This window comes from Trifolium pratense, linkage group LG3, assembly GCF_020283565.1.
Source record: "Trifolium pratense cultivar HEN17-A07 linkage group LG3, ARS_RC_1.1, whole genome shotgun sequence".
Taxonomy (NCBI): domain Eukaryota; kingdom Viridiplantae; phylum Streptophyta; class Magnoliopsida; order Fabales; family Fabaceae; genus Trifolium; species Trifolium pratense.
Window position 1 is genome coordinate 25,411,019 of NC_060061.1, and position 72,089 is coordinate 25,483,107.

The following is a 72,089-nucleotide window of genomic DNA, read 5'->3' on the forward strand; positions in this document are numbered from 1 at the left end:
CAACTAGAAGAAGAAAAAAAAAGGTGTTTTTATGAAAAAAGAAAGAAAAAAAATGAATAAAAGGCAATCAAATGCATCAAAAACAAAAAATTTAAAAATGGTTGAACCTTATGTATGTAATGTGTAAATTGCTCATGAATCTAACCTATAAGTGAAGGAAGAGGACCAAATCTATATAAAGTGTGCCCTTAGGTTCATTTATGGTGTCATAAGAAGAGGGTAGATAATTAGCCTTAAAAAGATAGAGTTTTTGGAGGATTCAAACATAAAAAGGAAAAGTGAATGAGCTGAAACTTTTTGCAAATGTTGTAAAACGTTGGGTATGAAAGAAAGCCTAAGTGACGCAGTACGGAAGCGTGAAGGAAAAGCAAGCGCTAATCCTTTTAGATAAAGGTTCTGGAATCTACCAGATTTCCGGAATCCACCAGAAAGAGTAATTTGGAATCCACCAAATTTGAGAAAAATCTCTGAATTTTATTAAATCAAAAGGTTTGCCTTTCAAGGCTACAATAGTTTGGTTTAAATAGTGGTGAAAAATAAAAATAACAAATCTCCTAAAAGATTGTAAAAATAAAAATAACTAACCTAACTAAATAAAAATAACAAATCTACCTAAAATATAAAAATAACTAATCTAGGTGAAATATAAAAATAAGAAATCTGCCTAAAGTATAATAAAACTAAATATAGCTAAAATAATAAATTATTAAGGAAACTCTCCTACATCAGTCTCCTCTACCTCAAAAGAACTCGACCCCGAGTTCTCATCTTGATATTGACTCATGCGTTTATCATAGTAGAAACTTAGTATCGGTTCTGCTTTAATTATCAAATTCTTTCTCGTTTGCTTGATTGCTACTTTTTGCTCTTCATTTAGTCTTGCCTCATACCGACTATTTTCTTCTTTAAAAGCTTGATTTTTCTCCTCTAACTTGAGATAATAGCTTGTTAATCCATCTAATAACTCCACAAGGGCGGTAGAGCTTATATGCATAACATGAGAACACCGATAAAAGTTCATAAGTTTCTTTGTTTGTGTTATCCTTAAGGTCGCATCATATTGCGCTGCCGACGACAATAAATTTGTTACACGACATTCTTTCTCCTTTGTTTCTTCATCAATTTCTGGCATCGCCTCTATTTGGATGTCGCAATCCATGCCATTGTTGTTCTCGTTGAAACTACCCTCCAATTCTAGATTGAGCACTCCTTCCTCATTGATTGTAGTTTCTATCATTTTAGACTCCACATCCGTTTGATCCTCTTTCTCTGAATCATCATGTTCATCGATCTCTTCCTTCTCATCTTTCGATTCATCAACTTCAACCGAAGCATCTTGTTCAATAACTACTTCGGTTTCTTTCGGTTTGGATTTATAAGCAGGATCGTCAAGTTTCTCGGGAAGAGATGGTTGGTTATCATCTAGGGTTTCAGTAGCTATGTGGCGTAGATGAAAATTATTGGCATGATTGTTGTTATTGGCATTATTGAAGATTCTAAATGCTTACTCGAATTTAACATTAACATACCAATTAACATACGTTATCAAAACAGAATGTTTAGCAATATCTTTAATCGTTTTACGCGAGTTACCTGTCATTCTGTAAGCATGCCTCAAAAGGTCGGACAACGAGTAATCTTTGTTGTAACAAAACGGACAACGATATGTCGAATCAGAGATTTTAAACTCGTAGTAATCATCCTTCAACCTTTTGTAATATCGACGCTCATAGTATTCCAAATCAGATTCACCACGAGTATGTTCTGATTTTATGTACGTAACAATATGGTTGTTATTGCGAACCCTAATAACCGGAATTGATTCTCCCATGGCTGATCACGTTAGGAAAAGAACATGAGAAACCTGCTCTGATACCAACTGACGCAGTACGGAAGCGTGAAGGAAAAGTGAAATCTGGCACGCAGTGAACACAATGCTGCACAAGATGCTATAGCATACGTTGCAGCAAGACAGTCGCAGAACACAGGAAATAAATAAATAAATTGCAGAATAATAAATAAGACAGATAGTTGTTAACCCAGTTCAGTGCAACGTCACCTACTCTGGGGGATACCAATCCAGGAATGAATCCACTATAATAGCTCTAGTTCAAAGCCCTCGACCAACACCCGGTACTTGACTTATCACCTAGACACTACCCGTGCAATCCTACCTAAGAACCTCTTAGATAATGAGACCCCGTCCCAAATTCCCTCTAACAACACGTACCATGTTGCTGTCAATAATAATAATCAGGATGGAGACACTCTCCTAGAAACTAGAACACACTCTTGCTTAAAAGCTTATGAGTGAATCACACACACTAACTCCGTGCTTAAAAGCTTAGGAGTAGCTTACAATTAACAACCAAAACACAGTCCTAAACTTGCATCAAATTGATACAAGAAAGGCTGACAAAAGACACAAACTCTAAACCTTAAAAACTCACACTTTGTAAAAAACACGGTTTAGAATACATGAGTATAATAGCTTGAGGCTTCACATATTTATAGTCTTCAATTGTCTTGATGTCCAAGTTAGGTCTTCAGACATGTACAGCTGTAAGAATTGTGGCAAACCCTAAATTATTTTCAGAAATATAACTCATGTTGTACCAAACAAAAAAAACGTGAATTATTATTTTCAAAAATATAACAAGTTATATTTTTGTTTTCAATAACAATTCTCAAACCGCCTTCAGGAAAACTTGTAGAACAAGCCACGTCTTGAATAGTCGCACGTGCTTAAATATAAAAACGACTTAAATCTTCCTTTGATTTGAAAAAGAAATTCTGCGCAAAACAGAGTATCAGGATGCTGTACGATGATGCTACAGCATCGCGATCCAGCATCTGGCTGGTTGGCTTTTGCAAAATTTTAGCCAATCTCAAAAACCCAACAATCTCCCCCTTTGGCAAATTTTGGCTAAAACAACCTTAGGCCAGTGCATAGAGAGATACAGTCTAAACTTTCCTTCGAGTCAACATAAGCACACAACTAGGAAAGAAAGTAGAACGATGCTAAGCTATTTAAACTTTCCTTCGAGTCAACATACGCACACAACTAGGAAAGAGAGTAAAGAAATTCATCAGATGAATAGATAGCTAGCACGTAAGCATCAGAGGCATGCAACAGCGGAACATAACACATCTTAGCCTCAAAGTATAGATAGAGAGAAATAAACTCTCACATAGTGGATTCAAGATCGGAGAAATAAACTCCTTAAAATTTAAGCAACGCCACAGAAAATAGGAAAAATAAATTCCTATATAAGCATGCATATTAAAAGTAGTAGAAAAATAAATTCTACCTACTCCCCCTCAAAATATGCATAGACTTCACTCCCCCTCAAAATATGCATATCACATAAAACATGCTATACTAGATGCTATAGCATTCTTCATCACCATCACATCATGCATATTCACATAAACACATTTTACTCCCCCTTTTTAGCCATAAATTCTGACAAATAAAGTCAGTATCACACAGTAGGAGCAGAACTTCCACAGAGTTATCAGATCATAGAGAAACATAGAGTGCAGAGAGAATCAGAGCATAGGAACTCATAAAGTGCATATGACAGACCATCAGGGCATAGAAAACCTGGAGTATCGGACTCAAAGACATGGATTATGCATGTTACAATCCAGAGAGCATCAGGGCGTAGCCCAACAAATTAAAATCCAAAAGGACATGCAAATAAAGCATAAGCAGGTCACATAGAAGGACTTGCGTCAGAGTCCTCCTCCTCTACCTCAGTATCACCACCTGCAATATCATTAAGAACACCAGGATTGACATTGAAAAAACACCTTGAGGTCAACAATCATTTGCTTCCTAGGCAAAACATCAGTTGACTGATTGACAGATGATGCAGCACAGTCTACAGCATGTGTACCCTCAAACAGTCTAAAATCAAAAGATAAATCACAACCTCTCTTACTAGAAACACCAGCCTCAGTACAAATGCCAGGATGTTGAGCTAGAATAAAATCACACATCAGTGTAGGGAAAACTATAGGCATTTTCACAGCACATGACTTACCATGCAGAACAGTTTCATCAAGAATATGGAAACCAAGGTCAAGAGGTGATCTGGTCCCTACAACATTTATAAACCGAGCCAAACCTGTAGTCAGAGTACTGGAATGAGTAGTTGAAGCCGGTTGCAGTTTTCTGCTTTAATCAAATCAACAAGCTTTTAGCATTGTAAAAAATCTTCACTTAAATTCCTTTCCACATCAAGCCTTCTTTAACCTCCTAGTACTAGAAGCAGGAGTCCTCTCAGTAAGGTTGAGATTGTCCACATAAATAACATTTGAATCTTTCTCAGCAGATTCATCAACATTCAAAGGAACAGACATAGTTTTACCACTATCATCAACATAAGGGATCACATAGATATCATGAACAAAAACATTATCAGTAGTAGTTGCTTCAGAACCCTTTTCTTTGTCAGGAACAATAACATCATCTGGAGACTCGGGTATCAAGATGTTATCCAAATTTTCCCGTGCTGCAGATGTTGTAGCATCATGTGCAGCATCTTTCTCAGGAACACTCTTCTTGACATGTTCCAACACAGAGTCATCTTTGACCTCAATTGGAGCGCTAATATCATTACCAACAAATGTTAAACACAGTAGGGGAGAACACCACATAACTTTCTCTGACAAATACTTTCTCACCACAAGAAACATCCTTATCATCAACAAGCACACAATTCTTACCAAATCTTCAGATGTTTCAACATTACCCATAACAGCGTGCATTACTAAATAAGTTGAAGAGAAAACTGCACGCCACACTTGCAATAATTGCTATAACTCTTCAGATAGGCAAATCCCAAGTTTGCCTCGCAATTTTTCAAATTGGACCGCATCTAGAGCCTTAGTAAAAATATCAGCCAGTTGTTCTTCAGTGGCAATATGCTCAAGAGTCACAATACCTTCTTCAACTAGGTCTCTAATAAAGTGGTGTCTAATATCAATATGCTTCGTCCTGCTATGTTGGATAGGATTCTTTGAAATATTGATGGCACTAAGATTGTCACAGTACAATGCCATAGCATCTTGTACCACATTGTACTCCAGCAACATTTGTTTCATCCATAATAGCTGGGAGCAGCTGCTACCAGCAGCTATGTACTCTGCTTCAGCTGTAGATAAGGATACACAATTCTGTTTCTTGCTGAAACAAGATATAAGGTTGTTGCCCAAAAAGAAACAAGCTCCTGAGGTGCTTTTTCTATCATCTGCACAACCTGCCCAATCAGCATCACAATATCCTACTAGCATAGAGTTCTCACCATGAGTATACAAGATCCCATAATCACATGTACCATTCACATACTTCAAAATTCTTTTCACTTGAGCAAGATGACTCATCTTTGGCTCAGCTTGGTACCTAGCACATACTCCTACAGCAAAAGTAATATCAGGCCTGCTGGCTGTAAGGTATAATAAGCTTCCTATCATGCTTCTATAAAGACTTTGATCTACATCAACTCCCTTTTCATCTTTGGTAAGCTTTAAATGGGTTGCTGCAGGTGTTCTTTTATGAGCAGCACTTTCCATACCAAACTTTTTCACTATATTTCTTGCATACTTGCTTTGGGAGATAAAAATAGTATCTTCCATCTGCTTTACTTGGAGCCCAAGAAAGTAGGTTAGTTCACCTACAAGACTCATCTCAAACTCAGACTGCATTTGCTGCACGAAATGCTGTACCATCTCACTAGACATTCCTCCAAAGACAATGTCATCAACATAGATTTGTGCTATTAGAAATTTGCCTTGATCTTCTTTCACAAATAGAGTCTTGTCATTTCCTCCTTTCCTGTAGCCTTGACTAGTAAGGAACTCAGTCAATCTTTCATACCATGCTCGAGGTGCTTGTTTTAATCCATAAAGAGCTTTCTTTAATTTGTAAACATGATTTGGAAAGCTTGGATCAACAAACCCCTTTGGTTGTTCCACATATACTTCTTCATTTAAGTACCCATTGAGGAAGGCACTTTTCACATCCATTTGGAATAACTTGAATTTTAGAATGCATGCCACTCCTAGAAGTAATCTAATGGATTCAAGACGAGCAACCGGAGCAAAAGTCTCATCAAAATCTATCCCTTCAATCTGTGAATATCCTTGTGCAACCAGCCTTGCCTTGTTTCTGGTCACAGTTCCACTTTCATCAGACTTGTTCTTGTAGACCCATTTGGTACCAATTACATTTGCATTTTCAGGTCTAGGAACCAAGTCCCAAACTTCATTCCTCTTGAACTGATTTAGCTCTTCTTGCATAGCATTTATCCAGAACTCATCAGTCAGAGCTTCCTTCACATTTTTTGGCTCAAATTTAGACACAAAACAAGCATTAGAAACTATGTCAAGTGTCCTTCTAGTAGTAATTCCTTGATTGGGATTACCAATAATCAGGTCTGTAGGATGATTCTTTTGAGTACGAGTAGAAGGTCCTTTCTTTGGAGTAGCAGAGATTTGGTCAGATGCAGTAACCTCTGTATCATTCTTTGATTCATTAGTAGTTTCACAATCTACATCACCTGGTATAGATGCTGTAGCATCTTCTGCATCATCTTCAGCAGTTTCACTTGAGGTGTCATCTATTACCACATTTATAGACTCCATCATGGTTTTGGTTCTATTATTATATACTCTGTAGGCTCTACTATTTGTTGAGTATCCCAAGAATATGCCTTCATCACTTTTAGGATCCATTTTAGTTCTTGGTTCTCTATCAGACAAGATATAACATTTACTTCCAAACACATTAAAGTACTTAACAGTAGGTTTTCTACCTTTCCACAATTCATACAGAGTAGATGTAGTTCCAGATCTCAAGGTGACACGATTATGAATATGACAAGCAGTGTTCATAGCTTCTGCCCAAAAACCATGAGAGAGTTTCTTTGCATGTAACATTACTCTTGCAGACTCTTGTATAATTCTATTCTTTCTTTCTACTACACCATTTTGTTGTGGTGTAATGAGAGATGAAAATTCATGGATGATGCCTTCAGAGGCACAAAAGTCAGAGAATCTAGAGATTTCAAACTCCTTTCCATGATCACTTCTGATCCTTAACACAACATTGTTTTTCTCTCTTTGAAGTAGAATACATAGATCTTTGAATACGTCAAAGGTCTCTGATTTCTTTCCAATAAAATTTATCCAGGTATATCTAGAGAAATCATTTACAACAACATAGGCATACCTTTTTCCTCCTAAGCTTTCAGTTTGCATAGGTTCCATCAAATCCATGTGTAGAAGCTCAAGAACTCTGGTAGTGGTAAGATGCTGCAGCTTTGGATGTGGCTTCTTGGTTTGTTTTCCAATTTGACATTCACCACAAATGCTTCCTTCTTCGATCTTGAGATTTGGCAAGCCCTTGATGGCTTCTTCAGGTATAGCTTTCTTCATGCTTCTTAGGTTGAGATGACCAAGTTTTTGGTGCCACAATTTTATTTCATCTTCTTTCGTGATTAAGCATGTCGACACATTTGCCTCTTCTTGGGGAACCCATAAGTAGCAGTTGTCTTTTGATCTGACGCCCCTCATCAAAATTTCACCCTCATCATTTGTAACCAAACATTCAGACTTGGTGAAGTTTACCTTCATCCCTTGGTCGCATAATTGACTGATGCTTATTAAATTTGCAGTCAATCCTTTTACTAACAACACATTGCTTAGTTTAGGCAAGCTATTACTGTTGAGCTCCCCTATACCAACAATTTCTCCTTTAGTACCATTACCACAAGTTACAAAACTAGTTGAGTAAGACTTTAAATCAACAAGAAATTTTCCAATTCCGGTCATGTGTCTTGAACAACCACTATCGAAATACCAGTCTTCCCTTGATGAAGCTCTAAGTGATGTGTGAGCAACCAGAGCAGTAATCTTCTTCTCAAGTTGAGTACCATCACTGGTCTTCACATTCTTACCTTTAGGTTTCCATTCTTGTTGAGTGGAGGCAGTTGTGGAAACTGGTTTAGGCTGATGATGCCTGTTAGGGTATCCAAACAATTTGTAACAAAAAGGTCTTATATGCCCTTTTCTACCACAGTAGTGACATATCCAAGAGTGATGTTTTCTTTTGTTCTTTGACAAGGGATGCTGCTTATGATGCTGTAGCATCTGTTGAGGCATATTTTGCTTATGAGTTTCTTTTGGATACATGTACGTGAGATCTGAGCTGTAACCTTTGTGTTTATTGACATTCTCATAACTAAGCCCAATATGTTTAGGCTTTAGAACATTTTTCTCTAAGATTTCTTCTAGTTGACCATCAGCTTTATGAAGTTTATCAAGATGATCATCATCTTTATACAACATGTCAGAGAATTTTCTCAAACGCCAAATGTCAGCATTTAATTTTTCAATGACTTCCTTAGATTCATCAAGATTAGAGGATAGATAATTTACCTTCTTCTGGAGCTCATCCATCTTTGATATATTTTCAAATTTTTCTGCCTTCAATTGATTGATGGTTACCTTTTGTTTCTCAATGACTCTGCATATTTCTCCACTCTTGAGGCAGAGTTCTTTGTAAGAATCAGCAAGTTCTTCGTAGGTTACCTCTCCATCACAAGATTCTGTATCAGATGTAATAGTACCTGTTAAGACTGAGATATGTTTGGCAGTCACAGATGCTGTATCATCTTCTGAGTCATCATCATCAGACCAACTGACAGTTAGTCCTTTCTTCGTTCTTTTCTGATATGTTGGACATTCAGGTCTGATGTGACCATATCCCTCGCATTCATGACATTGAATATTCTTGTTTAAGCTTGACTTTTCATCACTCTTAGGTTTTCCTTGATTCACAATGTTGCGCATAGTGCCTGGAGCATCATTCTTAGAATTTGGTCTGGGTCTTTTGTCCATTTGTTTTAGAACTTTGTTGAACTGTTTTCCCAGCAATTCCATAGCTTCAGAGATACTTTCATTAGATTCTTCATCCTCCTCCAGTTCTTCATCATTATTTTTAGATGAGAAGGCAATGCTCTTATTTTTCTTTTCACTTCTTCCATTTGCAACACTTTCATAAGTTTGGAGTGATCCAACCAGTTCATCCAGTTTCATCTGAGATATGTTTTTGGCTTCTTCCATAGCTGTGACTTTCATATCAAATTTCTTAGGAAGAGATCTGAGCATTTTTCTTACTAACTTTTCTTCGGGAATTTTCTCCCCCAAAGAATCAAATTGATTATCATAATCTAGAATAGTCATATGAAAATCTTGGATTGTTTCCTCATCCTTCATACGTAAATTTTCAAACTGAGTAGTAAGGATCTGTAATTTAGACATCTTTACCTGAGGAGTACCTTCATGAACAGTTTCAAGAATCTTCCAAGCTTCCTTTGCTGAGACACATTTTTTGATCAGCTTGAAGATGTGTTTGTCTACCCCATTGTATAATGCATATAATGCTTTTGAGTTTCCCAAAGCAAGCTCATCTTCTTCTTTAGACCAGTCCTCCTCAGCTTTTAGTTCAAGTGTTGGCTTTCCATCTTTGTCCATGACCACAGGGGGGTCCCATCCTTTTAGAACATCTTTCCAAGTTTTGCTATCCATAGATTTTAGGAAAGCAATCATGCGTGATTTCCAATAATCATAGTTGGAGACACCAACGAGAAGCGGTGGTCTGCTTACAAGCCCTCCTTCTTTGTCCATGTTGCCAGACATTCTCCCTGGAGCTCACCCTATAACCAGAAAGGGTGCCTGCTCTGATGCCAATTGAAATCTGGCACGCAGTGAACACAATGCTGCACAAGATGCTATAGCATACGTTGCAGCAAGACAGTCGCAGAACACAGGAAATAAATAAATAAATTGCAGAATAATAAATAAGACAGATAGTTGTTAACCCAGTTCAGTGCAACGTCACCTACTCTGGGGGATACCAATCCAGGAATGAATCCACTATAATAGCTCTAGTTCAAAGCCCTCGACCAACACCCGGTACTTGACTTATCACCTAGACACTACCCGTGCAATCCTACCTAAGAACCTCTTAGATAATGAGACCCCGTCCCAAATTCCCTCTAACAACACGTACCATGTTGCTGTCAATAATAATAATCAGGATGGAGACACTCTCCTAGAAACTAGAACACACTCTTGCTTAAAAGCTTATGAGTGAATCACACACACTAACTCCGTGCTTAAAAGCTTAGGAGTAGCTTACAATTAACAACCAAAACACAGTCCTAAACTTGCATCAAATTGATACAAGAAAGGCTGACAAAAGACACAAACTCTAAACCTTAAAAACTCACACTTTGTAAAAAACACGGTTTAGAATACATGAGTATAATAGCTTGAGGCTTCACATATTTATAGTCTTCAATTGTCTTGATGTCCAAGTTAGGTCTTCAGACATGTACAGCTGTAAGAATTGTGGCAAACCCTAAATTATTTTCAGAAATATAACTCATGTTGTACCAAACAAAAAAAACGTGAATTATTATTTTCAAAAATATAACAAGTTATATTTTTGTTTTCAATAACAATTCTCAAACCGCCTTCAGGAAAACTTGTAGAACAAGCCACGTCTTGAATAGTCGCACGTGCTTAAATATAAAAACGACTTAAATCTTCCTTTGATTTGAAAAAGAAATTCTACGCAAAACAGAGTATCAGGATGCTGTACGATGATGCTACAGCATCGCGATCCAGCATCTGGCTGGTTGGCTTTTGCAAAATTTTAGCCAATCTCAAAAACCCAACAAAAAGCAAGCGCTAATCCTTTTAGATAAAGGTTCTGGAATCCACCAGATTTCCGGAATCCACCAGAAAGAGTAATTTGGAATCCACCAAATTTGAGAAAAATCTCTGAATTTTATTAAATCAAAAGGTTTGCCTTTCAAGGCTACAATAGTTTGGTTTAAATAGTGGTGAAAAATAAAAATAACAAATCTCCTAAAAGATTGTAAAAATAAAAATAACTAACCTAACTAAATAAAAATAACAAATCTACCTAAAATATAAAAATAACTAATCTAGGTGAAATATAAAAATAAGAAATCTGCCTAAAGTATAATAAAACTAAATATAGCTAAAATAATAAATTATTAAGGAAACTCTCCTACATCAGTCTCCTCTACCTCAAAAGAACTCGACCCCGAGTTCTCATCTTGATATTGACTCATGCGTTTATCATAGTAGAAACTTAGTATCGGTTCTGCTTTAATTATCAAATTCTTTCTCGTTTGCTTGATTGCTACTTTTTGCTCTTCATTTAGTCTTGCCTCTTACCGACTATTTTCTTCTTTAAAAGCTTGATTTTTCTCCTCTAACTTGAGATAATAGCTTGTTAATCCATCTAATAACTCCACAAGGGCGGTAGAGCTTATATGCATAACATGAGAACACCGATAAAAGTTCATAAGTTTCTTTGTTTGTGTTATCCTTAAGGTCGCATCATATTGCGCTGCCGACGACGATAAATTTGTTACACGACATTCTTTCTCCTTTGTTTCTTCATCAATTTCTGGCATCGCCTCTATTTGGATGTCGCAATCCATGCCATTGTTGTTCTCGTTGAAACTACCCTCCAATTCTAGATTGAGCACTCCTTCCTCATTGATTGTAGTTTCTATCATTTTAGACTCCACATCCGTTTGATCCTCTTTCTCTGAATCATCATGTTCATCGATCTCTTCCTTCTCATCTTTCGATTCATCAACTTCAACCGAAGCATCTTGTTCAATAACTACTTCGGTTTCTTTCGATTTGGATTTATAAGCAGGATCGTCAAGTTTCTCGGGAAGAGATGGTTGGTTATCATCTAGGGTTTCAGTAGCTATGTGGCGTAGATGAAAATTATTGGCATGATTGTTGTTATTGGCATTATTGAAGATTCTAAATGCTTACTCGAATTTAACATTAACATACCAATTAACATACGTTATCAAAACAGAATGTTTAGCAATATCTTTAATCGTTTTACGCGAGTTACCTGTCATTCTGTAAGCATGCCTCAAAAGGTCGGACAACGAGTAATCTTTGTTGTAACAAAACGGACAACGATATGTCGAATCAGAGATTTTAAACTCGTAGTAATCATCCTTCAACCTTTTGTAATATCGACGCTCATAGTATTCCAAATCAGATTCACCACGAGTATGTTCTGATTTTATGTACGTAACAATATGGTTGTTATTGCGAACCCTAATAACCGGAATTGATTCTCCCATGGCTGATCACGTTAGGAAAAGAACATGAGAAACCTGCTCTGATACCAACTGACGCAGTACGGAAGCGTGAAGGAAAAGCAAGCGCTAATCCTTTTAGATAAAGGTTCTGGAATCCACCAGATTTCCGGAATCCACCAGAAAGAGTAATTTGGAATCCACCAAATTTGAGAAAAATCTCTGAATTTTATTAAATCAAAAGGTTTGCCTTTCAAGGCTACAATAGTTTGGTTTAAATAGTGGTGAAAAATAAAAATAACAAATCTCCTAAAAGATTGTAAAAATAAAAATAACTAACCTAACTAAATAAAAATAACAAATCTACCTAAAATATAAAAATAACTAATCTAGGTGAAATATAAAAATAAGAAATCTGCCTAAAGTATAATAAAACTAAATATAGCTAAAATAATAAATTATTAAGGAAACTCTCCTACATCAGTCTCCTCTACCTCAAAAGAACTCGACCCCGAGTTCTCATCTTGATATTGACTCATGCGTTTATCATAGTAGAAACTTAGTATCGGTTCTGCTTTAATTATCAAATTCTTTCTCGTTTGCTTGATTGCTACTTTTTGCTCTTCATTTAGTCTTGCCTCATACCGACTATTTTCTTCTTTAAAAGCTTGATTTTTCTCCTCTAACTTGAGATAATAGCTTGTTAATCCATCTAATAACTCCACAAGGGCGGTAGAGCTTATATGCATAACATGAGAACACCGATAAAAGTTCATAAGTTTCTTTGTTTGTGTTATCCTTAAGGTCGCATCATATTGCGCTACCGACGACGATAAATTTGTTACACGACATTCTTTCTCCTTTGTTTCTTCATCAATTTCTGGCATCGCCTCTATTTGGATGTCGCAATCCATGCCATTGTTGTTCTCGTTGAAACTACCCTCCAATTCTAGATTGAGCACTCCTTCCTCATTGATTGTAGTTTCTATCATTTTAGACTCCACATCCGTTTGATCCTCTTTCTCTGAATCATCATGTTCATCGATCTCTTCCTTCTCATCTTTCGATTCATCAACTTCAACCGAAGCATCTTGTTCAATAACTACTTCGGTTTCTTTCGGTTTGGATTTATAAGCAGGATCGTCAAGTTTCTCGGGAAGAGATGGTTGGTTATCATCTAGGGTTTCAGTAGCTATGTGGCGTAGATGAAAATTATTGGCATGATTGTTGTTATTGGCATTATTGAAGATTCTAAATGCTTACTCGAATTTAACATTAACATACCAATTAACATACGTTATCAAAACAGAATGTTTAGCAATATCTTTAATCGTTTTACGTGAGTTACCTGTCATTCTGTAAGCATGCCTCAAAAGGTCGGACAACGAGTAATCTTTGTTGTAACAAAACGGACAACGATATGTCGAATCAGAGATTTTAAACTCGTAGTAATCATCCTTCAACCTTTTGTAATATCGACGCTCATAGTATTCCAAATCAGATTCACCACGAGTATGTTCTGATTTTATGTACGTAACAATATGGTTGTTATTGCGAACCCTAATAACCGGAATTGATTCTCCCATGGCTGATCACGTTAGGAAAAGAACATGAGAAACCTGCTCTGATACCAACTGACGCAGTACGGAAGCGTGAAGGAAAAGCAAGCGCTAATCCTTTTAGATAAAGGTTCTGGAATCCACCAGATTTCCGAAATCCACCAGAAAGAGTAATTTGGAATCCACCAAATTTGAGAAAAATCTCTGAATTTTATTAAATCAAAAGGTTTGCCTTTCAAGGCTACAATAGTTTGGTTTAAATAGTGGTGAAAAATAAAAATAACAAATCTCCTAAAAGATTGTAAAAATAAAAATAACTAACCTAACTAAATAAAAATAACAAATCTACCTAAAATATAAAAATAACTAATCTAGGTGAAATATAAAAATAAGAAATCTGCCTAAAGTATAATAAAACTAAATATAGCTAAAATAATAAATTATTAAGGAAACTCTCCTACATCACTAAGCCTCTAACTTGGAACCTACTTAAGCTTTTCAACAATTTTGACTATGACCTGAACTTCATTCTTGTGCATGCTTTGACTTGTTCATTGGTCTTGGTTTTCTAAACTTCAAACTTGTCCTTATGTTTTCTATCTTAGCTTACTTGATTGAGGACAAACAATGGTTCAAGCATGAAGGTATTTGACACTTCTAAAATATGCATGATTTTAGTAGTAGTTTTATTAAATAAATCTTAGACAAGTTATTGGAACTATCTTACTACAATTCTTTTGCTTTCTCTTTTGTAGGCCCAAAAGCATGAGCAAGTGGAATTGTACCCTTTTGGCCCATTTTCATGACTTACTAGCTAAGCAATGGAATGATGATGTGGATGAGTGTTTACTAAATGAAGAGCTAGTGGAATTCATGACTAAAAGAGTTATTATCGACTCCCTGCTCAAAGACAACCCGATTCTACAAAGCCAATCCACAAGTTTGGAAATGCTTAGTAGGACTTTCGTTCTCATAACAAGTTAATTCCGAGAAATTTTTGGGTCTGGCAAAGAAAAACATAGGTCGTTTCTCATACTTGAACCAAATCTCTGGAAACACCTAGCAGGATCTTCGTCCTCATTACAGGCTAATTTCAAACATTTCAGGTTCCCCCGATTAATGCAACTAAACTTCAAGCCAAAAGACGTTTACATCGGCCTAGGCTAGTGGACAACTGTTCCGGGGTAGGCCAAAGACCCATCCCCGCGTACTGGACTGGGTCACCCGTCCCATAAAGTAACAATGCAAATCATATGCTAGACACGCCCTGATTACAGACAATCACCACTCAACAGGGACACGTGGACCAAATGAAACTACTGCTCTGTCGTCAGACAACAACAGTCACAATCATAGGGGCATAAGAATATTATTATAGATCCTTACAACCCTACTTATTTTCTTATATAAGACATGCAAAAGGTTGTATCATGTATGCAATATCTAACCCTAAGTACCTCCGACTTACAGCGCTTCTTGACCTGATCGTCAGAGTGTGTGCAGGTACCACTCCCTTCTTCACAACGGGGTTCAACCACCAACTATAACCAGCTAAATCACCAGCCAAAGTTCTTACACAACGACTTCCACAGTCATATCATCCATATCTCAAGTCTGGAACAGGTCAATTACGAAACTTCTAAATTGACTAAATACACGTCAACCATATTGTGCGAAGACATTCACTCAATTACGTTACCATGGTTGATTAAAAAAAAAACTTTACCATGGATCACCAAACCATTAAATTGAACGAATTGTAAAAATCTATTATTCGCCAATGCACAACTAACACTCAACCAAATAAAAACATCATACCAATTTTAAAGAGGCATTAAGAAAATAGTGACATTTTTTAACACATCGCATCCTCCCACACAAAAATGAGAGTAAATTATTAATCCCATAAAAATTATCTTTTGTTGAAATACATTTATCGAATTACCTCCACGCAAGTCGCAAACAATGAAATATTTGTTGTACCAATCTATTTCACGCCACTGTCTACAACAATTCTTTTTATGAAGTAAGCATTTTTTTACGGGGCAAAATTATACTTTTAGTCATTTAACTTAATTTTAGGTAACAATTTGATCCTTTATTTTTTATTTTTTTTTCTTCTCGTCATTTTAGTCCTTTTTCATTACTATTTGAATATGTATTTGATGTATTAAATCTATAATTTTCTTTCTATGTATGTATGTTCTCAATCATAAATATATGTTATGTCTTAAAATAAAATTATAGATTTGAAGCTTAAAAAACCATTTTCAAATATAGATGAAGGACCCAAAAAGATCTAAAACGACGAGAGAAAAAAAGATAAAGAACCAAATTATTACCTGAAATTAAGTTAAAGGATTAAAAATGTAAATTTTGTCTTTTTGTCGGAGTAGATGCCATCAGAATTTTGGCATTTTCAATTATCATTCAAGTTATCCTAAAAAAATTGTTAGATTACGAATTGATCTGGTACTTCTCCACTAACTATTTATCCTCATAAAAAAGTTTCTTCTCCGCCTCCAACCCTCACAACTAATAGCGACACTATCACTTAACATATCTTCCAAAACAATATATTTTTATTAACAAATAAATTAAATACTAGTATACTATAATTACTCTTTAATACAACTTTATCTACCCACGACTCATTTCAAAGTGTTAACTCTTTCTATCCATTTTTAATAGATGATCTAAAAAACAATCTCCACCAATAAAATAGTTTGATGACTAAATTGTTAATTTATTTTAAATAAAATTATAATAAAATTCATATTTATTATTGAATAATCATTCAAAAATTCTTCAAACACTTTTTTTAAGACAAAAAGATTCCTTACAATGAAACTCTAAAAAAATAAAAAAAGCAAAAACAAAAAAACAAAAGAAGTCGGTATACTCCATTGTGTAAGAAATTTCTATTTTAGGGGATTAGGTATATTTTCTCATAATTTTTAATCAATTTATTTATTGTTTGTTTCTCTTTCAATTATTCCATTGTCTTTTTCAAAAATATAAAAAATAAAATTCCATCGTCATTCATTCTGCAGCGCTGGAAATAGCAAGAAAGTGCGCTTGTTTGGTAGTTCAAAGACTTCAGACTGACAGTGTCACACTCTCACAAATCTCAATTCTCTAAAGCTTCAGAAATGGTCAGAAAACATGGCTGGCAATTACCAGCGCACACTTTTCAGGTTAAACTTTTTCACTCTAATTCTAATTCTTACTTCACTTTTTTTTGTTAGGGTTTTACTCGATTCACTTATAGTTCAATTAATCGCTTAATTTTAAGTCATAATTTAGTTGTTGGATTAGAAATGTGTACTTTTTGGTAGTTGAGTAATGGGTTGGCTTTTTTTAGCATATCTAGATTTGGGGATTGTTTGATTTTGTTTTGGTAAAATTTTTCCTATTTTCTTGTGATGGGTTTGGCTTAAAAATTGTTTTTTGGATAAAATTATTTTCAAAACAGTTTTTTTTTTTATGCTGAAAAAGATGATTTTTTTTTTTTTTTTGGAATCATAAGTTCATAACAATAAAATCCAGAAAATTCTCCTTTTTTAGGGGTGGGGAGTGGTTGAAGATGAGTTGTATAGATCGAATAGTTTCACATTTACCCCTTTTATCTCATATATGAGTTGCATAAATCTTCATTTGGTTATGAACTGAATGAACTAGTATAGACGGTAGAATTTGACATCTTTACATTCCTCATATTATGTTTCCTGATTCGGAAGTTATAATCCCGCAAACAAGTAGTCAAAGTAGTCAACAGGAAGTGTGTTGTTAGTTGATAAGCTAGATGATGAAGAATAGAGCTACTGGCACTACTATGTATAGATATCGTTTTGGTAGATTGAAACGTAATTTTGGAGGACATACGAGGTGGATGCATTTAAGGAGATGTGCTGCAAGTTTTAGGATGCGTGGTGGAGGGTGTGAAAAGTGATTTTTCTTTAATCAAGTTAGTTAATTTTGCAAAATCCAGTTCTTTCATGTTTGGTAAATACTCACAAAAAACATACACATATAGAAGGGAATGGTTGCAGTTACTTTTTTAAGCTACAACTGTTGGTTTTGTAATCCGATGCCCAACAAATTTTATGGCATGAAAAAATTATTGTAAAAATACAATTTTTGAAAGGTCGGCGTGCTGTGCATTTTAAAAGTAAACCACAGTAGGTCTGAATTCATTTTAATAAATTACCCTTCCCTTACCCTTTCAGAAATGAATATGTACTACCCCTTCACATTATTTTAATGTAACATAACTCTTGGTGCCCATGAGTAGTCATGCCGTATATGATTGAGCTTCTGAGGCTCTTAGTGTCTCTTTCTGTTAGTCTCGAACATTCCGGTGACTGTGATACACTGATACTGATACTTTAGAAAATGAAATGAAGTTTTGAATACCTCTACTATTGCCTTTCAGTTCTTCAACCGAAACCTTTATTTCATTCTCTTAGGTTCCAAAGGCAGTAATAAATAAGGGGTTTAAACCAAGTTAATGATGATGCTTAAAGAGTTAACCCACCCCTGAGAATTTCATTTGTATTAATATGAAATGTAAGTGTAACACATATTAATCAATCAAAAAAAGGAAGTATAAAATTTCAAAATAAAAGAAAAGAATCATGTAAGCTGAGCATCGCTCACACGCCTGTAATTTACCCTAATATATAAGATAAGAAATTTAATGTAGAGTCTCACATCCTCTTATTAGCAAGTTAAAATAAACAAATTTTGGGAAATGAAAATAGAAAATGTTTTCACAAAGTAAATGAGACCTTGTTATTTTCATATTCGTGTTGATTGACACAATGCTTAGTGTTCTGATTACACTGACTTCAGTGACTTGCATTTTATCAGCTGCAGGCATGTCAACTTATTTTTCTAAAATTGTTGATTTTTACATAAATAGGTTGTTGCAATCACTGTATTCTGCTTGTTGGTGATTGCTTTCTATGCTTTCCTTGCTCCGTTTGTTGGAGGTCATATATTGGAATACATCTTCATTGGTGTCTACTCTCCGGTGGTATGCAAATTACCTTTTTATAATCCCACCACATTTCGTATGTATTATTTACTTACCTACAAGAGGTATGGCTTATGTTGTCTCTTTCTTGTGGCATTGCAGGCACTCATTGTTTTCATTCTTTATGTTAGATGCACTGCAATTAACCCTGCAGATCCAGGCATTATGTCTAAATTTGACCCTAGAGTGGTAAATAGGTTTGACTCTGCCCATGGTTTGTTGGGTAAGCATCAATCATCTGAACGTGATGTTGCTGCAGGAGGGCATTCTTCCCCGTCATCCGCAGCTTCCAAAAGGTCTATAACAAATATGAGCAAGAAAAGTTCAGTGGAAGATCCTGAGCGAGTACAGGATTCTAGATATCAGAATAACCCAAACTCATGTGATGCAATTGGGAGAATTTTCTGCATATTATTTTCTCATGAAGATTGCCGGAAACAAGAAGAAACAGCTGATGAGCAGGGTGGCGGGGAAGATGCTCTGTTCTGCACTTTGTGCAATTCTGAGGTATTATGTTGTGATGTGACTCTTTGATTCTTTGCAGAATGTATTTCTATTTTTATTCTTTGTATTTATATCTCTTTGGTTGTAAGTAATATCCGTAACATTTGTATTTACCCCTATTTTGTTATTAATTGCATTGCATATACTTATGTCACAACTCAAGTACAATAAAAAACCCATGTGATGAAAACCACTAAAATACCTTTTTTCCCTCCTGTAAACACCAGAATTTGTTGATATAAATTAAGTCAAAGGCTCTGAGCAAATCATAAAGATGATATTAGATAGTTTTTTATGTTTTAATGTATTTATGGCATATCCTCCTAAGGGATTTTTTTTTCTTCACTTGTCAGGGTTATGGTTTTGATGAATTTATTTTGTTTATTCTTTCATTTTTCCCCTTTTAAGGAAGGGCATGTCGTTCATATGTATTTTTCTCTTCTCGTCAATGGTATCTTGTTTTTTTGTCAATAAAATAATGTTGGCCGAAACTTTTTATCTGGTTGAGGTGCTAATTTAACTTGGGACTTCACTGCCTAGTATAGACATGGTGCTGAATTATGGGCCGCTTTCTTTCATTCGTTCTTTACCTATTCTTAGAATTTCCTTCCAGTTTCCTGGAAATTCAAGTGATAGAGCTGCTGGTGAATTGCGACTACCTTTGCATTCATTCCTTATTTCCTTTATCTATTTTTTTGGAAATTCCCCTCACTAAATATTTGGGATGTAATTTTGGTTACTAATTTTATAAACATCTGTGGTTGCATTCAGTTGTGAATATAAACATTTTAGAGTAACTTTAAACCTTAGATCTATGCTTCTCAATCAGTTCGTATGATTTGTTTCCCATGTTGTAGGTGCGCAAGTTCAGTAAACATTGTAGAAGTTGTGATAAATGTGTTGATGGCTTCGATCACCATTGTCGGGTATGATTTTGTTTGATAAGTGAAAGCTTACATCTTGGAGTGTTTAATTCTGGTTTAACATTTTATTTACTTGATACATCACATTGCTGCAGTGGCTCAACAACTGTGTGGGTCAGAAAAATTACCATTCTTTTATTTCTCTTATGGCCTTCAGTCTTACATGGGTATGTATATTGTCCGCAAGTTATTTGTTGTTTAAAAGCAATAATATGTTTAGTTGCTAATGATATCTTTTGTACTTATCCTTCTTCATTTCAGCTTGTTATTGAAGCTGGAGTAGGTATTGCTGTTTTAGTGCGTTTCTTCGTTAACAAGAGAGGAATGGAATCTGAAATCATTGATAGACTTGGAAATGGATTCTCTCGTCCCCCGTTTGCTGCAGTTGTGGTATCTCTTCTTTTATGGTTTTATAGTATAAGTAAATTGGATATGGCTCCTGACCATCATTAAGTATATTTGAAAATTTATATTTCTTGTTCAATATTTGTAGGTTGTATGTACTGCAGTTTCTGTCTTGGCTTGTGTCCCCTTGGGTGAGCTTTTCTTTTTCCACATGATCCTAATCAGGAAGGTCAGTGATTCAGTAGCTGAGACTCTGAGGTTATTTTCCTGTTCTTGTTTATTCCCCACCCCCATTCCTACACGCTTCTATAGAATCTACACCACTTGTCTAATGTAATTTGATTGAGGGAACTTCGTGTAGTGGATCTTAAGGTGCACATATTGGAGCTCTAGAATTTTTTTCAAGAAATAAATCAGTTTTTGAATGAGTTTGTTTTCCCTTAATTGAAATCCATTTATTTGGAAATTTATTTAGCAGTATGGGCACTGCATAAGATTTTTCTGGGAAAAGTTTCAAAAGGGATTTCTTAATTTAATTGTCCGCTTTTAGGATTGGAAAGTTCATTTTATTGTTCTTCTACTATGAAAGAAGAAAAAATATATTCGGACCCCACATGAGAAATGAGGGCCAAATGGGCTGTTAGCCCAACAGCAACACCTAAGCCCGATATGCAGGGGGTTAGTGCTAGAAGGAACAGGAAAGGGGAGAATGGGATTGTCCACGTGGAAGAGAGAGTGAGAGAAAGGCAAATAGTGTAGTGGGATTTTGTTATATGGGTGCTGAGTAGAGAGAGAGGTATCGACGTGAATCATAGACTTAGTTATGGACAGAGACCATAGTTCTCTGTAAGAGCTTGGCGCTGTGGGTATTAGGAAATTCATCCTTTTGCAGTTATCGTTTACTTTCAGAAATAATATACTCTTTGTTTTCATTATTGAAATTAGAATACAAAAACAGAGAAGGGTAAAACATCCCTCTAATGAAACAGCAGTATACGTGGTGATAAAAGTTGAAACATAAAAGAGGGATGTCCATACTAGAAAAACAAAATTTCAGTGGTAGTTACTAAAGCCTTTCCGGGAATGATTGCTTCTACCCTAAGATTTAAATATCACTATTAGCTTAAAGTTTCTGGCCATAATTTTAGCCATTTCACACAAAGAGTGGTTCACTTATCTTCCACCATCTCTTCTGTTGGATCAGGGTATTACAACCTATGAATATGTTGTAGCAATGAGAGCCATGAGTGAAGCACCTGCAGGGGCATCTTTGGATGGGGATTTGCAAAATGCACTTTACTCTCCAACAGGCTCAGCCACAACTGGATTGAGTGGAGGAAGTTCTCTTGGGTTGCAGTACAAAGGGGCATGGTGTACCCCTCCTAGGGTATTCGTGGATTATCAGGTACTTAATTTGGATTTTGAAATTTATTTTCAATTATATATTTTTTGATTGAACTAAAAATAAGTTATGCTGCAATATTAAGTACCCAAAGATTTTTGTTGACTTTTTTATATCATAGATTTTTGTTGACTTTTTTATATCATAGATTTGTAGTGAGGAAACTTCAGTGAATGACTCTTGGGCAATAAACAAAGCATGATAAATTTTTCTTATATAGTTGAAATGTTAAAGAAGTTGTCATGTTTAATCCATTAAAAGGATATTTGAATTATGTTATTGAGCGCTCCATCCTGACTTTTAAAGTATAATCTTTACCACTCTCTTATGGGGATTGTCTTAAACATGGGTTTTAGGATGAAGTTGTGCCTCACTTGGATCCTGGAATGCTGCCATCAACTGTTGATCCAGATGCAGCCGGGTTTGCAGAAAGAGGGCAAAAGATGCCAAAAAGGGCTGTTCGTATTAGTGCTTGGAAGCTTGCTAAGTTGGATTCTCAAGAAGCAGTGAAAGCAGCTGCAAAAGCCAGGGCATCTTCTTCTGTTCTGCGACCTGTAGATAGCCACCGTCCACTTGATGCAGAATTAAGTTCTAGTGGCAACATGAGCATCAGAAGTAGTATGAGCGCAGAGACTGGAATTAATAAGGAAATTAAAAATGAGTTGAGATTGTCTCCAGTAAGGAATTTGATTGCTCCTAGTCAAGGAAGCCGTGACGAGTATGAAACTGGAACTCAAAGTATGAGTAGTTTCAGTAGTCCAAGCCATGTTCAAGAGGCAGTTACACTCAGCCCTCTTCCACAGGGCCGCACTTTGGGTGGCTTCAGGGCTGGTACTTCAGTTCCTAGTTTGGTGCCTGAGCGTCCTTTAACTTCTAAAGCAACATTGCCGAACTTCAGGAACCCGGTATCCAATCCTCCTCTTGGATTTGATGGAACAACGATTCCAAAGGGAACAAATAATGAGCCGTTACTGCTTTCAGCTTCCAGTACGTCCATTCTAAGAGATGTGAAACGGACATCAGTTGTTTGGGATCAAGAAGCCGGCAGATATGTCTCGGTTCCTTCTTTACCTTCAGAAGCTCGAAATAGATCATCCCTGCAAGTAGAATTGCCAAATTCAATTGCTGAAACAAGCGGTATTGGAAGGAAACCAATGATACCTCCAAAACCAGCAATACTTCCACAGGAGTTGTCGTCATCTGCGCCCAAGTCTCCAAGGCAACATGCACAGAATCTGATGTATACAGGAGAGTCTATCTTTTTTGGTGGTCCATTTTTGAGTGTGGCTGCTAAGGAAGGTTTGAGAAACGAAAGACATTTGGGATCAGTGGAGGCCCGTGATAGCACAGCAGTAAACTTGCCCCAAGAGCCAAGATATAGAAGAGATACACATTCAAATCAGCTTCCAGTGTTTGTTCCTGGTGGTTTTGATAATGCTCTTCAACCTCGGTCCGGCATGAATTAGCTATAAAGATGATTGAGATTCTTATGAGTTGGACACAGTTTTTTGTTGGAGTCAAAAGGATAGTGAAAAAGAAAGTTTTGATGTTAAAAGGATCCTATAGACACCATGTTGGCCTTTCTGACTATACATTTTGGCGCGCAACAACATTCTCGACTCCATCAGCTAAGCGGTTATTTATCAAATCAACATTTAGGTTTGATATCTGTCATCTGACAGCCTATGTATGAGCTACATCTCAATGCCATTGAGCATTTGAAAGAATGAACTCCATTCTTCCTTCTGCTGAACATGCCTTGAGAAATGTGAATCTTCCGTTTTGTAGTATATAAAATCTCAAAGCAGTTGGCATGGCACTTCATTTAGCACGAGTTCTTGATGGATTTTAAGTTATTATATTGTAGTTTTTGTTTCACTAGATGCTAAAAGTGAGTGATACATTTCAAAGGTAAAGTGTTCTGAGCAAAAAATATGGTCATTTAGATTGTGGTAAAATATTTTGTATTTTAAAATATATTTTCCATTATACAAGGCAAATTACCACCCATCTAATGGTTTGATGTTTTTATATAAGGCAATTTCCCTTTTTGTTATTAATTTGTTCTACCTATTAATTGTTTGATGTGCTATAATTTCTGTTACATTTAGATCCTTTGCTATAGATTTAAATTTCTGTACCCTTGAGTTTAGCTTAGTCGGCAGGGAATCCCACCAATAGAATTAGAGTCTATTGAGAAATGTGTTGCTCAATCTATCATTTTTTTCAACACAATTTTCTTAATATAATACTTCAAATGAGAATTTCGTTTAATTAGTTTTTCATAAAAATTCGTTTTAAGTATTTTTATCATTTTGTTAAATTATTTTTTGGAGGGTTAAATATCTTATTAGTTCCTCTAAAAATTTCCTTCGAGGTTTTGGTCCTTTAAATTTTAAGTTTCAATTCCTGCTTTTTTTCAAACATTTGCGTATCATGTTTCAAATGACTTTTGTTTTTAAAAAATATCATTATTAAAACTTTTGAAATTTGGCACGCAGTGAAAACAATGCTGCACAAGATGCTATAGCATGTGTTGCAGCAAAACAGTCGCAGAACACAGTAAATAAATAAATAAATTGCAGAATAATAAATAACACAGATAGTTGTTAACCCAGTTCAGTGCAACGTCACCTACTCTGGGGGATACCAATCCAGGAATGAATCCACTATAATAGCTCTAGTTCAAAGCCCTCGACCAACACCCGGTACTTGACTTATCACCTAGACACTACCCGTGCAATCCTACCTAAGAACCTCTTAGATAATGAGACCCCGTCCCAAATTCCCTCTAACAACACGTACTATGTTGCTGTCAATAATAATAATCACGATGGAGACACTCTCCTAGAAACTAGACCACACTCTTGCTTAAAAGCTTATGAGTGAATCACACACACTAACTCCGTGCTTCAAAGCTTAGGAGTAGCTTACAACAAACAACTCAAACCCAGTCCTAAACTTGCATCAAATCGACACAAGAAAGGCTCACAAAAGACACACACTCTAAACCTTAAAAACGCACACTTTTTGTAATACAAGGTTTAGAACACACAAATAGAATAGCTTGAGGCTTCACATATTTATAGTCTTCAATTGTCTTGATGGGCAAGCTAGGTCTTCAGACAAACACAGCTGTAGGAATTGCGGTCAACCCTAAATTATTTCCAGAAATATAGTTCATGTGTTACCAAACAAAAAAAACGCAAAAAATATAATATAATTTTTGTTTTAAATAACATTCCTTTAGCCGACTTCAATAAAACTTGCTGAGCAAGGCTCGTTTTGCCCAGACGCACGTGCCTGAATATATAATTGAAGCAAATCTTGACTCAGATTTGAAATAAAAATTCTGCACGAAAAACAGAGCATCAGGATGCTGTACTATAATGCTACAACACCTCAGTCCAGCATCTCCCTGGTTGGCTTTTGCAAAATATAGCCAATCAAAACACCAACAATCTCCCCCTTTGGCAAATTTTGGCTAAAACAACCTTAGGCCAGTGCATAGAGAGATACAGTCTAGACTTTCCTTCGAGTCAACATAAGCACACAACTAGGAAAGAAAGTAGAACGATGCTAAGCTATTTAAACTTTTCTTCGAGTCAACATACGCACACAACTAGGAAAGAGAGTAAAGAAATTCATCAGATGAATAGATAGCTAGCACGTAACCATCAGAGGCATGCAACAGCGGAACATAACACATCTAGCCTCAAAGTACAGATAGAGAGACATAGTGGATTCAAGATCGGAGAAATAAACTCCTTAATAATTAGCAACGCCACATAGAATAGGAAAAATAAATTCCTATGTAAACATGCATATCATAAGTAGTAGAAAAATAAATTCTACCTACTCACCCTCAACATATGCATAGATTTCACTCCCCCTCAAAAACATGTATATAAGCAAACATGCTATACTAGATGCTATAGCATTCTTCATCACATCATGCACATTCACATTTTTACTCCCCCTTTTTAGCCATAAATTCTGACAAATAAAGTCAGTACCATAGAATAGGAGCAAAAACAAAAGATCCATAGAGTTTCAAGTAGCATAGAGTCACAGGGTGTCAGAGCATAAGGAGCCACATAGTACAAATTACAAACCATAAGGACTAAGCCTTCAAAAATAACATCCAAATAAAGAAAAAGTTACAGAAGCAGATCATATGGAAGGACTTTCATCAGAGGCCATCTCCTCTTCTACAGTGTCACCACCTGCAAGATCATCATCATGGGAAGCACCATGGGAAGGACCTACTCCATCTTCATTTGCTTGTGACTGCTCAAGCTCCAAGGCTTGGATTACACCATCTACCAGCTCCTTCTTCTCACCCAGCATTTTACTAACCTCCCTGAGATTAGCAATCATCTGTCTTTTGGTCATGCCTGCAGCTGGTTTCTTCAAAGATGCTACAACAATGTCTGCAGCATGTTTACCTTCCAGCAATCTAAAATCCATTGTCAAGGCTGAAGGTCTAGGGACAGGCACATCAGACTTAGTGCAGATATCAGGATGTTGGGACAAAATAATATCACATATCAAGGTGGGAAAGGCTATTGGCATCTTTATAGCAGTAGAAGAGCCATGGAGAATTGTTGCATTAAAGATATAAGTGCCATAATCAAAAACAGTACTAGTACCTATGGCATAGATGAGTTTGGCCAAACCTGTAGCTACACTATTGGAGTGTGTAGTGGGAACCCAGTTGGCTGCACCAATTTTGTTCAAAAGAGCATACTTCGTAGTTAATTTTGCAGCAGACAATTTTCCAGCTCTTGGCCACATTCTCACCTTGTCACCAGTTATTGTCTTGCACACTTCATTCATAGACATCTCCAACTCAAGTGCAGGAACATCACATCTACCCAGATGTTGGTTGATGATGGCTGGTGAAAAATCTACACATCTTCCCCTCACATACACCTTCAAGTATTCAAGACTTAAGGGGTTATCACAATCAGCTGGGATGTTCACTAAGAACTCTCTGGTCAATTTCTCATAGCATTTTCCCAACTCAGACACAGTCTTTATCAGCCCTGCTTCCTCTATCAGACTCATAATATCTTGACATTTCAAGAATTCTTCATTAAGGTTCCTTTCTATGGCCATTCTCCTTTTGACCACAAATTTCCACCTGTCAACATTCTCAACGCAGTGAAAGGAGACATTATCAATTGGTACAGATGGTACATTAGAAGCCATTCTTCTTTTCTTGGCAGATTTTTGAGGAGATGCTTCAGCATCCTGGTCTTCCTCATAGTCAGAGTCACTAGAGGAAATAGTCTTCCTCTTCACAGTCTTCTTCTTACTTTCAGAGGCTACAGTGACCTTGCTCCACTGTTTCTTAGGCCTAAATGTAGCTTTGGTGGCTTCAGAGGAAGTTGCTATACCCTTTCCAGTACTACTTCTCAGCCTCCTAGTTATACCAGCCCTAGGAGTACTCTTGAATTTGAGGCTTTCAACATCAATTACATTTGCCTCACTTGTATCAGGCATATTTGCAGTTTCACCCTTATCCTGAGTAGTGACATCACCAGGGATGGTGGTTTCAGTACCTTTCTCATTATCAGGAACCACAGGAGAGTTTGGTGAATCAGGGACTACAGAAGCACTAACATCAACATGTGCTGCAGATGATGTAGCATCATTTGCAGCATCTTGGTCTGGAACTATTTTCTCACCAAAAATCATCTCAGACTCAGGATTGGCCTTAGAGGTAGCGCCAATATCATCAATAGCAGCATCAGGGGTTTCCAAAGAGGTTTTCCCCAATTCAGCAGACCTAGGGTTTTCTGATCCTAGGGTTTCAGGTAAATTCAGTTCCAAACTTAAATTCTTCTCACTAGATTCAGATGCTTCAGCATCAACATTAACATTTGGAATAGCAGGATTGTCAAGGTACAGTTCACGCATCTTATGAACAACTCTAGGAGTGGATTTTGATTTCTTACCCGTTTGTTTCGAAGCAGATGGCGCACGCGAAGTGGATTGAGTTTTCTTTGGCATTGTCTTCTTCGCTGAGATTTTCTTCCTCTTCGTTATTTCCTCAGGAAAGATGGTTGAAATTGGATAGGCGATGGTGATTTATTGAGGGAGAGACTCGTATGAGGGTGATGTGGCGGTTTGTGGAGGAATAGTTTCGTCGTTCTTGGAAGGAGATAGATTTTGAGAGCTTGACATGGTGATTGTTGAACTTTGGTGAGGGTTTTCGCTAATGGAGTTTGAGAGAGGAAGTTGAGTAGTTGATGAAGAGAGAGAATGGAGAGAAGTAATGTAGCGCGTGAAAAGATGAGTTTGAATTGCGTGAAAGGAGAAGTTATGGAAGTTTTTGATAACTTCCCTTAATTTGCGTGCACAACTGAATGAAGTGTGAAGAGACACTTCAACTGCACGCTCTTTGTGCTGTAACTGCTACAAATCATCGCATAGGCAAATATCAAGTTTGCCTCGCAATTTTTCAAATTGAACTGCATCTAGAGCCTTAGTAAAAATATCAGCCAATTGTTCTTCAGTTGAAATATGCTCAAGAGTCACAATACCTTCTTCAACTAGATCTCTAATAAAATGGTGCCTAATATCAATATGCTTCGTCCTGCTATGTTGGATAGGATTCTTTGAAATATTTATGGCACTAAGATTGTCACAATATAATGCCATAACATCTTGTACCACATTGTACTCCAACAACATTTGTTTCATCCATAATAACTGGGAGCAGCTACTACTAGCTGCTATGTACTCAGCTTCAGCTGTAGATAAAGATACACAGTTCTGTTTCTTGCTGAACCAAGATATAAGATTGTTGCCTAAAAAGAAACAAGCTCCTGAGGTGCTTTTTCTATCATCTGCACAACCTGCCCAATCAGCATCACAATATCCCACTAGCATAGAATTCTCACCATGAGTATACAAGATCCCATAATCACATGTACCATTCACATACTTCAAAATTCTCTTTACTTGAGCAAGATGGCTCATCTTGGGCTCGGCTTGGTACCTAGCACAGACTCCTACAGCAAAAGTAATATCAGGCCTGCTGGCTGTAAGATACAATAAGCTACCTATCATACTTCTATATAGACTTTGATCAACATCAACTCCTTTTTCATCTTTGGTAAGCTTTAAATGAGTTGCTGCAGGTGTTCTTTTATGAGCAGCACCTTCCATACCAAATTTTTTCACTATATTTCTCGCATACTTGCTATGAGAAATAAAAATAGTATCTTCCATCTGCTTTACTTGGAGTCCAAGGAAATAGGTTAGTTCACCTACAAGACTCATCTCAAACTCAGACTGCATTTGCTGCAGGAAATGCTGTACCATCTTATTGGACATTCCTCCAAAAACAATGTCATCAACATAGATTTGTGCTATCAATAATTTGCCTTGATCTTCTTTCACAAATAGAGTCTTGTCATTTCCTCCCTTCCTGTAGCCTTGACTAATAAGGAACTCAGTCAATCTTTCATACCATGCTCGAGGTGCTTGTTTTAATCCATATAGAGCTTTCTTTAATTTGTAAACATGATTTGGAAAGCTTGGATCAACAAACCCCTTTGGTTGTTCCACATACACTTCTTCATTTAAGTACCCATTGAGAAAGACACGTTTCACATCCATTTGAAATAACTTGAATTTTAGGATGCACGTCACTCCTAGAAGTAATCTAATGGATTCAAGACGAGCAACCGGAGCGAAAGTCTCATCAAAGTCCATCCCTTCAATCTGTGAATATCCTTGTGCAACCAGCCTTGCTTTGTTCCTGGTCACAGTCCCACTTTCATCAGACTTGTTCTTGTAGACCCACTTGGTACCAATCACATTTGCATTTTCTGGTCTAGGAACTAAGTCCCAAACTTCATTCCTTTTAAACTGAATTAGTTCTTCTTGCATAGCATTTATCCAAAACTCATCAGTTAGGGCTTCCTTCACATTTTTGGGTTCAAACTTAGACACAAAGCAAGCATTAGAAACCAAGTCAAGTGCCCTTCTAGTGGTAATTCCTTGATTAGGGTTACCAATAATTTGATCTGTAGGATGATTCTTTTGAGTACGTGTGGATGGCCCTTTCCTTGGAGTAGCATAGATTTGTTCAGATGTGGTAACCTTTGTATCATTCTTGGATTCCACAATAGTTTCAGAATTTTCACCACCTGGAATAAATGCTGCAGCTTCTTCTATATCATCTTTAGCAGTTTCACTTGAAGTATCATCTATTACCACATTTATAGATTCCATCATGGTTTTGGTTCTGCAGTTGTATACTCTGTAGGCTCTGCTATTTGTTGAGTATCCCAAGAATATGCCTTCGTCACTTTTAGGGTCCATTTTGGTTCTTGGTTCTCTATCAGACAAGATATAGCATTTACTCCCAAACACATGAAAATGCTTAACAGTAGGTTTTCTTTCTTTCCATAATTCGTACAGAGTAGATGTAGTTCCAGATCTCAAGGTGACACGATTATGAATGTAGCAAGCAGTATTCATAGCTTCTGCCCAAAAACCATGAGAAAGTTTCTTTGCATGTAACATTACTCTTGCAGACTCTTGTAGAGTTCTATTCTTTCTTTCTACTACACCATTTTGTTGTGGTGTAATGGGAGATGAAAATTCATGCATAATACCTTCAGAGGCACAGAAGTCAGAAAATCTTGAGTTTTCGAACTCCTTACCATGATCACTTCTGATCCTTAATACAACATTATTTTTCTCCCTTTGAAGTTGAATACACAAATCTTTGAACACATCAAAGGTTTCTGATTTCTTCCTAATAAAATTTATCCAGGTGTATCTAGAGAAGTCATCAACAATAACATAAGCATACCTTTTTCCTCCTAAGCTTTCAGTTTGCATAGGACTCATCAAATCCATGTGTAGAAGCTCAAGAACTCTGGTGGTGGTAAGATGCTGCAGCTTTGGATGTGGCATCTTGGTTTGTTTTCCAATTTGACAGTCACCACATATGCTTCCTTCTTCAATTTTGAGATTTGGTAGACCTATGATGGCTTCTTTAGATATTGCTTTCTTCATGCTTCTTAGATTAAGATGACCAAGCTTTTGGTGCCATAGTTTTACTTCATCTTCTTTCGTGATTAAGCATGTTGACATATTTGCTTCTTCTTGGGGCACCCATAGGTAGCAGTTGTCTTTTGATCTAACACCCCTCATCAAAATCTCACCTTCGTTACTTGTAACCAAACATTCAGACTTAGTGAAGTTTACTTTCATTCCTTGGTCGCATAGTTGACTAATGCTTATCAAATTTGCAGTCAATCCTCTTACTAACAGCACATTGTTTAGTTTAGGCAAGCTATTACTTTTGAGCTCCCCTATCCCAACAATTTCTCCTTTAGCACCATCACCAAAAGTTACAAAGCTGGTTGAATAAGACTTTATACCGACAAGAAATTTACTTATTCCGGTCATGTGTCTTGAACAGCCACTATCGAAGTACCAGTCTTCCCTTGATGAGGCTCTAAGTGATGTGTGAGCAATCAGAGCAGTAATCTCTTTCTCAGGTTGAGTTGTATCACTTGTCTTCTCATTTTCAACTTTAGGTTTCCATTCTTGTTGAGTAGAGGGAGTTGTGGAAACTGGTTTATGCTGAGGACGTCTGTTAGGGTACCCAAATAGTTTGTAGCAGAAGGGCCTTATGTGCCCTTTTCTACCACAGTAGTGACATCTCCAAGAATGGTGTTTTCTTCTGTTTCTTGGCAGGAAATGATGCTGATGATGCTGCGGCTTCTGGTAAGGCATCCTTTGCTTCTGAGTTTCTTTAGGATCCATGTACATGAGGTCAGGACTGTATTTTTTGAATTTGTTGACATTCTCATAGCTAAGCCCAATATTTTTAGGCTTTCGAACATTTTTCTCTAAGATTTCTTCCAGTTGACCATCAGCTTTATGAAGTTTGTCAAGATGATCATCATCTTTATATAGCATGTCAGAGAATTTTCTCAGTCGCCAAATGTCAGCATTTAATTTTTCAATGACTTCCTTAGCTTCTTCAAGATCAGAGGATAGATAATTTACCTTCTTTTGAAGTTCCTCCATCTTTGATATATTTTCAAATTTTTCTGCTTTTAACTCATTGATGGTTACCTTTTGTTTCTCAATGACCCTGCATATTTCTTCACTCTTAAGACAAAGTTCCTTGTAGGAGTCAGCAAGCTCTTCATAGGTTACCTCTCCATCATCAGATTCTGTATCAGATGTAACAATACCTGTTAAGACTGAGATATGTTTAGCAGTTACAGATGCTGTATCATCTTCTGAATCATCATCCTCAGACCAACTGACAGTTAGCCCTTTCTTTGTTCTCTTCTGATATGTTGGACACTCAAGTCTGATGTGACCATATCCTTCACATTCATGGCATCGAATGTTCCTGTTTAAGTTTGATTTTTCATCACTCTTTGGTTTTCCTTGATTTTCATTGCTGCGCATAGTGCCTGGAGCATTATTTTTGAAATTCGATCTGGGTCTTTTATCCATTCGTTTCAGAACTTTGTTGAATTGTTTTCCCAATAACACCATAGCCTCAGAGATACTCTCATTAGATTCTTCTTCATCCTCCAGATCTTCTTCATTATTTTTAGATGAGAAGGCAATGCTCTTATTTTTCTTTTCAATTCTTTCATTTGCAGTACTTTCATAAGTTTGGAGTGATCCAACCAGTTCATCCAGCTTCATCTGAGATATGTCTTTGGCTTCTTCCATAGCTGTGACTTTCATATCAAACTTCTTTGGAAGAGATCTGAGCATTTTCCTTACTAACTTTTCTTCGGGAATTTTCTCCCCCAAAGAATCAAAATTGATTATCATAATCTAGAATAGTCATATGAAAATCTTGAATCGTTTCCTCATCCTTCATACGTAAATTTTCAAACTGAGTAGTAAGGATCTGTAATTTAGACATTTTTACCTTAGGGGTACCTTCATGAACAGTTTCAAGAATCTTCCAAGCTTCCTTTGCTGAGACACATTTTTTGATCAGTTTGAAGATGTGTTTGTCTACCCCATTGTATAATGCATATAACGCTTTTGAGTTTCCCAAAACAAGCTCATCTTCTTCTTTAGACCAGTCCTCCTCAGCTTTTAGTTCAAGTGTTGGCTTTCCATCTTTGTCCATGACCACAGGGGGGTCCCATCCTTTCAGAACAGCTTTCCAAGTTTTGCTATCCATAGATTTTAGGAAAGCAATCATGCGTGATTTCCAATAATCATAGTTGGAGACACCAACGAGAAGCGGTGGTCTGCTTACAAGCCCTCCTTCTTTGTCCATGTTGCCATACATTCTCCCTGGAGCTCACCCTATAACCAGAAAGGGTGCCTGCTCTGATACCAATTGAAATTTGGCACGCAGTGAACACAATGCTACACAAGATGCTATAGCATGTGTTGCAGCAAGACAGTCGCAGAACACAGTAAATAAATAAATAAATTGCAGAATAATAAATAACACAGATAGTTGTTAACCCAGTTCAGTGCAACGTCACCTACTCTGGGGGATACCAATCCAGGAATGAATCCACTATAATAGCTCTAGTTCAAAGCCCTCGACCAACACCCGGTACTTGACTTATCACCTAGACACTACCCGTGCAATCCTACCTAAGAACCTCTTAGATAATGAGACCCCGTCCCAAATTCCCTCTAACAACACGTACTATGTTGCTGTCAATAATAATAATCACGATGGAGACACTCTCCTAGAAACTAGACCACACTCTTGCTTAAAAGCTTATGAGTGAATCACACACACTAACTCCGTGCTTCAAAGCTTAGGAGTAGCTTACAACAAACAACCCAAACCCAGTCCTAAACTTACATCAAATCGACACAAGAAAGGCTCACAAAAGACACACACTCTAAACCTTAAAAACCCACACTTTTTGTAATACAAGGTTTAGAACACACGAGTAGAATAGCTTTATGAAGTATGTATTGTTATCAATTTATTATTTTTTTCCAAATATACCCCTAAAAGTATGTATTGTTATCCATTGATTGGAAATGTATGTTCCTGCACGCTGTTATCCAAATTTGAGCAACCAAAATTCTTACTTTTAGCCATTTGTATACTCAATCATAATGCTAACAATTTGCTTATCAAAAAAAAAAAAATAATGCTAACAATTTATTTTAAAATATAAAAAGGGCAATATAGTAACCTTTACATATAAAATACACTCATTAATTATACTACCAACTTTTCTTAATAAACGTGAAATTAGTTAGATGAGCTTATATAAAGGGACAGCGGAGTGAATGATACCCATATTCAATTGTGAAAAACAAATGAAAATTTAAAAATTACTATTAAATTATTTTTTTCGAAAAAAAGGGTAACAAACACACATTATCAATGGACCATGAAGTAAACTAGCATGTTTATATTTTTTGGCAATTTATGAAAAGTGGGAATTCCTATGAACAACGGTTTGGTATTAGGGTTTCCGTAAGGGCCACCCTAAGATTCCAAAAGTAGTGATAAATGTTGAAACTAATATTTGGACACATCCTTAACCTCCATCTCTGTTTGTACTGATAGAAGAGGATAATACCAATTGTATGGTCATTGCTTTTCAATATAAAACAAAACCATAGTTTGGAATCATGTTTGGAGGTTTCTTACCATTTCACTTTCACCCACACACACACAACAACCCCACTCAAAAGTAAATCTGACGGCAATGTTTGTCTTTGTCTAGATGTGTTTGGATTTATATACCTTTCTGGGAATATTAAAATTCTTAGGTCAGCCCTGATTCCCTACCCACCTATGGTTAAAGACAAAAATTAAATATTACCTAGAAAAAATTACAGTCTTTTTTAACCAACTAGTATTATTTTTAAATAGATAGATAATTGTTAGAAAATGAGAAATTATTATCAAGTAATGGACTATTGGTATATCACCAAGTCTCATGTTTTTATGTGCTTTTATCCAAAAAAAAAAAAACTTAAGAATTGTTTTGTCAATGGTCGAAACAGATAATTCTTGATTTTGAAGTCTTTCAACTTTAGATTTCTAATTTGATGGAGTGGATAATTCAACTGGTTGAACTAGTTGAACTTAGAAGTTTGAGATCTAAGATTGTTTTGTATAACCTGTCTCTACCAAACTTCAATGCTCTTTTGATCTCAAAAGAAGTGTGTCGACCTCAAGTATGCGGTACATTATTTTTTAAATATTGTTCGTTTTTTGGTATTTGACCTCAGGTTGGCAGCACTGCATACATTGCGTTAGTCTTCATAGTTTTGTCTTTTGTAATTAGGTAGAGTAGTGCGTATTCCTTTTTTGGGTTATCAAGTTATAGGTACAGAGTTTTCATTGCCAATAGTGTTGACTAAAAAAAAACTATGTCGGCGAACATGTAGGGCATATAAGGTGTGTTCTCCCACCACAACCAAACTTTTTCCACACACAGAAGCAACCAAGAATCAAACTCTTGACGCCTATTTAAGGGACACAAAACCCTTACCACTTGAATCAATTCATTATTGATGATGAGGAGTGTGTATGTAAAGACACAAATTTTTAAATAAATAAGTAAAATAAAAAAAACGATTTGAATCAAGCTCCTTTGAGATTATAAAATCAAGCTCTTACCATTTTGTTGAAGTGACTTCTTAAATTTAGAAGCGGGATTACATTTTTCATCTAAAGCCGATCTTTCTTAACAAAACTTGTGACATGATGGAAATCATGCAAACTTTGAATTAAATTGATATTTTTTTTTCAAAAACAAATTGATTGAACTATGTCAAACACAATTGTAACATTTAAACACAAATTTATTTCTCATTGAAACATTTACCCAACATTCTAAAATTTCTTACTTATATGTATTATTTAACGTTCATTTTTATAAATAATGCGAGACTTTGAACCTCACACTTGTAACACAACACAACAAAACTATTGTTATAATAATGTTATATTATTTTGAAGCCTCAAGAGCAAAATTACTTCATTTCTAAATTTGACACACATCAAAACTAACTATACCCTTGTGGTTGAAGCATACACTCACAACAATGAAACTAATTCTTGTTCAAAGTTAACCATGTTTTCAAAAGTAAGTCTCACGAGAAAAGCAAACCTCAATGTGTCTTTTTTCTAAAGAGTGGATAAATAGTTGTTTGCTGATGGGAAATATGAGAAGGTGAATGAAAAACTAACCAATCACATGGATTTGTGTCTTTCGTGAGAAATTTGTTCTTAGGAAAGGACATTTTTCATAAACAACATGCATAACCTATTTTTAAATGAGAAACGGTCATTTTGATCTTTAAATATGAGGCATTTTCAAGTTGAACCCTAACCATAACGAAACTACAAATAAATTCTCAAATGTTTATTTTTTTAGGCTTTAAGTTTAGTCCCTACTTCTTGCCTTTTCTTCATGTTTATCTTCCAAAGAGGGGTGATTTAGGGTCAATTTTGATCCAAAATCATCCTTCTTGATTGTTTTATATTTCTTTTTTATTTAAATATGTGATATTCACATAGATTAGAGTTTTCTTGTGTGATTTTTTCGCCTTAGTGTGTCCTGTCTTCGTGCGGTGTTTGTTTGATTTCCCATCTTCGTGTGATGCTTGTTTGCTTTCCTGTTTTTGGCGACGTTCGTTTGATTCAGATTGACAAATCAACTTTGATCAACTATTGATTCAATCAATGACAAGGTCATCAACAATGAAGATCCGAAGACATAGGTATTTCAGTTACTTTTATTTTGTCACATTATTTGTAGGCTTGAGTATGCTGCTGTTTTATGCTATTACCTTGAATGCTGTGAGTTTGTTTGCATATTCATCATTTATGTTTTTAGCGAAATTGAATTTGTGCTTGTATGTGATGTATCTATCAATTTGAATGAATGAATATTTTATTTTAGTCAAAAAAAAAAGTTTAGTCCCTATTGTTAATTAGTTTTATGAATTTGTCTGTTGCGCTGGTGTGTGACATTTTCTTTCACCATGTTGATGCGTCGTGTTTAGTTGACACAAGGTTGTGTTCAACACCCTCTCGATCTCTCTATTATTGTCTTTCTATTATTGATTCATTCTCTTTCTACCAATTCTGCTCTCTCACTTGTGCTCTATATTTGAAAGGTAAAGTGCCGAAAAATTAACTTAATACTTTTTGGAAGGGTATGAGATGACAATAATAATGGAGTGTTTGTATTTTTTTTATGATGGTCACAAAATCATCATTTGATTGATATCAATTAAATTCAAAATTTGGATCTGACAGCTATCTGACAACCCTAGAGAATCTAAACCCTGTTAATGACAGAAGTTTATTCTTTTAGGCTTTAGCCCCTACTATTAATTAGGTTTATGAATTTGTTGCGCTGGCATGTGACGTTTTCTTTCAGCATGTTGATGCGTCATGTTTAGTTGACACAAGACTGTGTCTAACACCCTCTCGATCTCTCTATTATTGTCTTTCTATTATGGGCTCATTCTCTTTCCACCAATGCATCTCTCCCATTAGTGCTTTATTCTGGTTTGAAAGGCAAAGTCGCGAAAGATGTTCGAACTACTTTTTGGAGGGTGTGAGATGACAATAATTAACGGAGTGATTGTGTCTTTTACGATGGTCGCAAAATCATCATTATATTGATATAAATTAAATTCGAAATTTTGATCCAACAGCTATCCGACAACCCTAGATAATCTAAATCATGTTAGCGTGAGATGAAATTCTTTTACAACATATTTGTGTCGCATCATTTAAGTACAAGTAAAGAATTAGAAGATACGAGTGTAATTTCTCTCATTCACATAATTTGCTAAGCATATTTGTGTCGCAACATATTTGTAATTGTTGATCAAATTATGTATATTTTGTGGTTTTGGTTTCTAGGTAGAGTTTGGAACTAATACACCTTATGGTTATGTTGATTGGTGCATTAACTCTTTAGTTTGCTTACATAGCATCTAAAGGTGTTTGTGAATTGTAAGGATTGAGTATACCTTGTACTCCTTATAATTCTATTTTGATTGTAAATAAAAAAAAAACATAATTTACTAAGCATGCTTAAATTTCAACCAATAAAAATATTTTTCTTCCAAAAGCATGTGTAATTTTTGTGAGAAAATAAAGTCTTGGTCATGAGAGAGAAAGCGAGAGTTTTTATTACTATTTATTTAGAGTGAGAATAAAGATAGAAATTTCCAAAGCTCATCATATATATATATTCTAAAAATTTCATATTTCACTATGTTTATTTCCACTTTTAGAGGAGACACAATTAATTTTAGAGGTGTAGAATTTCTCTAAAATATAATTGATTTTAGTTTAAGAATTGATTTTACCTTTAGCTATAAATTTTAATTTTTGATTTTATAATTGCTATTTACACTTAAATTAATTTTCATCTTACTTTTTAAATGAATGTATTCAAACATAAATTATTTTATCTTCAATTTAATTTTAGTCAAAATCAATTAACTCAAAATCAATTTTTATCACGATAGAACGTGTGAAGTACAACAAAACAGTAAAGACAAAAGGGACCCTTAAAACTTTATCGACAGCGTAGCCATGAAGAACAAACAAGTCTTAGAAAAACCATAACAACAAATCAATCAAATCAAATATTCCAAATATTAAAAACTCAAACTTTTAACAGAAACATAACCAACAACAAAAGAGCAACGTAATTCATTAATCTTTTGCTTTTCCATTCTTCTAATCCAAGAGGCAAGCTTTGGAATTTTCTCGGGGTTTCATCTTCATTACTCTTCAATTTCAAAACCCACTAAGGGATTAGTTTCTTGTTTTCTCCTTAACCATGGTTTTGGTAGGTCCCTTTTGCCTTCTTCTAATTGCTTCTTCCATGTTTTACTCCTTTAATTTTTCATGGGTCGGTGCCTTAGTTATAAAAGTTTCAACTTTTCATCAAAACTTCTCAATTTGTGTTCTGCATTATATTTTTCTTCTTTACTTGTTCTAGCTTTCTTCTACTTTGATTTTGCATTAGCCAAGTTCAGAATCTTCTTAATATTGGTACATTTTCTGCTTTTAATTTCTGCATTATTAAAGATAGAGTATTCATTAGTTTCTTCAAACTTTAAACTCATCTATCTCATTTGTTGTAAAAGATAAGTTTTTTTTCTTATAAATTTATAATCAAAATGAGCTTAAGCCTTAAAGTTATAGCTTTTAAGTTTTTTTTCCTTATAAATTTATAATCAAAATTAAGCCTTAAAGTTTTAACTTATAAGTCTTTTTTATCAAAAAGGTGATTTTTTATACTATTTTAGTTTTTTGCCTTCTAACAATACTCACATTGTGTTATTTCCAAATTCATATCCTAAGGTTTTTTTTTTTTTTTGTGTTACATGGTATAGTATAGTTATGTTGCAAGAAGGGTCATCTTCTGTTACATGCTTTGAATTTCTGCATTTGTTTCTAAAGTTCAAACTCATCTCATTTGTAGTAAAAGATAATATATTTTTCTTATAAATATATAATCAAAATAAGCTTAAAGTTTTAAATTTTAAGTCTTTTTTTGAAAAAGGTGATTTTTTAATTATTTATTTATTTCCAAGTTCATATATGCTAAGATTGTTTTTTGGTGTTACATGGTATAGCTATGTTGCAAGAAGGGTCATGTTCAGTTTCTTCACCCTTGAAGTTGTTCTCCATGATGTCAGCTTCACCTAGCTTAGGATCTTCACATTCTTGGCTTAAAGAACTGAAATCTGAAGAAAGGGGTTTGTATTTGATCCATTTGTTGCTCACTTGTGCAAATCAAGTAGCTGATTGTAATCTTGAGAATGCAAATGCAACACTTGAGCAAATTTCCATGCTTGCTTCCCCTGACGGCGACACCATGCAGCGAATCGCAGCTTATTTTACTGAAGCACTTGCTGATAGGATACTCAAAGCATGGCCTGGTCTCCATAAAGCACTTAATTCTACTAGAATGGTTATGGTTTCAGAAGAGATTCTTGTGCAGAAGCTCTTTTTTGAGCTTTTTCCTTTCTTGAAGGTAGCTTATATTCTTACAAATCAAGCTATCGTTGAAGCGATGGAAGGGGAGAAAATGATTCACATAATTGATCTCAATGCTGCTGAACCTGCTCAATGGATTGCACTCTTACAAGTTTTGAGCACGCGTCCCGAAGGCCCTCCGCATTTGAGAATCACCAGCGTTCATCCGAAGAAAGAAGTTCTCGACCAAATTGCTCGTAGACTGATTGAAGAAGCTGAAAAGTTGGATATACCATTCCAATTCAATCCTGTTGTCAGCAAATTAGAAAACCTCGAGTTTGAGAAACTTCGTGTTAAAACCGGCGAGGCATTAGCAATTAGTTCTATCCTCCAATTACATACCCTTTTAGCCTTGGATGATGAAACCATGAAGAGAAAATCTCCTCTTTTGTCAAAACCCTCAAATGGAACTCACTTGCAAAGATTCCATCCAATGAACCAAACATCATTAGGTGATTTGTTCGAGAAAGATACCAGAAGTCTTGAGTCAACCTCATCATCGCCGGCTTCGATTACCATTGAGAGTTTTCTCAATGCCTTGTGGAGATTATCACCAAAGGTAATGGTTGTAACAGAACAAGACTCCAATCATAATGGTTCAACTCTTATGGACAGGCTACTAGAAGCTTTATACTCTTATGCAGCATTATTTGATTGTTTGGAATCAACCGTCCCAAGAACCTCGTTGGAGAGATTAAGGGTGGAGAAGATGCTTTTCGGCGAGGAAATCAAGAACATTATTGCATGTGAGGGATTAGAAAGAAAGGAAAGGCATGAAAAGCTTGATAAGTGGTTTATGAGACTTGATTTTACTAGATTTGGTCATGTGCCTTTAAGTTATTTCGGTAGGTTGCAAGCAAGGAGGTTTCTGCAGAGTTGTGGTTGTGGAGGATATAAAATGAAGGAGGAAAATGGTTGTGTAGTAATATATTGGCAAGATAGGTCCTTGTTTTCAATATCAGCTTGGAGAGCTATGAAGTAAGACATGGTCTATGTTTCGATCAGCGGTGAGTTTGGCAAAATCGTGGTGATTCACCCTGATTCTGTCAATCTCACCTGCCAATTCAAACATGCACAAAATCAAAAACCAAAATAACAATGAGAAAAAAATAAGCATGTATTGATCTTTTTTCTTTGTATGAAAGTGCTTTGTCTTTATAGTAATAAATACTCATCAATATTGAGTTTTAGATATACTCCTATTGCATGGTACACCTCATTAGGAAAGAAAAATTGCGATGAAGGTATAGAAGAAATGGAAAAACTAATTAGGGTTCTGTAAATACAGTGTCATCATTCATTGCTTATGTGACCATATTAATTTTTGTGAACCATATGTACTCTCCATAATCTATTTTTATTCAATTAATTGTTCACTCTTTAGTGTAAGTCGATTTTGCAGACTTGGATAAGTTATGAAACGTAGGACTCAGATTCCCTGCAGTAAAAATATCACATTCACATAGTCGCGATATTACAAATGTTTGATTCTGATACGAGGGCTAGTAGTACTCTAGAAGTAAATTCAAAACATTAAGTACAAATATGAACTTTCAGACCAAAGATTATGTGATCTAGATTTACAACAAAGTAATGGCATTACGACAAACGATCAATTTTTTGAAATATCATGCATTGCCCGGTATGGCCAAGAAGTTCGGTGGTATATTCCTAACAAATATTTGTTAATGCTTTTGATTTTGTTATGAGCGCTAGTACTCTAGAAATAAATTTGACACGCGAAGTCCAAATATGAACTTTTTTACCAAAAAGATTAGGTGATCTAGATTTACAACATCGTAATTGTGTGACGACAAACGATCAATTTCTTTAAATATCATGCATTGCCTCAATGGTGCGGCCAAGAAGTTCGGTGGTACATTCCTAACAATGCTTTTGATTTTGTTACAAGGGCTAGTACTCTAGAAATAAATTTGAAACATGAAGTCCAAATATGAACTTTCTAACGAAAGATTAGGTTATCTAGAATTACAACAACGTAATTGCATGACAACAAATGATCGATTTCTTAAACTATCATGTATTGCCTCTATGGTGTGGCCAACAACGTAATTGCATGACGACAAATGATCAATTTCTTGATACAAGGGCTAGTACTCTAGAAATAAATCAAAACTTGAAGGCCAAATATGATCTTTTTGACCCAAACTTAGCTGATCTAGATTTACAACGGAATTGTGTGACGACAAACGATCAATTTTTTAAAATATCACGATTTGACGAGAAATTTGATGGATCATTTCTAACGAATATTTGTTAATGCTTTCGATGTTTCAGTCATAGTGACGATTTTGTCTTACGTCATATTTGGAAAGTTTTTAAATTAATCTAGTGGTGACATATAAGTCAATAGGTCAATGACGTGTTTCGAACCGCAATCAGATAGCTTATATCTGATCGACAATAAAGCTACTATTTGTAGTTTCACCGTCCGAAACAACATTCGGGTGCTTTCAGCCGTAAATTCAAGATATGAAGAAATTCAGCAACACAGCAAAAGCAATTGATATTTTCCCATGTCATATTTTCTTCTGTATTGCTTGTTTAGTTGGTATTGGTATGGTGGCTGTTGGAAAATTGGGGAGTGTAACTAACTCAAACAACAAAAATTGGTATGGTGGTTGGCCAAAATCTAAGTAGTACTCCATCCGTCCCATTTTATAAGATATCATTTGACTAAATTTACTATTCATATGTCTTGTTTTGACTGTATTTTTCTAAAATTATATAAATGTAAATATTATCATATAAGATCTTGTTTGATTTGTTTCGACGAGTATTTTTAAAATATCAAATTTCTATAATTTTTACTAATACACAATTAAAAATATTCGTAATCAAAGTTATGCATCGGTGTGCGTGCAATGATCAACTAGTTCTTACTCCCTCATACCTCTTTTGTAAGCCAAAATTCTCTTTTGCATACTTATTTAAAAGTTACTTTTTGTCTTGATTTTATGTGAAATTTCTATTACAATTCCTAAAATGACCTTTTAATGTATTTAATTTGCATTGAGACTCTACAATCATGTAAAAAAATTAAACAATTAATTAGGGGTACTTTTGGAATCATAGCATTTAATAAAGTTACTTTTGGTAACTTTTGCTTATATTTAAGGCCAAATTTTTTTTTTGATTTTTGCTTATAAATAAAGTCAGAGGAATTATATTTTGGGACGGAGGCAGTAATACACTTTTCAATTACCAACAAACATAATACAATACTCCCTCTAGTCTTTTGTATAAGAAAACTTTTGTTTTCTAGATACATGGAATGATTGATGTATTTAGTCCATTTTTTAGACCAAATACATTAATATTCTATGAACCTAAAAAGTGTAAATTTTCTTATATTAAGGACTGAAAGAAGTATTTTAAAATGCTTGTCGGAGAATGAATTTGTCAATTACTTACTGCATTTCACACAAATCAAATAGAAGTTATAAATGAAAAAAAAAAAATATTATCAAATTAGCGAGAGTTAGTATGCTCTTCATTTCTAAAAAAAATAAAATGGCATACTTAATAATAGCGGGCCCACTTAATAATAGCGGGCCCACTTAATAATAGTGTTTGTATTTTGAGTAAAACTTTCATGGTTACGTGACCATATAGACACACTCACCTAATTTTTTGATGATTTATGAAATAATTAAAAGAATAAAATGAAAAATAATTTTTTTTAAGTGTGACTAAGAAAATTATATTTGGTCACGTCACCATAAAAGAATAATTCTTGCATTTATGTTTAGAAGAGAAAAACATGGATTTAGAATATTTTTTTTGACAGAATAAAAAAATTATTTTAAATATTGACATGGTGAATTTGGAGCAATATTGAACTAGAATTTTAAAATAGAAATAATTAATTTAATTAAACTAGCAAATTTGAACTATTTTGAAAGATCGAATAGATTTGATCTAGTAGTGAGGTCCTGGGTTCGATCATCAGCTCCAACAACAACAACAACAACAAAAATCGATTGTTGAACAGATACGAGAACTAAATTAATTTATTTTGTTTTTATGAAATTTCTTTCTTTTTTAATGAAAACTAAATAATTACTATGTTAAAAGACTAGTTGAGAAACACACTATAAAAGTTCTACATTGGATATTAGATCATACATGCAACTCCCAATTTCAATTAGACATAGTTCTTCCTTGAACACACAACAATGTGATATGGAGGATTATTTATTTTTATATAGTTTATTTATTTGTCTTTACAGAGTGACTGGTAGCTATAGGTGCTTTATTGCTAGGAAGATATTTTCAGTGTCACTGAGGCAGTTGAATTGAAGGTGTGTTGAGATCACTTCATGGCTTTCGGCGGCACTCTAACAGCTGAAACAATGTCATCAAAAGTTACAATCAAAATATTTTTTATTGATTGATTGATTATTATATACTATGTAGGATTAAATATGAAACTGCTCTATATATGCAAATGCAATTATAGTATTTTTGTATGGTTAAATGGTTTTACTCTTTATAGGTTTAACTATTGTTTTAATTTTTAAAGTCATTTTATTAGAACATGTGGCACCGCATGTCAATGATTATATTAGACCACCTAATGTTTTTCTTTTTTTTTTTTGACATATAGACCACATATAATGTTAAGGACTAAAAATGATTGTTTTCCAATTTGCAAGATTGAATTCAAATAAAAAAAAATTACAAAACTAATTAATAGCTATATAAAATGTTATATTTACGGAGACTATGATCATATTTAAATCTACTATCTATATGTAAAAATAAATGAATACATGTCATGCATATGTGCTTTTACATGAGAGAAATTATAAGAAGCAAACAGAAATATAAAGTAATATTATTGGAGAAGAGTAGAGAGGTCTGAATATTAGATTATCTATTTTTCACATTTATAATATGTGAATCTAGCTACTGGGAAAAAAAAATATAATGACTTTTTTTTGAAAATTCACACACAAGTTGGGGTGTTTTTGGTTCATAAACTGAATTGAATTATGTTGATAGTTTGACTCAGTTTTTGAAAACAACTTAAATAAAAATCAGTTACTTTTTCAACGTAATTTTTATTCAATTTCAAACCGATTTATATAATTTGATCAAATCCATAAATTTACAAATCGATTTGAAATTGAATTGAAATTGCTTTGAAAAATTATTTGGTTTTAATTAAAGTGATTTTTAAAAATTGAATCAAACCAATAATTAATTCAATTTAGTTCAGTTAACCCCTAGAGATGACAATGAGTATGATACTATAGTACTCATTCTCGCACTCATAGTTTTATTAATGGATCAACTTGTCAATATATCAATCTGTTGAGAAAGATGGTGACAGTAAGAGTTTCAACCAACTTGCCATTCAAAAAAAAAATCAACTTATCTAGGTAGTTGATCTAATTTATGTGCTATAATTACTTATTGCAATAGATAATTTATAAATGAGTATGTTTGTTCTTTGTTGAGGTTCAACTCCCCATTTGTAATATATTTTTTTTATATATTACAAGTGCATAATAACAGGATTCGAGTTTACAAATGGTGTCAATTTAGTTGAGATTTCTTCAATTCTCTTTGATGCAATGTCAATATTAGGTTTAAAAAAATATATTTTTGACAAGTTGAAAACAAATTTTTCCCTATGTAATGAGTAGATAGAAGATCTTACATCCACATTGCATTCCAGCAGGAAGTTTCAATCCACAAGACCGTGCAACAGCTATTGTCTTAGGAACACTCACAAATTTTTCAACTTCTTTAGTAATGAGTTTACAAGCACATGGAATATCAAAGCTTCTAATGGCAGCACAACACCCTGGTGATGGTGGAATTGGTGGTCCTGTTTTTTGAACAAATTTTGAACATTCTGATATAAGAGTTGGAAGACTTCCTCCACATTGAGCTGAAACATTATTTGTGTTATATATTAATGTTCCAATAATCATCACCAATAATGCTAAGCTAGTGTTACTCATCATTGTCATGCTTGTGTTGATTATTTTATACAAATTTATGCAAAAATCTCAATATTGTTGTATTACACCAATGCAATGAAATGAGTTGGTGTGCGTTTATTTATACACAACTAAGTGTGGCATGGAATGGAATGACATAATAAGTTCTATTATATCTTGTTTTCATATTTTATTGTTTTAATTTTAATTAATTTGAACATTTTTTTGTCACTATAATGTCGTGAGGAACAATAAATTAAATTAGATATACTTCATTTGTATATTACAATGTATAAGTGTCCAAATATATTGATTCCTAAACCGCCATACACATCAACTTACCCTTTTAATTAATTTGCATAGGAAATTAAGAAATAAAAGCCTTTAATTGTCATCTTGGTTCAACTGGATACTACATTCGGCAGGACAAACATGCAACTTAAATGAAACTTATCCTGAAAAAATTGATACAAAGATAAACCCTTTTTTTTAATCAACGCTTAAGTTGTAAATGAATTCATTTTAGGACGAATCATTTCAGAGAACCCAATTTAATTTTAATGGGAATAATTTTTTGCCACATTTTTTTTTGTCTTAATTGAAGTGGTAATCCACTAAAATTAGACTCACTAGGACTTACGGGACTGTCACACTTTACTTACCTAGCAATCGAATTTTGGATTATCGGTCCTCTTTCTCGGAGAACCAGAAAGTTAATACCAATTTTTTTTACTGTATCAAAAAAATCTAAAATGAAGGGATCAAATTTCGGGTATATCCATTTATTCACTTAAAAAATGAAATTATAGACAAAAAAAAAATTAATAATAAACACTTTCTGATGTAACTAGCAAGGTGCTTTGAACAAAACGGGCAACATGCGGCCTTTGGTATATGCTGTGGGCGGCTGAAAACAAACAAACGGATATATAGGCCCATTGAGTTTTTTTCGTTGAAATTCTTCCACCACTCCCTCTACCCCCAAATCCTCTACACACACACCCAAAAAAAAAATCAAACATTTTCCTTGCGCTCAAATTTTAAGATTGAAAGCATATTTTATTTATTTTGAATTCAAAAGTTTGAATGAGGAAAATTGTATTCCCAGGCTTGATATGGCATCTCCTCTACACACACACCCACCCAGAAGATGAAAGACTTTATCCTTAAAGGTGGCAAAACAAAAAAAAAAAGACATCTTGAATTTCACCAAGACGAAGTTTTGACCATCTATTAGAGAAAATAGAATCATTGGTTCTATCAATGGAATCTCATTATACATAATGAATTGGTGTGATCTCTAGACTGCAAAAGAAATGCAACATATATAACTATAGCAAAAAGAAAAATGATAAAGTCAATACTATAACAAAATATTATTTCATATGTAAAATTTAATTATTCTCTACATTTTAGCTAATCTTTAACTAGGTTTGTAATATCATTTTAGATAATCTCAAAACTATTATTATTTTCAAAGTTTTCACAAACATCTCCAACCTTCGTATCATCTTCATCTTTCTCAAGATCTATAATCTTTTTATCATGTTGAAGTTTTACATCATGTCCAACTATCACACCACCATGAGCACAACAACTGAGTTCATTATACCAAAGCATTCTATGAATGACAACATTAAATATAAATTAAATGTTTTTTTTTTAATCAATATAAATTAAATGTTTAATTACACATTTTGTTCGTTACATTTATTTTAGGTTTCAATTTAGTGTTTTACGTTTAAAAAGTATCAATTTAGTCTTTTATGTTTCCACTATTTGCACTAGTTAGTCATTTATGTCAGTTTTTCCACTAACATTGTTTGAACTATATATACACGTGTCCAAGTATCTATCCACATATGCAAACCGTCTACCACACATGGCAAAACTTATGTAGTTAAGCCTAAATTAAAATATAGACAACTTTATCTGCATGAAATGATTGTTTATTCACATATTCAAGACAAATAAGTCACTCACTTTCTTCTGGTGCACATCTTTTACTAGTAAAAGGAAGACTGAGTTGCTCATAAGCAAACATTGTGATGATGTGACATGCTTTAGAGAGCTTCTCATATCTATTTAAAATTTGTCCCACAATTTATTTTGTGTGTCCATTCATCCTCCAAAGTAATTATCCATATGTTACGATAATAATGACTCCCAATAATAATGAAAGAAAGAAAAGAAAAAAAGATCAAATTACAAAAGAACAATGAATAGATATATGTTCTTTCATATTTTACACTACCAAACATAAAATATAAATCATGCATGCATAAATATGATTTGCAATTTGCAAAATTTTACTTTAAATAAATAAACCAAATAAAAAACTTACTCCTCAAAAAAATTTCATGCTTGACAAAATAAATAAATAAATTTTATGAAAAAAAAATACTTTAGTTATATTGTTTATTAATTAATTACTATTGTGCTATTATTTTAAAAAAAAATTTAACTTTGTCACACCAACTTTTAAACTACCATTCTCGCATATTCCTTAACTCTTATTCTTTAACTATGACATATAAATTTATCATACAATCCTTTAATTCTTCATCTTTTTCCATCCCTAACCATTGTGTGTATAAATATATGATTTTGTGCACAAATGCTAAATGTTAATTTGTAGTGCAAATTTGAGTTTTCATCATCACTTTTCCCCAATCAACTATTGGATGGCAGCTCTTCAATAGGTTCTTCATCTCTTCACAATTTATTAGTTTATATATATAGCAACTTATTAATTATGTTACTCTTTCATATTGTGTGAAAATTTTAGACATCCTTATTTTTATTGATATAATGTTTGTTTTCTAACTTTTTTCTTATTTTTTATTTTTTTATTTCTTAACGTAGATATGACAATTTTTTCATGTGAATTAGGATAAAAGAATAAAAGATGGACTTCTATTTTTGTCTTTGTTGCATTTTTGATGCTCAAGAAAGTCGATGAAAAGCGACAATTTATGTGAGTATATATCTTTGAGTGTATTTCCACTATGTTATGTTATTATTCATAATACCATTTTTTTTGGGTACATTTCATAATACCATATTTATATTATATGTACTAAATTTTTTTTTTTTTACAAACTAATTTTTTTTTTTTGTTATTCATCTGTAGTAAAGTATCAAACAAGTTTGAAGACAATTTTTACTTACTACCCTACAACAATATCACTTATTTTTTCAAGGAAAATCTCAATAAAATTATTAAAACAACAAAACCATCAGTTTAATTGTAACAAAAAAAACCATTTTAATTTTGATATTACATATTCTTTGTGATAGAGCAGGTTATTCATTTATATTCAATTAAATTTGTCTTTTGAAGTAACCGTGAAAATAAAATCACAAATCCACCTTAATTCATTTGTAAATTAGTTACAATAAGAAAAATGAATGTATGAGAAGATCAAGTTTATAACGATAATAAATCATTAAAATTTTTGTGGTAAAAATTACTCTATAAGTATAAATTAGTCGACCAACTCTTAACATTTTATACTAATTATATATGTATTTCTTTTTATTTTGTGTGCTCATTCTCCATTGACCATTGTTAAATATAACGATTTATATAAAAAAGAATTAAGCAATTAAAAAAAGGTAAACTGGACAATAAACTAAAAAATCCTCACAAATAAAAGTTGAGATAAAATTTCACCAAGTAAAAGTTTGAGAGGAAAAAAGGTTAATATATCAACACAAAAATTGTATTATTGTTAAATATAAGTTATGTTTATTACATAGAGTAGAATAAGCGCATATGTTATTTGGTACATACTTTCAAAGAATGTGATCAAATGATGAAAAAGGAAAAACTAATATTTATGAATCACATTATATTCTATAATTGAAACTTATTTCAATCTTTCTCACGATCAATATTGTTAGCAAATCGCCTCTAACTCTTTTTGAAAAGAATAAGAAATACACCGTAGTAAAAAAGCAAAGCAACTTACGACTACTCCACTACGATCCATAAAAAGAAAATATGATGCATCTCTTCAAACTTAATTATGAGATATATTAGTTTTTCCTTTTATTTATTATTTTATATGAATACACTTAAATTTTTAATTTTATTTTATACGATTACACTATTAGAATAAAATATGATACATCTCTTCAAACTTATGAGATATTATAAGGGACTCGCTAAAAATTATATTCATTGTGTCCTTAATCTACAATATAAAATCTCATTTTCCTAAACAACTTTCTTATTTTTAATATAACAGAATTACAACTAAATCATGTTACTATAATTTAAATATATATGTCATTATACTTATCATAATTATTATTTTTCATTTGTAATAATATATTTTAAGTATGTTCTAATCAAACCTGAATGCATTCATTTTCAATTTCATTGGTAGTTAAAATAAACTCCACCAAGTGAAAGTTTGACGTAAAATTTTAAAAGAAGTCAATATATCAGCACAAGAATTTTATTTTCATAAAATATAAGAAAACATAAATTGGATGGAAGATAATAAGTCGTTTTGCTATTTTATACATAATTTCATGGAATATAAGCAAAAGATGAAAACGACAAAACTACCATATATATATATATATATATATATATATATATATATAAATCACATTCTATAAGTTGAGTTTGGTTTTTTCTTTCTCATAAACAATATTTTTAGCAAGGATGACTTCTGCTATAATTCTTATTGAAAAGAGAATAAAAAATATACCAAAATAAAAAAACAAAACAACTTGCGAGTGCACTAATGAGACCCATAAAAAAATTAAATTAAAATTACACAATTAAGATACAATATAATACATTTTTTCACACTTATAAATAATATAAGAGATCATTTTTTTTTGACGGAATATTATAAGAGATCATTAAAAACTATATTAATTGTTTTTAAAATATACTTTTGAGCAAATATATATATAAAAATAAAAAATCAATTATATAAACCAATACAAAATTTCATATTTCTAAATAACCCTCTTATTTTTAATATAAATTAATATTAAACCTATCTATTTCACTATATTTTAAAATATTATCAATCATTTAATTATATATAATGATTACTTATCATAATTATTATTTTTCATTTACGAAAATATTTTAAATGTGTATTTTAATCGAGCCCGTGCAACGCACGGGTTTATTTCTAGTTATTATAACAAGATAATTACTCCATGTGACCCCTTTAAACTTTAGATGTTCGTCAATCTACCATGTTTTTGTAATTAGCTTCTTTTTCAAGTAGCGAGAGATGTCAGTCATCAATGGTTGGATTTGAGATTGCAATGCTTATTGTTGACACATTTGTGACATCTTTAGCAACTATATTTTGTGTTGTTTGCACATTATATTTTTTCGCATCAAGACCCAATGACTTATCTTTGCATGTATTATTATTATTGCCACAAAAAGCTGAATACATAAGAGGTCCTTTATAAGAGTTGTTGGTGTTTTGATTGGCTACATTTTTGCAAAAGCCAACCAGCCAGATGCTGGACTGAGGTGCTGTAGCATTATAGTACAGCATACTGATACTCTGTTTTCGTGCAGAATTTTTATTTCAAATCTGAGTCAAGATTTGCTTCAATTATATATTCAGGCACGTGCGTCTGGGCAAAACGAGCCTTGCTCAGCAAGTTTTATTGAAGTCGGCTGAAGGAATGTTATTTAAAACAAAAATATAATTATATTATATTTTTGGCGTTTTTTTTGTTTGGTACAACATGAAACAAACAAATTATATTTTTGAAATTAATTTAGGGTTGGGTCGAAATTTCTACAGCTGTACATGTCTGAAGACCTAACTTGGACATCAAGACAATTGAAGACTATAAATATGTGAAGCCTCAAGCCTTTACAACTCATGTATTCTAAACCGTGTTCTTTACAAAGTGTGAGTTTTTAGGGTTTAGAGTTTGTGTCTTTTGTCAGCCTTTCTTGTGTCAATTTGATGCAAGTTTAGGACTGTGTTTTGGTTGTTAATCGTAAGCTACTCCTAAGCTTTGAAGCACGGAGTTAGTGTGTGTGATTCACTCATAAGCTTTTAAGCAAGAGTGTGGTCTAGTTTCTAGGAGAGTGTCTCCATCTTGATTATTATTATTGACAGCAACATGGTACGTGTTGTTAGAGGGAATTTGGGACGGGGTCTCATTATCTAAGAGGTTCTTAGGCAGATTGCACGGGTAGTGTCTAGGCGATAAGTCAAGTACCGGGTGTTGGTCGAGGGCTTTGAACTAGAGCTATTATAGTGGATTCATTCCTGGATTGGTATCCCCCAGAGTAGGTGACGTTGCACTGAACTGGGTTAACAAACGATCTGTGTTATTTATTATTCTGTCGTTTATTGCTTTATTTTATTCAGCGTCTGTCTTGCTGCAACATATGCTATAGCATCTTGTGCAGCATTGTGTTCACTGCGTGCCAGATTTCAATTGGCATCAGAGCAGGCACCCTTTCTGGTTATAGGGTGAGCTCCAGGGAGAATGTCTGGCAATATGGACAAAGAAGGAGGGCTTGTAAGCAGACCACCGCTTCTCGTTGGTGTCTCCAACTATGATTATTGGAAATCGCGCATGATTGCTTTCCTAAAATCTATGGATAGCAAAACTTGGAAAGCTGTTCTGAAAGGATGGGACCCCCCTGTGGTCATGGACAAAGATGGAAAGCCAACACTTAAACTAAAAGCTGAGGAGGACTGGTCTAAAGAAGAAGATGAGCTTGCTTTGGGAAACTCAAAAGCATTATATGCATTATACAATGGGGTAGACAAACACATCTTCAAGCTGATCAAAAAATGTGTCTCAGCAAAGGAAGCTTGGAAGATTCTTGAAACTGTTCATGAAGGTACTCCTCAGGTAAAGATGTCTAAATTACAGATCCTTACTACTCAGTTTGAAAATTTACGTATGAAGGATGAGGAAACAATCCAAGATTTTCATATGACTATTCTAGATTATGATAATCAATTTGATTCTTTAGGGGAGAAAATTCCCGAAGAAAAGTTAGTAAGAAAAATGCTCAGATCTCTTCCAAAGAAATTTGATATGAAAGTCACAGCTATGGAAGAAGCCAAAAACATATCTCAGATGAAGCTGGATGAACTGGTTGGATCACTCCAAACTTATGAAAGTGCGGCAAATGGAAGAAGTGAAAAGAAAAATAAGAGCATTGCTTTTTCATCCAAAAATGAGGAAGAAGATCTGGAGGAGGATGAAGAATCTAATGAAAGTATCTATGAAGCTATGGAGTTGCTGGGAAAACAGTTCAACAAAGTTCTAAAACAAATGGACAAAAGACCCAGACCAAATTCTAAGAATGATGCTCCAGGCACTATGCGCAGCATTGTGAATCAAGGAAAACCTAAGAGTGATGAAAAGTCAAGCTTAAACAAGAATATTCAATGTCATGAATGCGAGGGATATGGTCACATCAGACCTGAATGTCCAACATATCAGAAAAGAACGAAGAAAGGACTAACTGTCAGTTGGTCTGATGATGATGACTCAGAAGATGATACAGCATCTGTGACTGCCAAACATATCTCAGTCTTAACAGGTACTATTACATCTGATACAGAATCTTGTGATGGAGAGGTAACCTACGAAGAACTTGCTGATTCTTACAGAGAACTCTGCCTCAAGAGTGGAGAAATATGCAGAGTCATTGAGAAACAAAAGGTAACCATCAATCAATTGAAGGCAGAAAAATTTGAAAATATTTCAAAGATGGATGAGCTCCAGAAGAAGGTAAATTATCTATCCTCTGATCTTGATGAAGCTAAGGAAGTCATTGAAAAATTAAATGCTGACATTTGGCGTTTGAGAAAATTCTCTGACATGCTGTATAAAGATGATGATCATCTTGATAAACTTCATAAAGCTGATGGTCAACTAGAAGAAATCTTAGAGAAAAATGTTCTAAAGCCTAAAAATATTGGGCTTAGTTATGAGAATGTCAACAAACACAAAGGTTACAGCTCAGATCTCATGTACATGCATCCAAAAGAAACTCATAAGCGAAAGATGCCTCAACAGATGCTACAGCATCATAACCAGCATCCCTTGTCAAGGAACAAAAGAAAACATCACTCTTGGATATGTCACTACTGTGGCAGAAAAGGGCATATAAGACCTTTTTGTTACAAATTGTTTGGATACCCTAACAGGCATCATCAGCCTAAACCAGTTTCCACAACTGTCTCCACTCAACAAGAATGGAAACCTAAAGGTAAGAATGTGAAGACCAGTGATGATACTCAACTTGAGAAGAAGATTACTGCTCTGGTTGCTCACACATCACTTAGAGCTTCATCAAGGGAAGACTGGTATTTCGATAGTGGTTGTTCAAGACACATGACCGGAATTGGAAAATTTCTTGTTGATTTAAAGTCTTACTCAACTAGTTTTGTAACTTGTGGTAATGGTACTAAAGGAGAAATTGTTGGTATAGGGGAGCTCAACAGTAATAGCTTGCCTAAACTAAGCAATGTGTTGTTAGTAAAAGGATTGACTGCAAATTTAATAAGCATCAGTCAATTATGCGAACAAGGGATGAAGGTAAACTTCACCAAGTCTGAATGTTTGGTTACAAATGATGAGGGTGAAATTTTGATGAGGGGCGTCAGATCAAAAGACAACTGCTACTTATGGATTCCCCAAGAAGAGGCAAATGTGTCGACATGCTTAATCACGAAAAAAGATGAAATAAAATTGTGGCACCAAAAACTTGGTCATCTCAACCTAAGAAGCATGAAGAAAGCTATACCTGAAGAACCCATCAAGGGCTTGCCAAATCTCAAGATCGAAGAAGGAAGCATTTGTGGTGAATGTCAAATTGGAAAACAAACCAAGAAGCCACATCCAAAGCTGCAGCATCTTACCACTACCAGAGTTCTTGAGCTTCTACACATGGATTTGATGGAACCTATGCAAACTGAAAGCTTAGGAGGAAAAAGGTATGCCTATGTTGTTGTAAATGATTTCTCTAGATATACCTGGATAAATTTTATTGGAAAGAAATCAGAGACCTTTGACGTATTCAAAGATCTATGTATTCTACTTCAAAGAGAGAAAAACAATGTTGTGTTAAGGATCAGAAGTGATCATGGAAAGGAGTTTGAAAACTCCAGATTCTCTGACTTTTGTGCCTCTGAAGGCATCATCCATGAATTTTCATCTCTCATTACACCACAACAAAATGGTGTAGTAGAAAGAAAGAATAGAATTATACAAGAGTCTACAAGAGTAATGTTACATGCAAAGAAACTCTCTCATGGTTTTTGGGCAGAAGCTATGAACACTACTTGTCATATTCATAATCGTGTCACCTTGAGATCTGGAACTACATCTACTCTGTATGAATTGTGGAAAGGTAGAAAACCTACTGTTAAGTACTTTCATGTGTTTGGAAGTAAATGTTATATCTTGTCTGATAGAGAACCAAGAACTAAAATGGATCCTAAAAGTGATGAAGGCATATTCTTGGGATACTCAACAAATAGCAGAGCCTACAGAGTATATAACTACAGAACCAAAACCATGATGGAATCTATAAATGTAGTAATAGATGATATTTCAAGTGAAGTTGTGAAAGATGATACAGAAGATGCTACAGCATCTATCCTAGGTAGTATAGATTCTGAAACTATTGAGGAATTCAAGAATGATACAGAGATTACTACACTTGAACCAATCTTTGCTACTTCAAAGAAAGGGTCATCCATTCGTACTCAAAAGAATCATCCTACAGATCTGATTATTGGTAATCCTAATCATGGAATTACTACTAGAAGGACACTTGACTTAGTTCCTAATGCTTGTTTTGTTTCTATGTTTGAACCCAAAAAAGTGATGGAAGCCCTCACTGATGAGTTTTGGATAAATGCTATGCAAGAAGAGCTAAATCAGTTCAAGAAGAATGAAGTTTGGGACTTAGTTCCTAGACCAGAAAATACTAATGTGATTGGTACCAAGTGGGTCTACAAGAACAAGTCTATGCTAGAGGGGTATTGTGATGCTGATTGGGCAGGTTGTGCAGATGATAGAAAAGGCACCTCAGGAGCTTGTTTCTTTTTAGGCAACAATCTTATATCTTGGTTCAGCAAGAAACAAAATTGTGTATCTTTATCTACAGCTGAATCAGAGTACATAGCTGCTGGTAGTAGCTGCTCCCAGCTATTATGGATGAAACAAATGTTGCTGGAGTACAATGTAGTACAAGATGCTATGGCATTGTACTGTGATAACCTTAGTGCAATCAATATTTCAAAGAATCCTATCCAACATAGTAGGACGAAGCATATTGATATTAGGCACCACTTTATTAGAGACCTAGTTGAAGAAGGTATTGTGACTCTTGAGCATATTTCAACTGAAGAACAATTGGCTGATATTTTTACTAAGGCTCTAGATGCGGTCCAATTTGAAAAATTGCGAGGCAAACTTGGGATTTGCCTATCTGAAGAGTTATAGCAATTATTGCAAGTGTGACGTGCAGTTTTCTCTTCAACTTATTTAGTAATGCACGCTGTTATGGGTAATGTTGAAACATCTGAAGATTTGGTAAGAATTGTGTGTTTGTTGATGATAAGGATGTTTCTTGTGGTAAGAAAGTATTTGTCAGAGAAAGTTATGTGGTGTTCTCCCCTGCTGTGTTTAACATTTGTTGGTAATGATATTAGCGCTCCAACTGAGGTCAAAGATGACTTTGTGTTGGAACATGTCAAGAAGAGTGTTCATGAGAAAGATGCTGCACATGATGCTACAACATCTGCAGCACGGGAAAATTTGGATAACATCGTGATACCCGAGTCTCCAGATGATGTTATTGTTCCTGACAAAGAAAAGGGTTCTGAAGCAACTACTACTGATAATGTTTTTGTTCATGATATCTATGTGATCCCTTATGTTGATGATAGTGGTAAAACTATGTCTGTTCCTTTGAATGTTGATGAATCTGCTGAGAAAGATTCAAATGTTATTTATGTGGACAATCTCAACCTTACTGAGAGGTTAAGGAGCAATGCTGGTAAAGGTGTAGCTGTTTCTAATGTTCCTGTCAAGACTGCCAAGGAAAAGAAAATCTATGGTCTTAAAAGACAGTGGAGTAAGATTACTAGGCCCTCTGAGCCAAAGAAGAAGCTTTTGAGGAGGAAGATTATTTCCTCTAGTGATTCAGAGTTTGAGGAAGACCAACATGCTACTACATCGCCTGCAGTATCCTCAAAGAAGTGGAAATTTGTGATAAAAAGAAGACTTGCTGTGGAAAGGAATTTAAGTGAAGTTTTTTTTACAATGTCAAAAGCTTGTTGATTTGATTAATGCAGCTAGATTGATGAAAACTGCAACTGGGCTCCAACTACTCATTCCAATACTGTGGCTACAGGTTTGGCTAGGTTTATATATGTTGTAGGGACCAAATCACCTCTTGACCTTGGTTTCCATATTCTTGATGAAACTGTTCTGCATGGTAAGTCATGTACTGTGAAGATGCCTATAGTCTTTCCTACACTGATGTGTGATTTTATTCTAGCTCAACATCCTGGCATTTGTACTAAGGCTGGTGTTCCTAGTAAGAGAGGTTGTGAATTTTCTTTTGATTTTAGACTGTTTGGGGGTACACATGCTGCAGACTGTGCTGCATCATCTGTCAATCAGTCAAACTGATGTTTTGCCTAGGAAGCAAATGATTGTTGACATCAAGGTGTTCTCCAATGTCAATCCTGGTGTTCTAGATGATAATGCAGGCTGTGATACTGAGGTAGAGGAAGAGGAGGAATCTGATGCAAGTCCTTCTATGTGACCTGCTTATGCTTTATTTGCATGTCCTCTCGGATTTTAATTTGTGGGCTACGCCCTGATGCTCTATGGATTGTAACATGCACAATCCATGTCTTTTGGCTCCGACACTCCAGGTTCTCTTTGCCATGATGGTCTGTAATATGCACTTTATGATCTCTTATGCTCTGATACTCTCTGCACTCTATGTTTCTCTATGCTCTGGTAACTCTGTGGAAGTCTGTACTTTGCTCCTATTCTATGGTAATGACTTTAGTTGTCAGAATTTATGGCTAAAAAGGGGGAGTAATATGTTGTGCATGATGTGATGCATAATGCTATAGCATCTAGTATAGCATGTCTGTTCTATGTGATATGCAAGTTTTGAGGGGGAGTGAAGTTTATGCATATATTGAGGGGGAGTAGGTAGAATTTATTTTTCTACTACTTTTAATATGCATGCTTATATAGGAATTTATTTTTCCTATTCTCTGTGGCGTTGCTTAAATTTTAAGGAGTTTATTTCTCCGATCTTGAATCCACTATGTGAGAGTTTATTTCTCTCTATCTGTACTTTGAGGCTAGATGTGTTATGTTCCGCTGTTGCATGCCTCTGATGCTTGCGTGCTAGCTATCTATTCATCTGATGAATTTCTTACTTTCTTTCTTAGTTGTGTGCTTATGTTGACTCGAAGGAAAGATTAAATAGCTTAGCATCGTTCTACTTTCTTTCCTAGTTGTGTGCTTATGTTGACTCGAAGGAAAGTTTAGACTGTATCTCTCTATGCACTGGCCTAAGGTTGTTTTAGCCAAAATTTGCCAAAGGGGGAGATTGTTGGTGTTTTGATTGGCTACATTTTTGCAAAAGCCAACCAGCCAGATGCTGGACTGAGGTGCTGTAGCATTATAGTACAGCATACTGATACTCTGTTTTCGTGCAGAATTTTTATTTCAAATCTGAGTCAAGATTTGCTTCAATTATATATTCAGGCACGTGCGTCTGGGCAAAACGAGCCTTGCTCAGCAAGTTTTATTGAAGTCGGCTGAAGGAATGTTATTTAAAACAAAAATATAATTATATTATATTTTTGGCGTTTTTTTTGTTTGGTACAACATGAAACAAACAAATTATATTTTTGAAATTAATTTAGGGTTGGGTCGAAATTTCTACAGCTGTACATGTCTGAAGACCTAACTTGGACATCAAGACAATTGAAGACTATAAATATGTGAAGCCTCAAGCCTTTACAACTCATGTATTCTAAACCGTGTTCTTTACAAAGTGTGAGTTTTTAGGGTTTAGAGTTTGTGTCTTTTGTCAGCCTTTCTTGTGTCAATTTGATGCAAGTTTAGGACTGTGTTTTGGTTGTTAATTGTAAGCTACTCCTAAGCTTTGAAGCACGGAGTTAGTGTGTGTGATTCACTCATAAGCTTTTAAGCAAGAGTGTGGTCTAGTTTCTAGGAGAGTGTCTCCATCTTGATTATTATTATTGACAGCAACATGGTACGTGTTGTTAGAGGGAATTTGGGACGGGGTCTCATTATCTAAGAGGTTCTTAGGCAGGATTGCACGGGTAGTGTCTAGGCGATAAGTCAAGTACCGGGTGTTGGTCGAGGGCTTTGAACTAGAGCTATTATAGTGGATTCATTCCTGGATTGGTATCCCCCAGAGTAGGTGACGTTGCACTGAACTGGGTTAACAAACGATCTGTGTTATTTATTATTCTGTCGTTTATTGCTTTATTTTATTCAGCGTCTGTCTTGCTGCAACATATGCTATAGCATCTTGTGCAGCATTGTGTTCACTGCGTGCCAGATTTCAAGAGTCATTCTCTATAAGCAACTAAGATTCTCCATCAACAACGATGGTGATGCTATATAGGTGAAGCGCACCCACCATTGTGGAGGCTCTCATATGATTATTTATACTTCACCTTACTCTATTTAGTAGGTAACGTTAGAGCATGACCACCAACTAACTTATGTCGAATCATTTATATCTCAATAATATAAAGATTTTTTCTAGTAACACTCCTAATTTATCCACCCACACCCCAAAAGACTAAAATATCCCTATTTTAAATTTTAATTCTCCCGCACCCCATCTTCTTCGTCTCTTTCTTACATTCTAGTTCCATCTCTTCTCAACCTCTTCATCTTCCCTTCACTTCATCTCCCCTTCCTTCATTCATTCAATCAAACATTTTCCAAGTACATATAAACTCATTCAAGACTTGTAGTACTTATTGAAACAAACCAAATATAAACTATTGTACCAAATTTAATTTTTCTGATTTTTTGACCCATTGTCCTCACGATTCCTAACTCCCTAAAACTTCTTGTTATTGCCAGTACTTGTACTTGTCGAACTACTCCAATTCGTCTATAATGTATTATTGTAGGAAAAACTTTAAAGCAACCATTAATGACAATAGGTAAAAGCAAAAGATGATAAGTTTTTCTCTTAATTAATGGGCGAAGATCCTTCTGTGCCTTTTTATATAACAATCACCACATAACAACTTGGTGGATTATACTAGGTAGGTACTCCTTCTTTTGTAGATACATATCACCGCCACATATCAAGATTTCCACAAAACTTTGCAGAGTGCTATTTTTTGAGATTTTTTTTATACGTGAATTGAGTTTGCAGACTTATAAATGGATTCAATTCACGTACTTAATACAATTTTTAAGACACTTACGTGAGTTTGATTTCACGTACATTCACTGACACACCCAAAAAAAAACGTAAAGTAAGAATAAGGGCAGTATTGGTATTGTCACTAAATTTAAAATAAATTTGGGTGTAACTAGGTATTTTTTGGGTGTTACTAGAGAAAATCTAATATAAATTGATAATTTACAGACTATTATGTGTACACCTATTCAACATTCTCTTGCTATTTTTAAATATTAAGTGTGATTATGTCTTTGTAGATAGTATTTCTGATTCTTTGATGCGCACACTTACCGCTCAATCAATAAAGAATGAGATAATTACCTATTTGAAATCGAGATAAATAACGCTCCTACATGATAAATAAAAATTTTCACTCTTAAAAATACGATATTAATTATTATTCTCTCACATTTGACCATGTTGCACAATACAAAAATTTATAATGAAATTTGTAATTAAAGAGTTTCTTCTAAAAAAAAGAAACATATGTGTATGCTCGTATTTATAATGAGCGGGAAAAGTAGTTGGTAAACGAACAAAACATGTAGTAGTTAATCACAAACGATCTATTTTGAATTTGTATAAGAGAAAGACAAATTGTTATTCAAAACGCTGTCTAATCGCGTGTTTGGAAAGTAAATTTTCCATATTGCCGCCACACGCTCAAAAAAGCTGCAACTAACTATTTCAATTACACTATGCCTCTTTTCGCTCTATTTCCAAACAAATCTCAACTGTTTTTCAAAATACAAAATCAAAACATCTTTTATCGTAAAATCACATTTCCTTACAAAAACACTACATTTAATGTTTTCCAACGTAAACTAATATAACATTGTATGTTCAAATGATAAGCGAGTTTAACACAATAACAATGACTCGCCGACATTACTTTTAATCTATCAAACGCATACCGACTCACCGTCATCACTGTAATCCTGTCAATCTCACCGTCAACTAAAATAAGATTAAAAAAATCCTAAGAAACACCATCCAACTAACTAGTAGCCATCATTTTCTTTTTCATGAATGAATTTTTTTTGGTAAGATTTTTCATGAATGAATGAACATGATTATTCTTTAGTTGCAATAAAAAAATCTATTAAAACTCTACAATACACTAGTACTTGGCTTTGACCCACTTCGACTTGGAAGAGAGAGAGAATAGCGTTTAGATTTGGTGCCCAACTTCCGCACCCATTTTCTCTCTCTATATTTCCCATTTCCCATTGCGTGTGTTTTGCGTCCTTCATTTTCTTTCATTTCTCAATTTCTCTATTTTTTCTTCACTTCGAGGGTTTTTCTCTATTCTCACTTCTCTGTTATTATTCCTCTCGAATCTTCTTTTTTTTTTCTTCAATTTTTTAAATTAATTTTCCCTCTCAATTCCTCTTCACAGAGATCACATCACCGTTTGTTACGATCACAGTGTCGTTATTCTGCCGGCGATGGAATTCGTCGGAAAAACCGTTCGGAAAGAGGTGAACGGAGTTGGAATTCTCACCGGAACTGTCAAATCTTACGATTCGTCGTCGGGTTTGTTGGAGATCCTTTTCGAAGGCGGTCATTGTGAGGAGATGGAAGTTTCTGAGGTTGCTTCGCTGCTGGAAATTCAACCGGAGCTTACTGAGGTCAAAGTTCAGGTCGGTCGGAAACCTAAAAAACGACGCCGTGTTGAGCTGAGTGGCGAAACGACGTCGAGTTCAGGTAATGTTAGTGATGATTTGGTGGCGGGTAGTGAATTTAGCGGGATTTTGAATGGTGATGATTCTAGTGGCGGGAATGATGGGGATGTTGTGGGTAATGTAAATGGGACTAGTGGGAGTTTGGAGAAACTAGGAAATGGAAATGGGTTTGGTTTAGGAGAAATTTTGAATTTGAATGAAAATGAGGGTGTTTCTGATAATAATGATGATGATAATAGTAATGGAATTTGTGTTAAAGATGGTATTGATTTGAATGCTAGGCTTAATTTAAATGAGGATATTAATCTGAATGATGTGTGTGATTCCGATTTACCGCCTTTTAATAACGCGGGTAGTGTGGAGAGAAGAGATTGTATTGATTTGAATTTGGATGTGAGTGTTGAGGAGGGCGTGAACTTGGATGTGAATTCGGGAGGTGAAATTTTGCGGCGGGAATTTGATTTGAATGTGGGTGTGTGTGAAGAGGTTAAGGAAGCTCAGGGTTGTGCCGGTGGAAATGGATATTCCGAGGTAGATGGTGAGATGGGGCAGATTCGAGAAGAAGAGTCAGATGTTAAGCACATATATATGGAAGCTGATGGTGGTTGTGGTAATTTGAATTGTGCCTCTGATGGTATCAAATTGGAGGAACTTAATGTTTCGGCTGGGAATGTAGCTGAAGAAGGTTTGATCGAGGAAAAGGAAGGTCATGATGGCAAAGAAAATGTGGCGGCTATTGACTCTCTTCGGGTTTCGGATGCTGTTTCTGTTATGGATTGTGATTATGTTTCTTCTGAAGCTGCTGTTGCCGTAGTTAATCAATACCAAGATGATCCAGCAAGTCCGCGCAAACAAGGAATTAGTCAAAGGAAGAGAAGAAAAGTGTCAGATAATCTAAAATCCACCCCGGACACGGCTTTGAGGAGGAGTTCTCGCCGGACATCAGCAAGAAATCAGGTTTCAAGTGAAGTATCAGGGAAGGGGACTGATGATCCTTTGTCATCCTTGGAAACCAGTGTAACAGAAGAAAAACCTTCGATGCCTGGAAATGAGAAATATGAACAGTGCAATGTTCCTATACCGAAGCTGCAATTACCCCCTTCTTCTCAAAATTTGAATTTAGATGGCATTCCTGTCATTGAATTTTTTTCTGTTTATTCTTGTTTAAGATCATTCAGTACCTTGTTATTTTTGAGTCCGTTTGAGTTGGAAGATCTTGTAGCTGCACTTAAGTCTGAAATCCCTAGTGTATTATTTGACAGCATTCATGTTTCTATTTTGCAAACTCTGAAAATGCATTTGGAATTCCTTTCCAGTGAGGGTTGCCAATCTGCATCCATTTGCCTGAGGTATATTTTATTTTAAATTTTCATTGATCATGCCTGTAATTTGTTCTCCATTTTTATACCTTTTCCTTCAATGCAGGAATCTTAACTGGGATTTCTTGGACCTTGTCACATGGCCCATGTTCATGGCCGAGTACCTTCTGATTCACAGTTCACAGTTCAAAACTAGTTTTGATGCTAACCACTCAATGTTCGAAACTGACTACTACAAACAACCTGTCACTTTGAAGCTTGAGATTCTTCAGTACCTGTGCGATGATATGATTGAAGCAGACACCATAAGGTCAGAACTTAACAGAAGATCTTTGGTAACAGAGTCTGGTATGGATTTTGATCAGAATATTTATTTCGACACTTGCAAGAAAAAAAGAGCTGTCACAGATCTTTCTGGTGGATCTTGCTTGACTGAGGAGATTGTGGATGACACAACTGACTTGAACAGTGATGAATGTTGCCTCTGCAAGATGGACGGAAATTTAATATGCTGTGATGGTTGCCCTGCTGCATTCCACTCTAGGTGTGTCGGGCTTGCAAGTGACAGTCTGCCTGAAGGTGACTGGTATTGTCCCGAGTGTGCTATTGGAACACATCGGGCTTCGAGGAAATCACGAAGGTCACTCCGAGGAGCAGACTTGTTGGGGACGGATCCTCACGGCTGTCTTTATTTTGATAGCTGTGGTTACCTGTTAGTGTAAGTGTAGTTATGCCTTTATTCTTGATAGACTTTGTTATAGGTCGCTCATCTCTAATTTTCTGCTCCTGGCTTGCGAAATGTTTATTGATAAGTTACAAAAATTATGGGAAACGATATTATGGATTTCAGTAGGAATGTTAGACTGCTTTGCAGCCTGTTCAGCAATTATTCCCAAAATCTGATAACATGTTGATTTCCTGCATTTTTTTTGCCGTACACGTCTATTTGATCATTCTTTTCCATCACAAATCAACTCTTCACTAAATATAATTTTGTACAATGAATTTGAACTTTGAAGTGGATAGTGTCCTTGTCAATGTGAACAATGTAAAGCACATTACATATTGAAAGCCTCACCCAACCCGTTCTCTGTTTTGTCTAACATATTCATGCATTAATTTTATTTCTCTGCTTAAACCTTTGCAGTTCAAACTCATCAGATGCAGGATCCTTGTTCAAGTACTACCATAGAAATGATATATCCGTTGTAGTTGAAGTTCTAAAGTCTATGGAGACTTTATATGGAGACTTATTAATGGCTATCTACAAGCATTGGGATATTCCGGCTGACTTAAATGCAGGGGCTAGTAATTTGGCATTCTTCAATCAAAGTTCCCGCAAGAACATGCAAAAAACAGCTGAATATTATGCTATGCCTACATCTGTAGCACCTTTTACTTCTTCAGAAACGTTTATTGACAAGAATCTGGTTGATGATCAGAAAAAGTTGGAGAAAAATTCAACTATTGACTGTTGTAGTCATGATGGCCAAGAGTTTCCAAAAACTGGGAACCAATTAGACTCAACAATAGAAAGTCCTTGTATTGCCTCAGAAGGATCAGCTGATACCGCACAAATCATAGGTGTTAGCAATACCCCCTATACGGGCAATAAGGATTCATCACAAGCCCCATGTGGGACCGACTACATAAACTATTATAGCTTTGCCAGGGTGGCCTCATTAGTTGCACAGGAGTTGTTGATATGCAAGTCACAAGAAAAGATCAATAAAAATATTGTAATGACTGAAGAAGAAATAATTTCAGACCAAACAAAGTCCATCATGAAGAAGTCCACCGACTTTTGTTGGCCAAGTATTCAAATCCTGAGCGCAGCTGCCCAAAAGGAAAAATGTGGGTGGTGCTTTTCTTGCAAGGTTGCAAATGATGACAGAGATTGCTTGTACATTTCTTTGGTGAAACCTCTTTATGAAGTGTCTAAAAGTGCTTCAGCTAGGCTTCAACCCATGAATATCCAGAATGGACATCTTAGAGAGATAATATGTCTTATTTTCTCTCTTGAGGTTCGATTGCGGGGTCTTTTATTGGGTCCATGGTTGAATCTGCATCAAACAGATCTTTGGCATAATAATCTTTTGAAGTCATCTGATCTTCTTCCTGTTAAACGATTATTGCTTCTTGTAAGGATATACTCTCCCTCTCTGTCAATCATTTTTTAAGACATCAATAGTATGATTATCTCATGCACAGCTTGCAAGTTATGAAAACTCTGACATAATTGGTCATCTCATTTCTAAGTTTTTTTTGCTATTCAGAATTAAGTGGAAAATCAGTAAAAAGGAAAAGAAAAGAATAACACCATTTTTTATTGAAGGGAAACGCTAACAAGTCCCCCAAAAGGAAGATCCTGGAAATGGTGCATTCAACACCTTGAAACTCTAGAAATCGACTTTTTCTACATAAAACTAGTCATTTATTTCCATTTTTGACTTCTTAAGGGCACTTGTTAGCATGTCCCTTTAATTAAATATAGTTTTAACTTTTAACGTTGTACATGAGTATGTGGTAAAAAACACTATTTTTTATGAATGAGTATACAAATGCAAAAGATAATGTACTTGTGGAGGGGAAGGATCAGAAAAACTCCTACGGAAAAGAAAGAGGTAAAAAAATGTCAATTTGTCTCAAAGATGCAACAGAGTTTTCCCCATCTTTGCTAACCAGCATAATAATTTCCTTATAATCAAACATGAGCAAAGCACCATAGAGAAGAAATAAGCACAATCTGTCTGCATGCTTCCACAAAATATTTGTTTCCTTTATCCTTCAAAATCATTTAAACTTATCATTGGAACCATTGCAAGCTTTAAGGTACACTCATCCTAAGATAGGATCAAAGCTTATCATGTCTACACCATATCCCTGTCATATCCATCCTTTCATGTCAAATAAACAGGCTCGAATCTTATTTTAATGTCTGATGTTATAATTTTGAATTATGCAGTTGGAGTCCAATTTGAGTGATCGTGCACTTTCAGCCGATTGGTTAAAGCATGTAGATTCTGTAGTTACTATGGGATCTGCTTCCCATATTGTGGTCAGTTCATCACGCGCATCCTCAAGGCAGGGCATTGGAAAGAAAAGAGCCAGGCAATCAGATATTGAATCCAGTTCATCTTCAAAGACTACTGGTGGTTTGGGAATGTATTGGTGGAGAGGTGGTAGGCTTTCGCGAAAGTTGTTTAATTGCAAGGTCCTGCCTCGCTCCTTTGTTACCAAGGCTGCTAGACAAGGTTTGCAAGTTTTTCTCCTTAGTATATCACTGGTGGTGGTTGTGTTATTCATCTTAATAATTATTTTGAATTTATTTGGAAATTTGTAATTCTGCAGCTGGGTCTACAAAGATACCGGGTATTTTATATCCTGAAAATTCAGACTTTGTAAAGAGAAGCAGATGTGTTGCCTGGCGAGCTGCTGTTGAGATGTCAACAAGTGTTGAGCAGCTGGCTTTACAGGTATGTTTAGATTATACTACTTGCCGAGTGATCCTGGCATCTGACTTTAACAGTGCCCGTGGTGGTTTATTGGCGCCCTCTTGTATGCAGTCTTTTAATGTTGTAGTTTGATTATTGGAGATACTTGCATGCTTTGGTACTTTAAACATGAAAAGTTCAAAACTTTTCTATAACAATTGCTTGTGTTAATATCACAATTTCTATGGCAATTACAACGTAAAGATATTAATTCTTTTAGGGAAAAATATGATCACATTTTTTCTGCTGTGTTTATTTATTTCAATCTTGTATTTCCTATTACGGCCCAAATGATGCTAGGTATATTATTAGTCAATCAGTTGTCATTTTTTTTTTCTTTTGCAAAATGTTCCAAGTTTCAATATAATATTGCATGTAAATCATTTCATTATTCAAGGTTTTCGAGCAAAGGGATTTCCTATATATCAAAAGGAATTCACAGTTCAACTAGTATTCTTGAGGAATGAGGATTTTTTAGGTTTAAAAACTAGTTTGTCCAGAAGAAACCTCTCCCTTGAAGAGAATGATTGAGAAAATATCTTGGTTGTTTTTGATGTATCCAATGATTGTGAAGAGAGGAAATGACTATCAAAAGATATACATTCAAATTAGAATAGGATCCCAAAACGAACATGAATAACTGTTGGCACTCATATGAAGCTAAGTCAGAGTGTCACATTCTGTTAACCTGACAAACCAAAATGACCATAGAAAATCAATTGGTATATGTAAATATATTGCAATAATGAACACACATATGCATGTGTTATTAGCTTCCTATTCAATGTTATTGTCAGGTCTTTTATAATTGGTATGTGCTGATGAACTTATTGTCTGCTTCTCATTAACGAAGTATCTACCTCTTGTAAACCAAGATAAATTATGCCACATTTTCAGGTTAGAGAACTCTATTCAAACATAAAGTGGCATGATATTGAGAATAACCATCCTCTATATGTATTAGACAAGGAATCTAAAAAATCAGCCAGGCTATTCAAAAAAGCAATTGTACGCAGGAAGTGCACGGATGGACAATCTGCGAAATACCTTCTTGATTTTGGGAAGAGAAGGGCTATTCCGGATATTATTATTAAACACGGTTCTTTTTTGGAGGAACCCTCAAGTGAGAGGAAAAAATATTGGCTGAACGAGTCTTATGTTCCTTTGCATCTTTTAAAGAATTTTGAGGAAAAAAGAATCGTCCGCCAGTCCAATGATAAGAAAAATGGAAAAATTCTTGAGCTTGATAGTGTAAAGAGGGATCCTCAACAAAGGGGTTTTTCATATTTGTTTTCCAGAATGGAAAGATCTGATTGTCATCTGTGTGGGCATTGCAAAAAAGATGTTCCAATAAGGTATGTATTTGACGTATTTACTTACCTCGACAAGTGTTTTCAAGATTTCCTGCTTTAGTATCGTATCTTGTCCATGATTTCTTTGTTTTAATTTTGTTGAGGATTAGACTCATGTTTTCTTAGTTACAGACCGGATTCCTTTCTCTAGGAACCAAATATTCTTTTACCAAATATCATTCCCAATCTGATACTTGAACCATAATTCAATGTTGGATATTCATATTAGTGCTCTGTAAGAAATATATACTTGAGATTGAGAAGTAAATTTCTTAGGATTTTTATTAAAACTCATTATATGATTAATCAAATATTGCCATTTTAGCAAGTATTACCTGCATTTATGTATGACGATAGCAAGTATTACCTGCATTTATGTATGACGAAGTTGGTACATTCTTGTTTCTTTAACATCACCTTTTAATTAAAATGTTATACTGTATAGCCACGGATAATAATGATTCACATAAAAGGGCTGCATAACCCAATATCATCATAGTTACATGCATCATTAGCCAAAGGGATCGTGGAGCTGGTACTAATATTACAGATTGATGCATTTTGGTAAAAAACTTAATTAAAATGTTATGCATATAAACCAGCATGCTGTAGGACTGAGTAAGGGTTATAATTGTTAGGATTGTTTGAAGATTTTGATAATGTACGGCAGTACAACGGTTAAAATTTAATGGGTTGATTTTATACTTAATATTACAGACTGGTTTTTTTGAATTTTTTATTTGCCCTGCATGGGCCAACCCGGCAAGCATTTATTATGTAGATGTGAGGCGTAATATATCCTAGCAACAGCAATGTTTTGTTTGTTAAGCCACTAGGTTTGGTCTAGTGGTGAGGGTTTTGGGTAGTATGCTAGAGGTCCTGGGTTCGATCCTCAGCTCCATTGCAAACCAAAAAAAAAAAAAAAAGCAATGTTTTGTTTGTTGTAGGGTTTGAGTGGGTACTTTTCATATCTTCATTGATTGTAATGATATCTGTTTCATATATATATATGGCTGTCTGTGTGGCCAAATACACCAGTGAAATTTGAATTCTTGTTTTCTACCTCTTTCTATCGTTTGTTTGTTACTTAGTGCACTGAGATATTTCTGCCTTATTAATTATTTAATTTGTTACTTATACATGTAACTTTTCCTTCTTAATTTGGCAGGGAAGCTGTGAGTTGCCTTTATTGCAAAGGTGTGTTATTGTCTTATATCTATGTTTTTCTTCTTCCTCACCAATTTCAACTTGCAGCCTGTGAATTGTTTTTATTTTCTCGTAAATATTTGTTATTCTTCTATTATTCCATTTTCCGCCTATAACTTGTATCTCACCAAATCTGAAATTGTCATTTAAATATCTTACCATACGGATGCAGCATCACTATATTTTCAATGTTATATTGTTTAATTGGTAGGCAGCAGCAGGGCTTAGTCACAATTTTCATAAAACTATATCATGTACAGTTATTGGAACATATTTGAAAAACTTAACACACTGTAAAGTTTTTGAATTTGTGGTTGGGATAGAGGGATAATTACCAACTCATGTTCAACTAAAAGAGAAAGGAGAAGAACAAGGATATGGATAGTAATTTTCAGTTTTGAGTGTATTCCTAAGGATCTCTGCAAATTAAATGCAAATCCGTGATTTTTCATTGCTGGGTGATCTGAATGTGTTGATAAGTTCTTTCTTAACTTCTTTAAGTAGATAAGTAGTTGGTGTATGAATGTGTTGATAAGTTTTTATTAATTTGGTATTTGTTTTATGCCACTTAATCTGTGAAAATTGGCTATTTTTCATGAACAATATCTTTCCTTCAATATCTGACTATCATTTAATGATTTGTAGGATATTTCCACAAGAGGCATATCAGGAAATCTAGTGGCACAAGAGCTACAGAATGCACATATTCATGTCACAGATGCCAGAGTGGGTTGCATGTAAAGGCTAATACTAATAGTACGAAAGTTGGCTCAAAACGGCAGAAGATTCAACCACAGAATTGTAAAAGTGCTCCTTTGGTTTGTAAATCAGTGAACCTTAAAGGCAATAAAAAGGCAGCAAGCAAGGTGCGGCAGGTGGTATCTCGAAACAATAAGAAGATCCAATCAATTGTACCTCTTCGTCGTTCTACTAGGAAAGCCAAATCCTTGTATTTGCGCACTCAAATAATGGGAGGACGTAAAAAAGGAACACAAGGTAAAAAGAATGTAGGGCGTAAAAAAGGAAAGCAAAGTAAATCCAAGAAGGTGACATCTCAAAAGCCCAAGGAAACTACTGGTCAACTTAAGAAGTTTCCCGTTGCTACATCACATAAGAAAAGAATGCAACCTTCTAACAGTTACTGGCTTAATGGTCTTAAGTTTTCTAGAAAGCCAAATGATGAACGAGTAATGCTTTTTAAAGAGAAAAAGCATATTATCTCAGATGTTCTTACTGGTTCCTTTGATTGTCCTAAATGCTGCCTTTGTTGTGGAGATGGATCCACTTCAAATTATATTGCTTGTGAAATCTGTGGAGGTAACTACTTTTCTTCCCTCATGTTGGGGTTTCTTCCTGTTGTTTCAGGGAGTGGGTGGGGAAAGGAAAAGCTATTTTATGTTACAAGTAACAGTATTTTAAATATTACACTACTTATAATATGTTGTATAAGTATTAGATGTGCTGTTTCTTTTTGTTGTATAACTAAGCCTTTTGAACAAGAACTATATTTTTTAACATTCCGTGCTATTATGCAGATTGGTTTCATGGGGATGCTTTTGGTCTCACTGTAGAGAATGCCGAACAACTTATTGGGTTTAGGTGCCATGTTTGTCGTAGTAGGGATGCTCCGATCTGTCCCCATGTGAAGATTAATGCATTGTCTGACACTGAGCCCAATGCTGCAATTGAGTGTGCCGAGGAATGATCTAATCGTGTTTCTTTCTAACCTTTGAGTGAGGTATGTGTTGGAGGATTTCTTATTCTGATTTGATATCTCATATAGTTATTAACATATTCAAACTCACCAAATGTTTTATCAATACAATAATTGGTGGTAGTTAAAAATGTCTTTTTTTGATAGGCAAAATGTTAGCAAGTTTGTGGTTATGTAACTTATGCTCACCAAATCTACAAAATGATAAAAATAGGAGGACTAAAACTAAAACTGCAATCAAGCCTTTATTTTATTTAGCCAAAAATATAGTAATGTTGTGTGTGCTTTGTAGATATGTATTCCACTATTATATAGTGCTGAAGTTATAGGGACCTAGATAAAGAAGACAGGGACAGAAAAAACAAGTTTGAATTGTGATTATGATTTTATATACTAAATAGAAGACTAAACATGGCCTTTTATATACCTATTGAAGTTGTGGGATTTTAGATAAAAGGAGAGAAAGTAATAAGAACTATAAATATTAGTGTGAAAATAACCTGATACTGACTTGATTGTAGTTTGATACAGAAGACTCAATACTAATCTCTACTGATAGGGAAGACATATACTCTCGATCCTAAATGAATAGAGAAATCAGGAAACAAATAATAGTAGCAGATATGTAAATTAATCCTAAGAGATTCTAAGATATGCTAAGATTGAAACTGATCCTAGGAGATATGCCAAGATATTCTAGCATAATATCACGACTAAACTAGTAGTATAATAATGGATTTTTAATCATAATGAAATTAAAAAAGAAAACAAATCAATACATATAAAGAAATATGGAAACCAATCCTAACTCATAAAAGATATTTGCTGTAAGATGCAACCCAAATATTTTGAGAATTTTTTGATATATTGTTATACTCCCCCTCATGCTAAAGCTTATT

The 72,089-nt window shown here is 34.7% G+C and overlaps 6 protein-coding genes across 9 annotated transcripts in view; 3 read left to right on the forward strand and 3 right to left on the reverse strand.

The window, feature by feature from the left end:
• Nucleotides 1-11,276: 11,276 nt before the first annotated feature.
• Nucleotides 11,277-13,762, reverse strand: LOC123914841. Its single transcript, XM_045966007.1, has 4 exons — nt 13,525-13,762; nt 12,682-13,434; nt 11,984-12,223; nt 11,277-11,893 (listed from the first exon to the last, which is right to left on the reverse strand). Exons 1-4 carry the CDS (start codon nt 13,760-13,762, stop codon nt 11,277-11,279), a joined length of 1,848 nt encoding a protein of 615 aa, XP_045821963.1.
• Nucleotides 13,763-16,638: 2,876 nt separating this feature from the next.
• On the forward strand, nt 16,639-24,023 carry LOC123917640 (probable protein S-acyltransferase 19). 4 transcript variants are annotated; one of them, XM_045969412.1, is made up of 10 exons: nt 16,639-16,673; nt 16,789-16,932; nt 18,660-18,773; nt 18,876-19,280; nt 20,135-20,203; nt 20,296-20,367; nt 20,462-20,590; nt 20,694-20,774; nt 21,750-21,950; nt 22,304-24,023. In XM_045969412.1, the coding sequence occupies exons 2-10, from the start codon at nt 16,888-16,890 to the stop codon at nt 23,411-23,413; spliced, it is 2,226 nt and encodes a 741-aa protein (XP_045825368.1). In that variant the 5' UTR covers nt 16,639-16,673; nt 16,789-16,887; the 3' UTR covers nt 23,414-24,023. The 4 variants fall into 4 exon arrangements, with proteins under 4 accessions (XP_045825368.1, XP_045825367.1, XP_045825366.1 ...); XM_045969411.1 differs by having other exon boundaries at nt 16,656-16,673; nt 18,660-19,280; XM_045969413.1 differs by lacking the exon at nt 16,639-16,673 and having other exon boundaries at nt 16,730-16,932.
• Nucleotides 24,024-26,120: 2,097 nt separating this feature from the next.
• Nucleotides 26,121-27,965, reverse strand: LOC123914842. Its single transcript, XM_045966008.1, has one exon. The coding sequence runs from the start codon at nt 27,963-27,965 to the stop codon at nt 26,121-26,123; it is 1,845 nt and encodes a 614-aa protein (XP_045821964.1).
• Nucleotides 27,966-38,528: 10,563 nt separating this feature from the next.
• LOC123917641 (scarecrow-like protein 3) lies at nt 38,529-41,311 on the forward strand. Its single transcript, XM_045969414.1, has 2 exons — nt 38,529-38,776; nt 39,570-41,311. Exon 2 carries the CDS (start codon nt 39,572-39,574, stop codon nt 40,952-40,954), a length of 1,383 nt encoding a protein of 460 aa, XP_045825370.1. The 5' UTR covers nt 38,529-38,776; nt 39,570-39,571; the 3' UTR covers nt 40,955-41,311.
• Nucleotides 41,312-44,308: 2,997 nt separating this feature from the next.
• LOC123914843 lies at nt 44,309-45,977 on the reverse strand. The gene is made up of 2 exons (XM_045966009.1): nt 45,662-45,977; nt 44,309-44,340 (listed from the first exon to the last, which is right to left on the reverse strand). Exons 1-2 carry the CDS (start codon nt 45,975-45,977, stop codon nt 44,309-44,311), a joined length of 348 nt encoding a protein of 115 aa, XP_045821965.1.
• A 15,572-nt stretch (nt 45,978-61,549) lies between these two features.
• The window catches only part of LOC123917642 (DDT domain-containing protein PTM), an 11,703-nt gene continuing 1,163 nt past the window's right edge, over nt 61,550-72,089 (forward strand). Inside the window, exons 1-9 of the mRNA XM_045969415.1 lie at nt 61,550-63,454; nt 63,531-64,142; nt 64,572-65,565; nt 66,390-66,678; nt 66,776-66,900; nt 67,816-68,273; nt 69,439-69,467; nt 70,122-70,793; nt 71,012-71,214. Coding sequence (XP_045825371.1) covers nt 61,869-63,454; nt 63,531-64,142; nt 64,572-65,565; nt 66,390-66,678; nt 66,776-66,900; nt 67,816-68,273; nt 69,439-69,467; nt 70,122-70,793; nt 71,012-71,181 — 4,935 coding nt within the window. The 5' untranslated portion in view covers nt 61,550-61,868 and the 3' untranslated portion in view covers nt 71,182-71,214. The remainder of the gene's footprint in view (nt 63,455-63,530; nt 64,143-64,571; nt 65,566-66,389; nt 66,679-66,775; nt 66,901-67,815; nt 68,274-69,438; nt 69,468-70,121; nt 70,794-71,011; nt 71,215-72,089) is intronic.

Bases quoted from the DNA above. Each gene is read 5' to 3' on its own strand.
- LOC123914841 (XM_045966007.1), bottom strand. From the start codon at position 13,762: ATGGGAGAATCAATTCCGGTTATTAGGGTTCGCAATAACAACCATATT. The intron at 12,224-12,681 runs GTTCTTTTGAGG...TAACGTGATCAG, and splicing joins AGATGAGAACTCGGGGTCGA to CCATGGGAGAATCAATTCCG. The intron at 11,894-11,983 runs GTAACTCGCGTA...AATTCGAGTAAG, and splicing joins GCATGCTTACAGAATGACAG to CATTTAGAATCTTCAATAAT.
- LOC123917640 (XM_045969411.1), top strand. From the start codon at position 16,888: ATGGTCAGAAAACATGGCTGGCAATTACCAGCGCACACTTTTCAG. The intron at 16,933-18,659 runs GTTAAACTTTTT...TTACATAAATAG, and splicing joins TACCAGCGCACACTTTTCAG to GTTGTTGCAATCACTGTATT. The intron at 20,775-21,749 runs GTCAGTGATTCA...CTGTTGGATCAG, and splicing joins ACATGATCCTAATCAGGAAG to GGTATTACAACCTATGAATA.
- LOC123914842 (XM_045966008.1), bottom strand. From the start codon at position 27,965: ATGCCAAAGAAAACTCAATCCACTTCGCGTGCGCCATCTGCTTCGAAA.
- LOC123917641 (XM_045969414.1), top strand. From the start codon at position 39,572: ATGTTGCAAGAAGGGTCATGTTCAGTTTCTTCACCCTTGAAGTTGTTC.
- LOC123914843 (XM_045966009.1), bottom strand. From the start codon at position 45,977: ATGACAATGATGAGTAACACTAGCTTAGCATTATTGGTGATGATTATT. The intron at 44,341-45,661 runs GTAAGATCTTCT...ACATTGTTTCAG, and splicing joins TGCTGGAATGCAATGTGGAT to CTGTTAGAGTGCCGCCGAAA.